Genomic DNA, 72,089 nt, shown 5'->3' on the forward strand with positions numbered 1-72,089 from the left:
CAGAGGCATCCATCACAAGGGGGAATTTAACTCGAAACCTTAGCCAAATTCTGGTTTGCGCAGGGATTGGAAATCTGATGACACGCAAACCCAATATGCATTAAGTTTCAATACATGCAGTAGTATGGAAAGCATCAAACACTCCTGTTATTCTTAATTTTCCATAGATAAACTTAGAATAAGAGTATTTATCGTATCCATACAGGCTCATCCATAATGAGGGTCAGTGAATATTATCACAATATGGAAGTAAATGTCTATTACAGTTAAAACAGAATCAATGGTCGCCCGTGTAAACCTAGATATCAATAAAGAATGCCGTTGATAATATGACATGATAAAAGCATACCTTGACACAAAGAGTTCAAAGCACTTTTTAAATAGAAAGCATATTGAAGTCAGAACTTTTAAACCGTTTTCCGAGCTCTGGACTGAGCACCAAGCTCTTTATGGCTGGTTGAGTAAGGTGCTACTCTTTTTCTGTGTATGGTCGGATGACAGTGATCAGTGATTTGTCGACTCAAAGTTGTGTGAAATGATAATTTGTGCTAGACCCTGTCTAGATACAGTAGCATGTAACTGGATTTATGCGTGGAATGATCTGCAAAAGAATTATGAAGGATAGCTTTGCATTTTGCTTATACAAACCAGAGTGTTTTGCTAACTGCAAGGTTGTTTAAACATGACTTCCGGAAGAGAAGGTCTGATTCCTGAAAGCACATTGAAGCAGAAAACAATTTGAAGTGAAAAGCAACTGGATACAAACCAAACTTTACATCCAGGGGCACTTTTATTCAAAAACGCCTTCGAACTGTATCTGAAATGTAAAATTCCAAAAGACCAAGGCAGCAGACCAGGTCAAGCACTCTAGATCCTGTAGTTCTAAATTCTGGGTGGTGCAAACTTCTTCCTACACCTGCTACCAATAGGTGTATAGATCAGAAATACACAAACACGAAATGGAAGGTGCACACAATTAGAGTCGAATAGAAAGTAATGTATTAAGTATCTTCTTCTTTATTTAATAGTATTCATCAGACATAGGCACAGCCAACGCGTTTTGTTCCATTTGCCTTTAAGGAACTTAGTCAGGGTGAATTAGTATAGTTCAGTGCTGTCACCAATTTTGGACAGAAACGTGAGGATCAAAACAGCAGCTACCAATTATGGGTCAGAATAATATGACCTTCAGATTTGTAGAGATGGTGTCCACACTAGGTGAGATTGAGTTAGTCCAGTTGATATCCTAAAGTTATGTTCGAAGTTCACCAAGACTGACTGGTGTCAAGTTCACGATCAGATGATATGTAAAGTTGAACTTTTGCTCCACGGGAAGTCTAGTGGTTCCCGTGGGGAAATTCCCTATGCTCCTCGTAACTTCGTTCTCCGGGAAGGGCGAATTATGTAGGCGTAACCGCCACCAGTCCGCAATGTAGTACGGTGTTCGTGGCAATAACCACCGAGCACCTGTAATAGGGTGCTCATGCTCCGCAATCCTGGTTCTCGTGGTGTACCATTTTTCGAGCTCTGAACTGAGCACCAAGCTCTTTATGGCTGGTTGAGTAAGGTGCTACTCCTTTTCTGTGTATGGTCGGATGACAGTGATCAGTGATTTGTCGACTCAAAGTTGTGTGAAATGATAATTTGTGCTAGACCCTGTCTAGATACAGTAGCATGTAACTGGATTTATGCGTGGAATGATCTGCAAAAGGATTATGAAGGATAGCTTTGCATTTTGCTTATACAAACCAGAGTGTTTTGCTAACTGCAAGGTTGTTTAAACATGACTTCCGGAAGAGAAGGTCTGATTCCTGAAAGCACATTGAAGCAGAAAACAATTTGAAGTGAAAAGCAACAGGATACAAACCAAACTTTACATCCAGGGGCACTTTTATTCAAAAACGCCTTCGAACTGTATCTGAAATGTGATATTTAAGTGCCGAGGAGTAATAAGAATTGCTTCTGCGCCGTCTTCTACTGGTGATTCCAAGAGAGGGTGAGGGGGTCGCAGGCTGGTCGAATCTACGGAATGCCCCCTGCTGCAGTCCTCAAAGGCCGCATACGCCATTGAAAAGAGCAGGCTCTGGGTGGCAACATCATCGGCAGAAGCAGCAGGAAGCTTTCCAAAAGGCCCTTTTAAAGTCAGCTGTGAATGTGCAACAGTTGACTTTAAAGGGGCCTTTGCTTCCAACCAGTGCCAGGCGTGCAAAGTCACCGAGGCTCTCGAGAACCACAAAAGAGGGGCGCTGGAGAATAAGCAGGGAAGTTATTTTCACGCACATATTCCAGCAGCTCTCTTTTGTTTAAACTGAGCGAGCCTGGCTGCTATAAATGTGGTTTGGTGAAAAAGGTCCACGGGCCGCATACAAAGGTCTGCCGGGCCGCCACTGGCCCGCGGGCCGTACTTTGAGTACCACGGGTCTATAATGAATGCACAGTTAAAATTCACTGATAATCACATCCAGAATGAAATATCTGTGTCCTTTTGATGGTAAAGCAAATTCAAAATGCAATTCGAGTAAAATGTTCAGTTCAAGGAGGTTCAGTTAGAGCTGCACTGTTATTCCAAAAGTCCTAGAACTCTCGGTCTCTGTTATTGGCTGCAAATTGTGCTCATTAAGGGGATGAGTACCTCAGACTGGACACTCTAGCTCTTTTTGATCTTCTGAGTACAAGTCCTTTACCTTCTCAGTAGCTCGAATCAGAATCCTCAGTATCTTCCAGAATAGTTTGAAGCCTACATTCATGTGGCAGATTCAGTCTCCCTCTCTCTTGCCTGCTCAGTCAACGTTCCTCAGCTGCCACTCCCAGTTGTACAGTACTAGGTCCTTCATCAGGGTCTGGATCTGGCTCAGTTACCACCACAGGACAAGTCTGTCCTGCCGCAGCTCCAACTGTTGACCAATCAAGACCCCCCATCAGGCCGACCAAAGGCTGGTTCAGACATTTTGCTGGTCCCCTACAGTTTGACTTACCTGCTCCTGTGGTCTCTCAACCACCGCTGGCAATTCAGGGAGAGGTGCTGTTACAAAATCGAGGGGATGCAGAAAAGTCCGTGTGTGAACAGCATGCACTCAGTTGGGGAGACCACCACATTTCACAGCAGTTGTTGTGACTAGGATAACCTGGAAGGTCCACATCAGCAGGGCTCATGACAACTCCTCCACACATGTTTCTTCGCCAAGATCAAGTCGCCGGGACTGGGGTCATGGCCCTGCTCCTAGTAAGAAAGGGCTGTGGCTGCTTCAACCTGGTGAGACACAGAATGCACCTCGGCAGCCAGTCCTATGCAGTAATAATGTTCACAAGCGTATTTGCAGGTACAGCTGGCAGTCTCATTGCTCTGTCCATGATAATTTCATGGGGGACAATCCTGTCTTCTGATTAGGAATACTGGGAAGACTCATCAACACAAGAGGCAAAGCATCAAGCCACTTCAAGGGTGTGAAATACACACTTTTGCTAGTCTTGATTTCAGCCTGTCATTAATATGCTCCACCAGACCTCAAGCCTCAGGTCGATAAATGCAATGCAGTCTCTGTTTCACTTGTTCCACATTGCATACAGGCATTTCAAGAAAGTCCAATTCATCCTTTTGAATGGACCCCCTTATCTTCCTATGTGGCTCACTGTTACTGCGGTCCTCTTCCCTACATTTTTCTGTTGACACACAACATATCTGTGACACAATGCTTCAGCCATCAATCTGAATCTAGGATTAAACGAAGTCTGCCTGAATAACCAAACCACAGCTTCTCTCCCTACATGAGTAAGACTGTGATAATGCCTAGCCATTGGTGGCAAAAAACTATTTAGCAACAAAAATCTTCCATCTCCTGAAACCCAAATGTCATCATCTCTCCTAACACAACCTGCTCTGACCAAAGTTTGCTGTTCTTCCTCTGACACCTCTTCCCGAAGCCTCTTTACCAACTTCCATGTATTAGCAGTTGCTAACAAAAGGTTGTAATTGGTCTCACTTGTTCCTCAGTTATATGCCCCCCATTAAATGTATAAGCATTATAAGCACAATACTTTACGATCTCTTCAGCATACTTAAAGCCCACTGTTACATAGTGATCTCCACTGCGATGTGCAGAGCATTTCACAACTGCAATCTGAGCAGGCATTTGCAACATGTCAGAATGTTTCCTCACTTAGTCACGATTTCCTGTTGGGGACCCTAAATAGGTCAATAGGTCATGAATCCCATTTGAGACCATAACTCCCCAAAGTCATGCATGACACCAAAACCATATTGTCTATAAGTGAAAACTGTTACCTTCAGTTGGTCTTAAACACATCAGGCTCTGGTACGAGCAATCAATTCCACCACTTGTGCAAAGAATACTCCTTGAAGCCAGGAAACTTCAACTCTTTCTGAAACTGTAAAAACTGCATAGGCAGTTCTCAAATTTCCTCCATGGTCTCACAAACATGAGCCATCCACAGACTTTGCAAAATCAGACTCAGGTAGTAGCCCATCTTGTATATCTGGTCATGGCTTGGTGCACAGTTCAGTGACATCAAGACAGCCATGCTCCACTTCACCATTACCATCATCATTATCAGGTAGGAGCAATAGCAGAATTCAAAACAGCACAGAGCTTCAGTGTGACATTCTCTGTCCCAAGTATGATTTTCTCATACTTAGTGAAGAGACTGTTTGTTAGGTGCAGTGTTCATGTTCTGGTTAACAATATTTCAATTGAGTGGAGAACAAAGACAGTCAATGGATGACCAATCACAATGCTTTTACACCTCTGTATGCTAAGACCTGTTGGCGCCACGGAGTTGAGACATCTGGGCGGTGCTGCAGTTACTGGGTCAAGGTTGGCAGAGAAATACGCAACAGGTCTGTGAGCACCTCCATGTATTTGTATAAGAGAGAGCGCAGCCTTTTTCTGTCACTGCAAAAGAGAGCAAATGATTTATTGTAATCAGTCATTCTCAGTGCTGGGGCATGAAAGAGACTTTCTCTAAGCTCTAGTAAGGCAACCAAGCAATCGTTATCCCAGGATACCAGATCCAACACATCCTTGAGTGTCAACCTCTGTAAAGGCTTATCCACTAGGGAATTGTTGGGTATCCACAGACGACAGTCGCCCACCATTCTCTAAAACATCCTGACTTCTCTCTGTGTTATTGGTGGATTCATATGCAGAATGGCTGAGATCCTTTCCTATGACATCTTCTTTGATCCTTTCTCATGCAATGTCTTAGATACAGAACTTCTTTTAAATAGTACTGCACCTTATTTGGGGACAATGTATACCCATTCTCAGCCTGGTGGTTCAACAGTGCAATTGTATCAATTTTACAAGCTTCTTGTGTATTTGATGCAACCAACATGATGTCAATGCATTATACCAGGGCAGACCGCAACCGACCAACCGTCAGTTGCGGTCTGCCTGCTATCTGCCCCTGCGGTCCGCCCGGCGCATTAAGATGCATCGGACAAAGGTATTGGGTGCAGGGACCATCCGCTGCTCTTTTGACAGGCTACTGGAGCCGTTGGAGCATCAGAAATGCTTATGAACCCTAATGATAGCAGAGCCAGCCTTGACTTCGCCTCAGGGTTATGATGTCATTTTCCAACAGCCTTTCCATGTCGGCCTTTCCGACAAGGAAAGGCTGCCATAAAATGACTTTGATGACCTCGACCCTGGCCCTCTGCTATGGGGCATATGGGGCTCATATGGTGCCCCCCAAACATCCCTGCACCATGTGGTAGACAGTGCAGGGATGTTTCAAAACATCCATTTTACAATGACAGCTTGTGCTGCGGTTCTTTTCCACCAGCCATACAAGCTGCCATTATTAAATGGATGTTTCTGACTGCCCATAGGCCGTTCGCATCCTAATACTGAGGTTGGAACCGTCGACCCAAGGTCAGTGTTTCCAGACTGCTACGGTGATGTCCGCATGACATCATAATGAGCCCCAGAGTTACAGAGCTTGATCAGGGACTTATGATTCTTTTTAAAGGTATGGTTGAAAATGGACGGACTCTCCATATACCCATTAGGGACTCTGCACCATGCCTAAAAAAAGTTGCCGAAGCAAAATTCGAAGAGGAACTGACTGTCCTCATGCAACTGTATGGAAAAAAAGGCCTGGCGAAGGTCAATGACCATGAACCACTCAGCCTCACATGAGACCGGAGATAAAATCCGAGCTGAATTCTGTACCACAGGACAACTGGGAACAACAATAATGTTTATATTTTGGCAATCCTGAACCATGCAGTACTTACCGCTAGACTTCTGTAAGTCCATAATGGGTGAGTTACATGGACTCCCCATAGTCTTCTTTAAAATGCCTTGTTAGACCCCCGACTCAATCACTGGAGTAATCCCTGCAATAGTTTTAAGGGTCAAATTGTATTGCGTGGTTCTTGGAAACTCTACATTGGGCTTTATTTATGTAGGGACAGGCTCAATTCCTTTGATGAATCCAATGTCCTTTCCTGAAAAATCCCAAACTTCCAGCGTCACTACGTCTTTGAGATCTGGGGGTAACATTTCACTTGTCATCACAGGAAACAGTTCAATTGTTGGACTCTGATTTCCCAATTTAAAAGCAACGTCCTCATCATGAGTATGGAACTCCACGTCCTTTGGTGTGCAGGAAAAGCAAATTGTGTCCCAACAGACTCACAGGACTTGAATACCATACCACAAACTGATGATTCTTTACAAATGATCCTATATTTACCGGTACTTCCTCTGTTGTGGGGCTTGTCATTTGCTTATTTGCGACTCCTACACTTGGATTCTCTTTCCCAAGAGGGGCAGGTTTGGAACTTCCACTATTTTAACAGTAAAGCGGATAGCACGAGTGTTGATAAAAACTTACACAGAATGGCCATTTACCTCATCATCTACAAATGGACCACCTTGGTCTACCTTCAAAACTGCACCAAATAAGTAATCATCCTCCCCCCTTATGCACAGTCAAGTGTACTGATCGGAACCGTACTTCTTGAATGTATCAAACACAGTATACTGTTGGAATGGGTTTTGGTCAGGAAAGCATTCTGCTTCATATTTGGAACTTGGTTAGAATACAATCTGGGGCCATTCACATTTGCTGTGATATGATATCAGGGGTTTTGGAACTTGCATCATTGGAGCTTGAGGCTCATTAAAATGTGTACTCTTGGTCTCTGCATATTCTGGGACAGCACTGGGTTATTATTCTAGGGCTGTGCAAACCCTGAATTTTGGACCTGGTTAGCAGGATTAAGACAACTTTCCCTCTTCCAATGCCCCATCTTATTGCAATAGTGACAAGGGTTGGTGGTCTTCAAAGTAGCTACATCATGCCGGTGTTACCCTGGTCACTGAAGCCTGCCTAAAATATTTTTATCAACACTGTGGCCACCACCCACAGGTGCCATGTGAGGAAGGGTCCCCTAGTAACCTGGTTCCGGGTGTGTGCACGTTTTGCGGTACGCTCATAGATTTGCCAACTTGCATGCTTACGTATGTAATTTGTGTCTGACCCTCTTGAGTGTAATGTATCTGTAAAGCAATAGCTCATTGGAAAGTGATGTGGGCACAATTACCCCTACAATTTTACACCCCAAAAGATACCTCAATAGCACGGCCATGGGTGAGTGTATTGGGGACAGTGTTAAACCTCAATTTCATTAGGTTTTCAGCTGATTTTGGACTCAGACTATTTTTGATTTTGCCTATTACTCTGTATTGTCCTGTTACTAAGAGCCTTCATGCAAGGACTCCCAAATCGGAGGGTTTATATAGGAAATCTTCTCATAGATAAAATGGAAAGTGCAGATTCATCATGGTGTTAGCAAAACAATTGCAATCCCAACAAATTAGAACATTGAATTATAGAGCGTCATTCAACCTTACCGCAAGAGACGTTTTAAGGCATGGGCAAAGTGGACTCTGGCGCAGGGCCCCAACATTTCAGGGGGGGGCCCTGAAAGAACCACCTCTGTTCTACAGAGAGTCTTGCCCTGATGACCTTGCATAATTCTTAAACAGAATGTTTTAAATATCGTTTTCCTTTAATTCATTCTAATGTGAGTGATGTGTGAGAGTCTACTACAGACATTTTACAGAGAAATGTTGTGTCGATGTTTAATGCAACATCCATAAAAAACGTTTATTTTAATCTAAACCGGACCTGACATATGAGAAATGGGAGGGTGCGGCAGATTATTTACAGTACTATTAGTGAACTGCTGCTGTGTTACAATTTTATCATTATACCTGAATATTAGATCTAAACACATTTAGAATTTGGACAAGTGTGTCTATGCACTGTCAGTGACCTGGCCAAAGAGGGCAAAAAAGAGCTGAAATTGGATTATAAATTCAAAGCTGTTCTGAACAGGGGCCCTCAAAATACATTTGGCCCAGGGCCCCAAAAAACCTTAAAATGTCCCTGCTTACCACCTGAGCACTATCCAAGTACATAGATATTGAATCAGCCCCTCCATGCTAATGTCATTCAGAGACGTCAGTGCAAACAAATTACAAAACAACAGTGAACCATTGTGATGAATGCACTAGCATGGGCCGTTGGAAGAACCTCGAAGGAATGTTTCATTAATGAGTCCATGGTAAAGAATCTTCTTCAAGAACAGTTTATTTGGAAATAAGCAAACATGACTTGCTTGAATACGTGCAGCAGAAATTATTAACAGGGCACAAATACCACAAGATACCCATTTTAAACAAGAAGGCATCAAGACCTACTTGAGGCTAACTTAACATAAGCCAAGAAATGCACTTTATCAGACCATATCAAAAAATGTCAAAGACAATAGCATCATATTAGTATAAACATTTTATTTTGGAATGTAGATCGCTATTCTGCATGTTGTTAATAGTATATAGTTGATACACAATCAGTCGCAGTGGAGGTCCCGCACTCATGGCAGAATCTACGCAATGGGAAACTGCTGTAAGGAAGTCCCACTACAAGTGCAGGATCGCCGCCGCGACTGCGAAGGCAGTTTGTGAATTAGGCCCTCAGACTTTAGTTGTGAACAGGCTAACCTTCAGGTACTTGATGTGATTACTAGATGGGGCCTTCAAATAAATCTTACTGATAACGCTTAATGCTCTTGAAGAGGTTGAAGATGACAGTTGACAAGATCGCATGTTTGGATACACAGCGGATCATGAGGATATCCTTAGATCCTGAGGAGTTCCAATGAAAAGATGGTGTTTGTTGCTCTGGTAGTAGGTGAATCACTGCAGGGCAGAGTCATCGAAGCCCATTTGTGAAGAGGGTGTTGAGCAGCTCTTGATAGTAAGTGGTGTCAGATATAGCTATAAGGTGTAGCTGTAAAGTCTAGCAGGATGAGGAGAAAAGGGTCACCATTGCCTGTACGATAAAGGTAATTTTAAACCAATACGCCTATGGATCTTACTCTTCTATGCACAGCATAATGGGCTGAGTTTGGATTGGCTGAACCCAAGAAGAGCCATGATAGGGTAATGGTCTTTATCTTTTTGATAGAGAACTGTCCAAAACCTTTCTGGTGATCTCAACCAGCAAATGGGGATGAATGACTGGTTGATTGTGTGGCTACTGGGTTATTGTTGACATTCTTCAGTAGTAAGAGAGTCTATCCTGTCTTGGTGTAATCATAAAAAAATGATATAATTCTGTCTCTCTTTCTCTAGGAGGAGCTGTATGCAAAGCAGCTACAGCCTGGAAATTATCATCAGAACTCATCCAAAACCTTTACGACTGCAGCCTTTGTTATACCCGCTGGCCAGGGCCAGACAGGCCGTAGCAGGCACTGGGCGTTTTCCCGGTGGGCCGAAAGGGTGGGAACTGTTTCTTGACCTTTGGGGCGGGTTGTGTTACAGAGGGCTGATTTTGCAGCAGTGCTGCAAAATCGGCACCCTGTAACAAAAGCAGAAGCGGTGAAGTAGCGCTTGACACTAGCACCCTCCCAGGGGCCGGTCAAACAGAAGTGCCTACTAGTTCATGTCTGGCGGTGCCACTGGCTATCACTCATGGCTAGTCTAAAGAAACATGACACCGTTCAGGTGAAACTTAGTGTACGAGGCAGCTTGGGTCCTGGGAGAAGTCGCCCTTTCCTTGGGCAATCAAGAAGACTGAAGGAACAGCTCTCACTACACCTGACATCTGACATGTGTGTGATCACTGTCTTCAGTGTTTCGTCATGACCATGAATGCTTCTCAGGATTTAGTGCAAACTAAGCATGAGCGTGAAATCCGTTACGCTCGCGGATTTTGCGGATTTTCGGGAAATCCGCAATCCGCGAATTTTGCGGATTTCCCGCAAAATCCGCAAAAAAAATCCGCGAACGTAACGGGTTCAAAAGTTGAACCCACACTCATTTAACTATTTTACAATGGCGCCAGCAAGCTGCCAGCGCCGTTGTAAAATAGTTACAAAGTTAGCTTGCACAGGAACCACTAGATAAAACGAAGCAGGTGCTTCCTGTGCAAGCTAACTTTGTAACTATTTTACAACGGCGCTGGCAGCTTGCTGGCGCCATTGTAAAATAGTTACAGGGCAGCACAGCCGTACAGGTCACTCAAGGGACCCCTGCGCCCTTCAGGGCGATTGCATAGTAACACACACATGGTCGCTCGAACTAGTTAATGCTCAAATTCAGTGACTCATTCATTAGCCCAAAAACAATCATGTGCCTCTTCCCAAATGTACCGCGGAAAATCAGCTGTGATGCTGGATAGAGACCTTTAAATCCTTGACTTTCACGAGCGCAATACCCGTGCTGTTCCTGTGACCAGGAATTGCAAAAACAACAAGTGATGGACCGAATGTGGATCAATGTCACACATTCCCCCAGTCAAAAGATCTGGGCCCAAATCCATCGTTTTTTTGCACTCCACACCACCCTGGGTTAGACAATGGCGATATGCAAATCAGCTCTGACCCTGTTGCCCCATGGGAACAGTCCAGTCCGAACTACAAAAGCCATGTCCTTCCCAGAACGGAATCAAGCATCCGAGGACCGGACCGGTTTCGAGGTAACACCTCTCATCAGCCCGGCTAGCTTGACTCCAAGTGGTGTGGAGTGCCTGGGACCCACGTCTGGGCATCCCCAGCGCACTTAGGGCGGCAATTGCAAAAACAACAAGTGATGGACCGAATGTGGATCAATGTCACACATTCCCCCAGTCAAAAGATCTGGGCCCAAATCCATCGTTTTTTTGCACTCCACACCACCCTGGGTTAGACAATGGCGATATGCAAATCAGCTCTGGCCCTGTTGCCCCATGGGAACAGTCCAGTCCGAACTACAAAAGCCATGTCCTTCCCAGAACGGAATCAAGCATCCGAGGACCGGACCGGTTTCGAGGTAACACCTCTCATCAGCCCGGCTAGCTTGACTCCAAGTGGTGTGGAGTGCCTGGGACCCACGTCTGGGCATCCCCAGCGCACTTAGGGCGGCAATTGCAAAAACAACAAGTGATGGACCGAATGTGGATCAATGTCACACATTCCCCCAGTCAAAAGATCTGGGCCCAAATCCATCGTTTTTTTGCACTCCACACCACCCTGGGTTAGACAATGGCGATATGCAAATCAGCTCTGACCCTGTTGCCCCATAGGAACAGTCCAGTCCGAACTACAAAAGCCATGTCCTTCCCAGAACGGAATCAAGCATCCGAGGACCGGACCGGTTTCGAGGTAACACCTCTCATCAGCCCGGCTAGCTTGACTCCAAGTGGTGTGGAGTGCCTGGGACCCACGTCTGGGCATCCCCAGCGCACTTAGGGCGGCAATTGCAAAAACAACAAGTGATGGACCGAATGTGGATCAATGTCACACATTCCCCCAGTCAAAAGATCTGGGCCCAAATCCATCGTTTTTTTGCACTCCACACCACCCTGGGTTAGACAATGGCGATATGCAAATCAGCTCTGACCCTGTTGCCCCATGGGAACAGTCCAGTCCGAACTACAAAAGCCATGTCCTTCCCAGAACGGAATCAAGCATCCGAGGACCGGACCGGTTTCGAGGTAACACCTCTCATCAGCCCGGCTAGCTTGACTCCAAGTGGTGTGGAGTGCCTGGGACCCACGTCTGGGCATCCCCAGCGCACTTAGGGCGGCAATTGCAAAAACAAGAAGTGATGGACCGAATGTGGATCAATGTCACACATTCCCCCAGTCAAAAGATCTGGGCCCAAATCCATCATTTTTTTGCACTCCACACCACCCTGGGTTAGACAATGGCGATATGCAAATCAGCTCTGACCCTGTTGCCCCATGGGAACAGTCCAGTCCGAACTACAAAAGCCATGTCCTTCCCAGAACGGAATCAAGCATCCGAGGACCGGACCGGTTTCGAGGTAACACCTCTCATCAGCCCGGCTAGCTTGACTCCAAGTGGTGTGGAGTGCCTGGGACCCACGTCTGGGCATCCCCAGCGCACTTAGGGCGGCAATTGCAAAAACAACAAGTGATGGACCGAATGTGGATCAATGTCACACATTCCCCCAGTCAAAAGATCTGGGCCCAAATCCATCGTTTTTTTGCACTCCACACCACCCTGGGTTAGACAATGGCGATATGCAAATCAGCTCTGACCCTGTTGCCCCATGGGAACAGTCCAGTCCGAACTACAAAAGCCATGTCCTTCCCAGAACGGAATCAAGCATCCGAGGACCGGACCGGTTTCGAGGTAACACCTCTCATCAGCCCGGCTAGCTTGACTCCAAGTGGTGTGGAGTGCCTGGGACCCACGTCTGGGCATCCCCAGCGCACTTAGGGCGGCAATTGCAAAAACAACAAGTGATGGACCGAATGTGGATCAATGTCACACATTCCCCCAGTCAAAAGATCTGGGCCCAAATCCATCGTTTTTTTGCACTCCACACCACCCTGGGTTAGACAATGGCAATATGCAAATCAGCTCTGACCCTGTTGCCCCATGGGAACAGTCCAGTCCGAACTACAAAAGCCATGTCCTTCCCCGAACGGAATCAAGCATCCGAGGACCGGACCGGTTTCGAGGTAACACCTCTCATCAGCCCGGCTAGCTTGACTCCAAGTGGTGTGGAGTGCCTGGGACCCAACGTCTGGGCATCCCCAGCGCACTTAGGGCGGCAATTGCAAAAACAACAAGTGATGGACCGAATGTGGATCAATGTCACACATTCCCCCAGTCAAAAGATCTGGGCCCAAATCCATCGTTTTTTTGCACTCCACACCACCCTGGGTTAGACAATGGCGATATGCAAATCAGCTCTGACCCTGTTGCCCCATGGGAACAGTCCAGTCCGAACTACAAAAGCCATGTCCTTCCCAGAACGGAATCAAGCATCCGAGGACCGGACCGGTTTCGAGGTAACACCTCTCATCAGCCCGGCTAGCTTGACTCCAAGTGGTGTGGAGTGCCTGGGACCCACGTCTGGGCATCCCCAGCGCACTTAGGGCGGCAATTGCAAAAACAACAAGTGATGGACCGAATGTGGATCAATGTCACACATTCCCCCAGTCAAAAGATCTGGGCCCAAATCCATCGTTTTTTTGCACTCCACACCACCCTGGGTTAGACAATGGCGATATGCAAATCAGCTCTGACCCTGTTGCCCCATGGGAACAGTCCAGTCCGAACTACAAAAGCCATGTCCTTCCCAGAACGGAATCAAGCATCCGAGGACCGGACCGGTTTCGAGGTAACACCTCTCATCAGCCCGGCTAGCTTGACTCCAAGTGGTGTGGAGTGCCTGGGACCCACGTCTGGGCATCCCCAGCGCACTTAGGGCGGCAATTGCAAAAACAACAAGTGATGGGCCGAATGTGGATCAATGTCACACATTCCCCCAGTCAAAAGATCTGGGCCCAAATCCATCGTTTTTTTGCACTCCACACCACCCTGGGTTAGACAATGGTGATATGCAAATCAGCTCTGACCCTGTTGCCCCATGGGAACAGTCCAGTCCGAACTACAAAAGCCATGTCCTTCCCAGAACGGAATCAAGCATCCGAGGACCGGACCGGTTTCGAGGTAACACCTCTCATCAGCCCGGCTAGCTTGACTCCAAGTGGTGTGGAGTGCCTGGGACCCACGTCTGGGCATCCCCAGCGCACTTAGGGCGGCAATTGCCAAAACAACAAGTGATGGACCGAATGTGGATCAATGTCACACATTCCCCCAGTCAAAAGATCTGGGCCCAAATCCATCGTTTTTTTGCACTCCACACCACCCTGGGTTAGACAATGGCGATATGCAAATCAGCTCTGACCCTGTTGCCCCATGGGAACAGTCCAGTCCGAACTACAAAAGCCATGTCCTTCCCAGAACGGAATCAAGCATCCGAGGACCGGACCGGTTTCGAGGTAACACCTCTCATCAGCCCGGCTAGCTTGACTCCAAGTGGTGTGGAGTGCCTGGGACCCACGTCTGGGCATCCCCAGCGCACTTAGGGCGGCAATTGCAAAAACAACAAGTGATGGACCGAATGTGGATCAATGTCACACATTCCCCCAGTCAAAAGATCTGGGCCCAAATCCATCATTTTTTTGCACTCCACACCACCCTGGGTTAGACAATGGCGATATGCAAATCAGCTCTGACCCTGTTGCCCCATGGGAACAGTCCAGTCCGAACTACAAAAGCCATGTCCTTCCCAGAACGGAATCAAGCATCCGAGGACCGGACCGGTTTTGAGGTAACACCTCTCATCAGCCCGGCTAGCTTTACTCCAAGTGGTGTGGAGTGCCTGGGACCCACGTCTGGGCATCCCCAGCGCACTTAGGGCGGCAATTGCAAAAACAACAAGTGATGGACCGAATGTGGATCAATGTCACACATTCCCCCAGTCAAAAGATCTGGGCCCAAATCCATCATTTTTTTGCACTCCACACCACCCTGGGTTAGACAATGGCGATATGCAAATCAGCTCTGACCCTGTTGCCCCATGGGAACAGTCCAGTCCGAACTACAAAAGCCATGTCCTTCCCAGAACGGAATCAAGCATCCGAGGACCGGACCGGTTTCGAGGTAACACCTCTCATCAGCCCGGCTAGCTTGACTCCAAGTGGTGTGGAGTGCCTGGGACCCACGTCTGGGCATCCCCAGCGCACTTAGGGCGGCAATTGCAAAAACAACAAGTGATGGACCGAATGTGGATCAATGTCACACATTCCCCCAGTCAAAAGATCTGGGCCCAAATCCATCGTTTTTTTGCACTCCACACCACCCTGGGTTAGACAATGGCGATATGCAAATCAGCTCTGACCCTGTTGCCCCATGGGAACAGTCCAGTCCGAACTACAAAAGCCATGTCCTTCCCAGAACGGAATCAAGCATCCGAGGACCGGACCGGTTTCGAGGTAACACCTCTCATGAGAGAGACTCCAAGTGGTGTGGAGTGCCTGGGACCCACGTCTGGGCATCCCCAGCGCACTTAGGGCGGCAATTGCAATTGATCTACATTCTGTCCATCAAATTGTTTTTTGTAATTTTCTCCCTGAGTGTACTGGGGTAGCTCAGACGTGGGTCCCAGAGCCTCCACACCACTGGAGTCAAGTGATTTGCAGAAAGCCATTATCTAACCCAGGGTGGTGTGGAGTGCAAAAAACGATGGATTTAGGCCCAGATCCTTGTACTGGGGTGAATGTAAGACATTGATCTACATTCTGTCCATCAAATTGTTTTTTGTAATTTTCTCCCTGAGTGTACTGGGGTAGCTCAGACGTGGGTCCCAGAGCCTCCACACCACTGGAGTCAAGCTAGCCGGGCTGATGAGAGGTGTTACCTCGAAACCGGTCCGGTCCTCGGATGCTTGATTCCGGTCTGGGAAAGATATGGCTGTTGTAGTTCGGACTGGACTGTTCCCATGGGGCACAGGGTCAGAGCTGATTTGCATAAAGCCATTATCTAACCCAGGGTGGTGTGGAGTGCAAAAAACGATGGATTTAGGCCCAGATCCTTGTACTGGGGTGAATGTAAGACATTGATCTACATTCTGTCCATCAAATTGTTTTTTGTAATTTTCTCCCTGAGTGTACTGGGGTAGCTCAGACGTGGGTCCCAGAGCCTCCACACCACTGGAGTCAAGCTAGCCGGGCTGATGAGAGGTGTTACCTCGAAACCGGTCCGGTCCTCGGATGCTTGATTCCGGTCTGGGAAAGATATGGCTGTTGTAGTTCGGTCTGGACTGTTCCCATGGGGCACAGGGTCAGAGCTGATTTGCATAAAGCCATTATCTAACCCAGGGTGGTGTGGAGTGCAAAAAACGATGGATTTAGGCCCAGATCCTTGTACTGGGGTGAATGTAAGACATTGATCTACATTCTGTCCATCAAATTGTTTTTTGTAATTTTGTTCCTGTGACCAGGAGCTTCTTTTTCTTCATCTGCTGAACCGATCTTTCTCTGACCTTTTATACATACAAGAGGCATGTGAACTCGCATGGAAGCACCCCCCCCCCACCACAAAATCCGCAAATCATGGTCGCTCTAACTAGTTAATGCTCAAATTCAAGTGACTCATTCATTAGCCCAAAAACAATCATGAGCGTCTTCGAGGCTGGACGGGTGTGCCTCTTCCCAAATCTATCGTGGAAAATCAGCTGTGATGCTGGGTAGAGGCCTTTGCATCCTTGACTTTCATGAGCGCAATCCCCATGCTGTTCCTGTGACCAGGAGCTTATTTCTCTTCGTGTTCGCACGGGTTGCTGCAAGTTCGCACGCGTTTTGTACAATTTCGTAATTTGCGAAATTGTACAAAACCCTCGCGAACTTGCAGAAACCCGTGCGAACATAAAAAAAAAATCCGCAAATTCGCGAGAATTCGCGGATTTTGCGGATTGCGAGTTCGCAAATCCGCAAAATCCGCGAATGCGAGATCCGCAAAATTCGCCCATGCTTAGTGCAAACTTAGCAGCAACAGGCTCAGGTGTTATAACAATTATGCCTCAAAAAATTATAGTCTTAAAACAGACCTTAGCATTAAGGTCTACTGTCATACTGGTAGTCTCTTCTGAGCTCCTTGTCTTTCAAGGAATTTTCAAAGAAACTGAAAGATCTGTTTAAATTTTCCGATGGTGCATTTTATCTTTTGTCCTGCACAGTTCATGAACAAGCCAGACTAAGACACTTATGGGTTTCCATTCTGGTTTGCCCAGGCCTTTTACTTGCATTTGTAAGAGGATGTTCAAAGCTCCTAAAACGTACTATTCAGCAGAGCAAGCTCTCTGTGATGTAGGTGGTATCGAGGTTTCGATTTATTTCAGGAACACTTTAAGAATTTTGGGGGCTCCAGGTCAAACATAATGTGGGACCTCCAGCTCAGCACAATTCTAAATGTATTATCCATTTAAGGCTCATTCACGTCTTCGGTAAGTATGGTTGGATCATTGACAACTCTCTTCCTTGGCCAGCCTACATCTGGGCTCAACCCTGAAGTAAACAGCCTCTCTCTGCACCAAAGAGGCAGAAAGAGTAGCAGCCTGAACATGCCTGCTGCATGTGGTGCAGTGGACTGTTGTTTCATCATTTAGGCGTGTGCATATGAAGCCTATTTTTGTTTACTTCACTTTAGTCAGGGCTCCTTGAGGAACTGGGACTCCAATTCAAGTGGCACTAGCCTGTGATTGCACCATCCCAGCAGCAGCTTCAAATTAACAGTGTAGTCATGGAGAGAGCAAATAATGCTGCCCTGCACTGCACATTGGCATGTGATCTACCCTTCAGAAAAGCAGAATGACTTGTATGTTTATCTAAACCTAAGCACACATCCAGGTAAATCAACAGCATGTATATTCACTACAAAAAGTTCAACAAAATCAGTGCAATGATTCATCAACAAATCGGTTCGATGTTGTTTCGTCTTTAATTCAATGTTCATGAAGCCAAAACAGAACCAGCCAACACTTGTTTCGGCGCATATGGAAATAGTTCTGCAACTTCCTCAGGGCTGGGAAAGATACAAAGGATATCTATGATACATATTTCTAGTATGATGTACAAGCAAGAAAAACGACCATGTCCACATGTGCTTGTGACATTATGCTACCAGTGGAAAGCCTAATCACCGAGAGACAGTGTGGGGACATTAAAAAAAGACATTCCTTCAAAGATAACAATGATAAAAACGTGTATTTCATTGGAGATCACAGACCCTTATTAGTGACAAAGATGAATGGTACCTAAGTAATACAGTTCGTTTGCAAGTGTCCGGTGAATCATTGTTACAATAAAGTTAACTTGCTTAAATATAAACAAATGTTCTGTGTGCGTCATTATGAATACAACCTGTCAAGCAGAAAAGAACTTGCTGTGTACCTGAATGGTGACGATAAGATCTTTGTAATCTAAAGAGTATAAGTAAAAGAGAGAAAATGGAGGAAAAAGAAGGGGGACCATGAGCAACCTGACTCACAAGTATTAAAACTGAAAGATAAAACTGGTATTTATATTGTTGGTTAAGAAGAAAGGGGACAGAAAAAGAGAGAAGTGCTTACCGCACTGCCGGTGATAATTCCAACCCGGCTGGGCTAAGTACTGAGAGTCATATGACTTTCTTGTGAATAAAAACAATAAATGAATACACAACCATGTATATAGAACGGAGTAAAAAAAGTGCACAGAGTGATATCTAGCTTTGCATAATACAATAAAAGTGCGCTTACCGCGCTGCCGGTTAAATATTCACGGGCTAACCCCAACGTGTTTCTTGGGTAATCTACTCAACCTACAATTTCTACGGTACGAGAAGGAGTGAATATGGTTAACTAACCTGAGAAAGAATCAGCCGGCAGGCTGTAGTAGTGTAGTTACACCTGCAGGCAGCAGCTCCACTGGGACAGTGCCATTCCATTGTTTGGTGCTTCTAAATGCTTTGTACTTGCTCCTTTGTTTAAGCCTTGCGGCTCGAAGCCACAGATACCCATGGTTGATTTACAGGTTTTACTAATGAGCCTGATTGGACCCAAGACAGTTTTGCAAGTGTATTGCATGGTAAGGTCGCACAACCATACCACATAATGCACCACAAGCCTCTCGGTTGTATTGCCTACAATGTTTAACCCATAGGTTTTCATTGCAGTAGTACACATAATGTAAAATGTAATGTATGTGTCTTGTAAAGCGCACTGCTGCCCTGAGGCGTTGTGGCGCTGTAGACAGGTGGGGAATCCGTCCTGGCTATCCCTGTGAGATGGTCCCTACTGGGTATCTCCAAGGTGAAACCAGGCATCCCCGGCGAATGTGGGGGGCCGTTGTAGAGATGAGGCAAGCTAATGCCCAGAGTTGCTGAGTGTGATCCCTGGTTACAGTAGGCACCGAGGCGAGAATTATCGAGTCCGCTGACCCTGGTCCATGACCCTGCCGCTCGGGAATTGAACCCTGGTCCCAGGCCGTTCTCTGCTTCCGAGTCTGCCGCCTCTAACCAGTGAGCCACACCACTCCCCTCCACATATTTTTTAAGAGCTGTCAATGTTTCCAGGTCCCTGCGTGAGTATCTCATCCAGTACAGGTTTTTGCTTCGCCTTCAGGGACTTACTACCTCGATTTTAGTGCCGGACAAACGGGGTAATAAATCCCTGAATGCAAAGCAAAAATATAGACTGGAATCACTGGATATGCTTTTTACACATGAACCTGAGAAGCATGACAGCTGTTTTCCAATCCTGAAATGTCTAGTGATAAATAAGAGTATTCAGGTGTGTTAGTAAGTGGCTTGAAGTGAAGTGAACGAGGACTACATGTCCCAGAATCCACTGGCATGTTAAATGAAATGTCAGGGCTGGCACACTAACCCATTTAATAACCCTAAACCTTCAATTTGAAATTCAAAATGTAAAGCTAGTAAGGAACAAATGATCAAGCACACAAACATATTAACCTGCAACTAAGAAAAGAAGAGTTATTGATTTTGCTGCTGCCAGGTATCTTTGGGGGGTGAGGAGGGGTGGAATATACCTAGTCGCGTATGTTCATTTCAGAAAGGCTGCCTTCAAGGTCGGGTCAGTGAGAAAAAACGATTGAAAAACGATTAGGCCACACCCTTGACAAATGTAGAAGGTGTATGCGAGCTCCCCCACAGCAAAAAAAACACGATTTCAGCGATTTGAAGGAGGAACACACACTGAAAATAAAAAGATAAGAAACAGCTGCACTTTTGGGTGATAAGGTGGCCCTGCTCTCCCAAGAGCCAGTGTATCGTAGGCCTCCCTGGTACACGTAAAGAAATGAGGACTCTGGCTGCTGTTTGAACTGTAAAATACAGCAAAAATGGGGTTTCTCTGGGCCCGGGTGCTACTGCACCTGCTGCCCTAGTCGAAGCTACGCCTCTGCCAGGAGCCACGCTTAGGGGCTCGCACTGCCGCCTGCTAGTCAATAAAGGTGAGGCGCGTGAGCCGGGCTCCGCCTACAGTGTGCTTACACCGGAGGTCCCTGGGTCACGCGCCGCGCCATGACGCTGCTGCTGCTCTTCGCCTTCTCTCAGGCGGCCTTCTTCCCCCTCTCGCGCGGGGACCGCCTGAGCGGCGAGTTATTCAGGGCTGTCTTTCATAACAACCAGAATATGGAGTTTAAGGGAAAAGATGTGAGTGCCAAAAACACCTAAAACCCGTGGGTTGAGTGGGCTGGTGCTGTCAGGTACTGAGCACACCTACACACTCATTTTAAAGCGATGGAGTACCGGCACTTTTCTACTTTTGTGCAATTCCTTTAATGGAACAGTAGTAGTTCTTCTAGTGAATAGGTGCCCTAGGGTGGCGAGGCCCTACACTTCCACATCCCCATTTCAAACACTTCCTAAAACGGTTTTGCCAATTGAAAAAAGCTGACATCCCTGCCTTTTTCGCCAGTGAGATACTGTTTCTTCACTGTTGGCGTTCAAAACATAAATGTATTCCACGAATGTCAATGTAATTGACCTTTGACAAGATATAATATCTTTCACTCATTTATATAAGTATTGTTTTAACCTATTTTGCACCATTCTGTAACTGTCATTTTTATATTGAAAACAAACAACGCTGTTTTAGCCACAGTAGACTTGAGCTGCAAATAACTGGTGTTTGTAATCGTGTATGCTTTTTGCAGATCAATTCGGCTCTACAGAAAGCAAAGCAGCAACATTCCGGTAAGAAACGTAGACTAAAATAACTGAGCAGTTCTGTAGTTTGGCTGCTTGATACAATTTGATGTAGACGTTCAAATGTGTCATTCTTTGTGACCGCATTTGGGCGGATGTGTGAAGAAATCTCAAGGAGTCCAATTGTGATGTAACCGGTATTCGTTTAGTTGTAGTTTTGTTTTCCTATGTCAAGAACTACAAGTACCAGAATGCAAAGCAAAATTCAGAGTTGATGAGTTAATCTCACATAGCACATCTTTCGCTCAGTGCTCACACAGCTTTCCAGAGATACTAAGTGATCACCCTTCCTGTGAGTGGGACTTTAAAAAATGTACATTTGTGTAAATATTGATGTTTGACATGTTAAGGTGGCAGTGTTGCCGATAAGGCCTGATTAGGGGTGTCCCTTTATATATAAAACACATACACGCAGAAATCTCAAAAGCATACAGCAGCAGGTCTGGGCATTAAGACAGGAGTCCATCTATCTCAGTCCACTTTGGCAAACCTATCCATGGTAAGCGTCCCAAACATCTTACATAACACCTTGCATGTGTGTCAATGGACCGAGAGAAGACATAGGATGAGGGGAAGACACTGCTCAGGTGGTCGGCCTTATGCTGTCTGTCATTAACTCACACGTGCATTGCTGAGCGAGACAAAACGCCGTTTTCCCCAAGTGCTCACCAGCAAAGCTTGTGCAGTTGTAGATTATGAGCTGGTGTTTTAACATCTGTTTATGGAGGCTTTGGCAACCATGTTGAGTTTATAATTTCTCCCTGCTTGGTCTTGCAGACGAGAAGCAAATTTCGTGACTGGCAGCAAAAAAATGCAGATGACCCCTCTGATTTTGAAGAGTGAGTCTTATATAAAAAATAAAATTAAAAAAGAGTCCCAGAAAGGAGAAAGAGCTCAACTTAGCCCTCCATACATAACTGTTCAGCTGCTCAGTGAGGTTCTGGTGGAGAGGCAAAGAAGGTGGGCCCAACAAAAAATTAACGTCACTGCTACCCACAAGCCTTGTAAAGGACGGAATATATAGATTTTCGAATAATTCGGCTCCACGTCTTCACTACTGAAAGGAAGATCAGCCTAGAGAGTACCCTATTTATCATGCCTAGCTCATGCGCATCCAATCCCTGCTAAAGCCGGGTCAATCTCAGGAAAAAGATGGACACACATCTTCAAAACTCTTAGATCTGAGAGAAATCAACTAAAAAAGCCTTGATATATTCTCAAATTCTCACAGAGAAGAAGATTCAACTTATTTTGTACTGGAAGCCCTTCTATGGTTGGAAGGTTGCAGACATAGCGATTAATGCTAACTTCTGGATGGCAAGAGACTAAGTAAATCTATTGTTCAGATAGGGGTGGACTTTGCTCCAGCGTTGTTGTGGGTCTACTTGCTTAGCATTGTTCCCCCAATGGACATTTATATCCATCCAAGAGGCGATGGGTGTTCGCATCAACAGTCAATCAAATTTCAATTAACAGTGCAACCCATTTGGCTTTGTAAGTAAGTGTTTAGTTAGTGTCAGTTTGTTATCTATTCATGTGAAGTAGCACACACGTTTAGGAAATCACATTTCATCTCTGTTGGGCACATTTTATACTTACTGAAGATGATTCTTTATTAATCACACTTAATTAAACTAAAACATTTGTATAAGTAAGTTTTCTAATCCCACAGTAAAGGCACTCTTAAATATGTCAAGTGCAACAGTTACAATAATTTGTTAAAACATACATGAATCATCTGCAAAGTTCACTTTCATGCCATGTGTTTCTTAAGTGTCAGTGGCATTTGTGATGTGTAAAGGGTGGGCAACCTCTGCACTGCACCAACTGAAATCCCACAGTTGTGGCTGGACAAAAACACTCTTGTTGAAGAAACCTCATCAAGATCTCTGCAAATAGTCTTGGAGCAAATGTTGCATCAAATGGAAAGACAATAAACTGAAAATGGAGAATTAAAATCAAAGAAAACATGGATGCTCTTGTAGATTAGAAATATAGAGAAATGCATCCTTTTGATCAAGAGTTATCTACTCAAGTGTCCATTCTGAAATGCAGATTCTACAAACCGATTCCCTTCATATTTATAACAGGCTGATAGCCACCTTATGTGTCTGCTAGAATTGCAAAAAGAACTGCCTGAAGCACTCTTATGTCCCTTCCTGGGAAGGTGAGCTGGAACAATAGTGGTTTACTTGAACAAACTTTAAGAGGCCCCACGATGGCCTCTATTTTAAGGCAATAGACTTCACAGATAAGTGCTATAAACATCCCTCACATGATCAATTGCCACCTACCTTCCCTTGTAAAATGTTTGGTAGAGAAATTGGGGGGTTGGGTACCCCCTATTACTATGTGGTGCTCAACTTGGAGCCAATGCCTGCTTGAGGGCTGAAGGGTAAGCCTGAACTGTTGTATGGAAAACTGGAACTTGATAGTGATGGACAGAGCCTTTTGCAGAAAAGGCTGCGATTGTTGCATTTCTTGTAAGCATTATATTCTACGTCATCCAGCTGTATGCTGAACAGCCTCGGTCACAGGAAAGGCCTCGTGAATAGGCCAAACATTCTGGACAGTACCTACCTTCAGATCTCTCATGCATGGTTGTGGGCAGCTACTGTATGACTTGCCCCAGAAGAAATTGACATCGACATCCGATCACCAATAGGCCAAGTAGATTGCTTAAACTTTCTTCCACTCATGCATGCTAGGAACATCCTTTCCCCTCTGGATAGCAGTAGAACGGGTCCAAAAACCTTTCACCTAGGAATGGGAAGCTTCTACTTAACATATCCCAGCCTTCAGTGGCAAGATAAAATCTAGTTAGAACTTCGTTAATGCAGACTTGATGTCTTTATCCACTGCATTTGATCGTGTTTTATTTTGATTCAATCCCATGTCTTTCTTTCACCAAACTACACTTCATGCTTCTCTTTCTTACTCTTGTAGGGTTTCTTCATCACTGCTCCCATTTTGTCTGTGTTTTCCAATTGTTTGCTTCCTACTTTATCCCTTTTGTGCATTATCTCTTGTTTTGGGTTAAAGTGCAATTATGAAAAATTAGTCCTGGTCCCCAAAATTAGTGCCAGTGCCCACTACCCGCAAGCACTACCTCAAATTAAACATGACTCGAAGTAAACATGAATAATATTTACTGTGACCTTCCTACACCCCCCTGCGGTCCAGTGATGAGTGTCATTTGGAGAAGTCCACAGTACCCTCCTCCACTCTTTAAGAATGTGTACTATCCATTTCTGAACCCCAAATATCGTTAGGGATTTTCCCATTCACCCGATCCTAGACCGTTGGGGTATAGGTTTGGCAAGAGCTGTTAGAACCATTTCTAATTATTCCCAGTTTCCCAATGACTGCAGATTAAAGACTTGGTTGCAGTCTTCCCATGGTCCTGGATTCTCATTTGTTACTAGTGCTGCCAGCCTGTTCTCTGGGCACCATAAACCTATTGGTAGCCCTCAATGCAAATATCATGGTCTCAACTAACTATTTCTCAGAGGTAGGACCCTTAATCCTTGGTAACCTTGAGTAACTAAACAATTCCAATCCATTCTATGGCACCATGAACGTATGTGAGACCAGTTCAGCTACTACTGGTTCTCTAAATGGGCTCAACATCCCCATTACCAGGAGTTGAAGTTCTGATATACAAAACACCACTAGAGACTCCATATTTTGTCCAGTTTCCCTTTTGCCTATCTGTAGCCCACCCTTTCACTGGTTTGAGATCCAGTTTAATTTGAAGGTCTGTGATTGCATTTTGACATTTTAAAACAAAATCTTGTCCACTGGTCCATGGAGTGGTCAGTCAGACAAAGGGCTCATGGATTATAGCCTCAAAGATACACTGATACCATCCATCATGTGAGGTATAAGTGAAACAGCTGGTAGTCAGCTTTTGGGTATTCAACATCATTAAGCATATTTCTCGACATCACAAATCGCAATCAGTGTGAAGAGTAAGACCGCTTTGATGCAGTGCTTGAGCGATTTATGAAATTTAGGTTTCTGGATCCGCTATTTCATCAGCAGAAAACAACTAATACATGAATTTAAAAACAGAGATACATTTAGAAGAAACTAAGGTCATCGACTGAAGAATGTCATATGTTTTTACATTGATAAATGGGTGAATCCAATTTACCTTCAATGATAGAGTAACATACGAAGTGTAGTAATTACATAAGGAGCTGAAGGGCATGTTCCCCATAATGTGCACTTTCCAAGGGAAATTTAAATAACACAGTATTCCTTTCCAACACCTAAGAGAATCCATTGAACCACGTGTCTTTTTTGTGAACTTGCCTCTGTCCTCTCAGAAAACTAGTACATTTGGGAGACCATTCAGTTTTGTAGACTGACTTCACTATCTTGTTAAACCATCCAGGGTATTGGGTGCAGTGGGATATCTCCAAGAGCCTTTGATGCCCAGAATAGCTCGAGATAAATATTTCTTGTGCCGAACAGTAGAAGAAACAAATGCTGCACTAAAGGTAATAAAGATGCCTTCTCTGACATGAACGAAGAACGTGCTAATTCTCTAATAGCCCGTATTCTGATTTATGCTTTTTTGGGGGTGTAAAGTGGGTCTTTTTCTTTTTGTGTGTGACTGGATGGGAAACTCAGCAGTGTCTCTACTACCTTCATGAGGACAAGAACACTTCAGACCTAGTAGGATATGTGATATGGGAGATGACCTGTAAAATTACCGTAACCGGAAGAAGATGAGTCAGTTAAACAGACCACAAGAGCCCTTCAGTGTATAGGAGGCTGCCATTCACTAACCAGTGGATGAGGACAGAACCGGGAGAGAGACCAGAGGGCCAATAAATGTAGCAGCAAGGAGATCACCTCCCAACACCGATTCCCGGACAGATACAAAAAGGACTTGCTTCAAGAGCAAGGAGGCTGTAGGTTGAGACATGAGCTAAGCAAGATGGTCAGTAGAAGACAAATGGATGCCAACCCAGTATAAGAAAGGATTGAGTACTGGAAACCTGGTGCACTAGCTGACCACCCAAGGCATTCCACTACCTGGGAGAGAATGCTGTGAGCGTAGTTCTATGTTCCATTATCTGGAGGCTGAAGAGAGAAGAGAGACAGATAGTAGAACAGGGGCAGACAGTAGAATAGTTGGTGCTGAAAGAAGGGTACAGCAGTTGGAAGAGTGCATGACCCAAAAGAAAGATCTGCCACTGTGTGACCTGAATGCATGCTCTCAAGTTTTGCCATTCTGCTGCCCTGTCATTTTGAAAACTTACACTGTGGGTTGAGGTAATGGCAGTTTGGGCAAGTGTAATACAACTTAAGAGGACTTTCTAAGTTAAACCTGCATGGTTACCTCTTTAGGTGACCTAAATCCTTAGAAGCATCCTCCTAGACTGAAATAAGAAACATAAGCTCAACCAAATTAGCTGAACTTTGTAACCCTGCTAGGCCAGAATAAGCAAAATAGTGTAGCATTGGTGACGGAAAAGGCTGCTCATGCCTGACTGGTGAGAGCATTTATTCCTGCTCCTGGTTTCAATGCAGTCCACATGATTTTCTTCTGGCCAGAGCCCCTGAATTGTTCTCCTTCTTCGAGTAATATAAGCTGAAAAAGTATAAAGTACTCCTTGGCAGTGAAGTTGCCTTCACACCAAACAAAAGTGGGCTGCAAATTTTCTTCCAGTTCTCACGTTTGGGAAGGTGTCCTACTCATTCACCTCTCTGAAAAACCTGCCTTAATCTGCACAGTGGTTATCTCCCGCCTTCATTAGTGGAATGACCTCTATATTGGCCTCCCAACAAATTGATCTCCATCCTGTTTGGCCTGAATTGTTAAAAGTATATCACCCCTGCTTTTGGCTTCCTCCGTTGGCTCCCAGCAAAGCACATGGCAAAATTCCCTCAGTTTTGTTCGCAAAAGTATCACATGACTGAACAAAGGACTGCTTAGCTAGGTTGCCCATTTCTTATCTAGAAAGGTATGATCTGCAAATTGATTGCAACTTAATATCTGTTCAACTATTCCTGTAAAAAAAAATATTGGAGAAAGGACCGTTCATGTGCAAGGATAATCTGTGGGATTCTTTCGACTGCATCTTAGACTGGAAATGATAGGTTGCTAAATCTTTCTGGTCATGTGGGCTTTTAGTTAGCCTTCTCCATTTACTGGGCTTCTGTTGCCTACCTCCACCAGGTAAGATGCCTTAAAATAGCTACTGACTATCTCCTTGGGTCAATTCAGATCCTGTTTTACCTTTTCCTGAAGCATTACCATCTCTTAGCGTTTATGGTTATTGGTTTAGACTGTCAATAAAGATCAGAGTGTGCGCTGATCGGAGGGATGACTCTGATAGTCTGATGAAAAGCACTCAGAAATTACTGCAAGGTTGTTTGTAGCACTTTACAAATCTGACAAATATATATATATATATATATATATATATAAACTAAAAATACATTAATTTATCTCTTTGGAAAAAATGAACTAGGTAGTCTATCTAATTAAACTCGTCTAGCTACAATATTAGTATTAATTCTCAGAGGAGGAATGGCTTTACACTGAAAATATTCAAATATCTGTCTTACTGACATTGCTTTTTGGACAGGATTTTCTGCAGTTTTCAGAACATGTTGAGATTTTTTTTTCAAATTATTTTTTTTAAATTAAAACTGTAAATGACCACAAATCTGAAACACCCCACAGACACCATCCAATTACCACCTGTTGTAAATAGGATGGTCATAGATGACAGGATACTTCTAGTTGATTACATGTAGATGTATTGTAAGACACAGCTGAGCATACAACCTCGCCAGCTGACCAGACCATCAACTGACACTGGTAGAACCCTCTGGTACAGGTTAGAACACACACAGGTATACAGGAAGGCTGAGGAGGTGAAAACACTAAGGAAGGACTAAAGACTACAGTCGGCCATATTACAAGAAGAATCAATGTACATTGATTCTTCTTGTAATATGGCCGACTGTAGTCTTTAGTCCTTCCTTAGTGTTTTCACCTCCTCAGCCTTCCTGTATACCTGTGTGTGTTCTAACCTGTACCAGAGGGTTCTACCAGTGTCAGTTGATGGTCTGGTCAGCTGGCGAGGTTGTATGCTCAGCTGTGTCTTACAATAAATCTACATGTAATCAACTAGAAGTATCCTGTCATCTATGACCATCCTATTTACAACATTTTGGCGACGTTTTCCTGCTGACCAGACCAGAGAAGAAACCATCTAACACAGCCTGAGTTACACCTCGCGAAAAGAACCCACAGCTCTACACCTATGTGCTGCCAGTCTTGTGATCAGAGGAAACAAGAAAGAAGAAACCGCTGAATAAGAGATAAGTCAAATGAATTTTTGCGCAACTAAGAAAATCTTATCTTTTACAAGCCTGAGTTAATTGTTGTTCCCTGGCAGCGCTGACCAACAAGAACTTAAGATTCTGTGACATTAAGTAAGGTGTAGAGAAAACTGAAGAAACTATCCTCAAGTATTTGTAGCGCCTTGTTATTTTTGTAGCGCTTTCTAAGTTACTGCAAAACTCAAGCTAAACTGTTCCCCAACCAGCTGCAGCTAATACCAAGGATTTAAGGGAATTGCCTATGATGGGGTAATGCATCACAACATTGAGTATAATCCAGTAACGTTTAGAAATAAATCCAAAGAATTAATCCTCTGCTCTGCTTCCTGTAATGCTTCTAATGAAGAGTTTGGCACGAGTAACAGCATGGATCTTAACTAAGTACTTTTAAAATTCAAAGCACAGCTGCTGAAAAACGAGTGAATCGGATCGTCACATGATCATTAATCAGTAAATGAAATGAATCATTTTGAGTCACAAACGGCAGACACAAGTTCAAGGTTCATCTACTATGAGTCTTTACTGCTTGTTAATACCGTTATTTTCCCTCCGTGTGTGATCTGCACTTCTCCATGGCCCGTTTGAAAATGATGACGTAGCAGTATCTTCATTTGTCTCAGCTTAGGAGCTGCATGCTCCATAGTGACGTGGAGCATTCTGTGTCAATTCAGCGTCCCTCGTTTCCAGGCTGCATACTTCATCACGCATTCTGCGCAGCGTGTAACGTCACTCTACGGCAAGCGGCCATTTCACTTGTTGTGTTCTCTTGATGACAGGGTTTGGGAACACAACGCAACGTTTTCCAAGTATGGCGTGTGGTGCTCTTTTGATCCGCAACAAGTGATAGGGTTCTGTGTCAACATGACGCCAACGGAAAAGAACAGCTACACGCAAACTGACATTTCGGCTTGGTGAGTGATGTTAGTTTCATGCTTTCTGCGGAGGAAGAAACATGTCTTTGAAAGCATGACGTGACTGTTACTTAAACTGTACCTTTCATACAGCGTAGATTTTCACGAGCGATAAATGCTATATTCAGTGCATATATTCTGGACAAGACTGCCATCTAGTGGATATTTTCTGTATTTATTTCTATTCTGGCAGAAAACAAGAAACGTGTCAGTGAGCTAGCATAAAAGAATAGACTGTGTTTCGTGAAGCAAATGTTATTTTGATCAAACATCAATGTGCAGGAAATTACCTGTGTACACATAATGCCAGTTCCAGCCTTTAATTAAAAGGTACAGAGCGTCCAGGAACAAGAAAGAGAAGCACAATTCAATTAAGGAGCAGAGGCGGGTCGTTCGACATAGAACAGAAAAGTAGTCCCACAATTTAAAGCTGGTTTAAGTGCCTGAACCATGACTAACAAGCAGAAAGGAGTTTTTGTTTTCAGGGTGAATTTGGGGGACAAACCCCTTGGACTCTATCTAGAAGGGTTACCGGTCCATGATCACAAGGGGAAGCTGAAATGGACAAAGGGCGAAATCATTGTGCTGGTGGAGACAAGGTTGTCCCGGATCAAGGAGCAGAATGTCTCAGCACAAAAGATTGGGCGCGTGGACAGAAAGTCCACAACAGGGACAATGGTCCCAAGGGAGACTCTAGACAGCATGTCCACAGTGGGAAAAAGGTCCCAGGTGAGAGTCTGGACAGAAGGTCCGCAGTGGGGACAAAGGTCCCAGAGGAGACTCTTGACAGTATGTCCACAATGGGGACATAGGTCCCAGGTGAGAGTCTGGACAGAAGGTCCGCAGTGGGGACAAAGGTCCCAGAGGAGACTCTTGACAGTATGTCCACAATGGGGACATAAGTCCCAGGTGGGAGTCTGGACAGAAGGTCCGCAGTGGGGACAAAGGTCCCAGAGGAAACTCTCGACAGTATGTCCACAATGGGGGACAATGGTCCCAGGTGAGAGTCTGGACAGAAGGTCCGCAGTAGGGACAAAGGTTCCTGGTCAGAAAAAATTTATCTTTTTACATCGCTTGTTATACTGCACTCAGTAATCTTATCTATGAATGTGGTATCTTTAAAGCACGAAGGCGTATGTTGAACTGTCCATCTTCAACTCGGAGCGTTAAGTGTTGCTGGACTGAAACAGTTTTTGAGAGAGTGGACTTTCTCTTCCTGTTTTGCTGGTCAAAGACAGTTTGGAGGGAGTGCACTATCTTTTTCCTGTTTTGTTAGTCTAAGGGGAGTAGGTAGTGGTGATGCCTATTAGTTGTTTTAAGTGTTGTGTCTCACCTCACACTTCACTTTTACACTCTTTGCCCCTATGTGCTCTTTTGCCTTCATGAACTAAGAAATTAGTTCAAGTCGTCTTAGTCCTCCTTTCCGTGGTTATTATTATTGTTGTTGTCTTCCATGCATCAAGCTTTATTTTTATGTTTGTTTCTTTTCTTTTCTGTAAGGAGGGAGATGTGTTGTACATTGATTCTTCTTGTAATATGGCCGACTGTAGTCTTTAGTCCTTCAACTGACACTGGTAGAACCCTCTGGTACAGGTTAGAACACACACAGGTATACAGGAAGGCTGAGGAGGTGAAAACACTAAGGAAGGACTAAAGACTACAGTCGGCCATATTACAAGAAGAATCAATGTACAACACCACCCTATTCCCATCACCTTTTATTTAACCTGTCTTCTCGTTTTTACTTCCTTTACTCTCGTCTTTGCGAGGGATATGCCCTGGTTATTTACCACCTTTCTCCTATCCTTCTTGGATTAATCAAGAAAAAATGCTAGTTTCAGCACCTGGATACAGGCCGCATAAACAATTTGTTGCAAACTCTAGTGGCATCCATACAGGCGTATGGATGGCATCGCTGATGTTTGCACACTGCATATAGTTCTATAGTAATTTTATATTTTACAGTTCCACGTGCATGGAATAATGGAGCAACACTATGCCTAATTATGTCTATTACAGGCATAGATTACAATGCAAGCTGATGGGGTGGCATTGCCAATGCTTGTTTGTTTTCCCCTGCTGATCTGTGTTTGTAAGATTTTTTAAATTCGATTTCCTTGTTTTTTTCTTCTTTAAATTTAGAGCCATGACACCCACCCTGAATACCCATAGTTACAGGAAAGTCAATTATTTTTCCAAGACTATTTCTCTGCATGGATGCTTTCTGAATGGTTAATGTTTTTCTTTTCCAGAGTTGACACAGCATGTGTTGTCCTTTGTTCCTGGCGAGAAGTGTCATTCAATTATGACGGAAGATTCTGGAACTTTTTCCCTTCCGATGAATGCAAGCAACTCACACAGCAACATCTGGTGTAACTGGATCATATGGGCAGGCCCCAGAAGACACATCACGGTTAATATTACGGGGTTTACGTCTAATGAGGACTGCACCAAGAACCAAGATGTGATCATCTTTCATGCTATTGCTTCCACTGCAGAAAGTACTGTGATCTATGCTTGTTGGAATAAAAATATCCATTCTTTTTCTGCTCGAGCTATTGCTCTAAATGTTGTTTACGTGTCAGGGAGGTCTTCCCAGATGCTTGAAAGTGCCTACTTTAAAGGGACCTATTCCGTATATAAAGACCATAAGGACAATCATTTAAAATACCCTTCGCTTTCTTCACTGGTTGCAAAAGAAAAGGGATGGCACAATAAGAGCGGAGAAAGTAAAACCTCATCAGCTCATCTTTTGGGTTCATCAGTTGCTGTGACCAATGTGCCAATCAAAGGGAGGTATACGGGTAGCATTAAAACTACCTCACACATACCTTCTTTTCGTTCGTTTGCTACAACATCATGGAAGAAAACATCTTATAGGAGAGAAGAGTTCCTCAGTCAGTTAAGACCTACAAATAACTCAAAAGGTGCACACAGTTCTACAGATGGGGATGTCACTATAAGATTGGGAGATCAAATAGTTATGGCCGTGGCTGCTAAGCAGCCAATGGATACAAATGGTGGTGTCAATATGCAAAGTGTTTCTCAAACCTCAAGCTTTCCAAAAACAATGTGGCTTTTCACGACAATCAAAAACCAAGTAAAGTCACTTATTACGCTGAATGCCTACGCAAGTGCGGAGAAAGAGGGAGGACAAGTACCATCAAAAAATATACAGCCTTTCCCAAATGTGAAACAAACTGTTCCAACAAAAAAATTGTACCAGGTTTACAACTCCTTTTCACCGGTGAGTGACAGTGACTACATACAAGCAGAGCTCATAGGTCAGGATAGTGGGACTATTAAAAACGATTTCTCTAAAAAAGGTCTGTTGTTCACTACGGAATTCAATAATTTAAACCAGGCTGTGCACATTAGCCGATCAAAACAGAAATTCCCAGTGGAGATGCCAGTAGACAAAGGTGATGCTGGAGCAACTCGCCAAATGCAAGATGCATTGTCTCAAACAGTTGCCACGTATGTGGGAGCGAGTGTAGAGTCTACAAAGGTTCACAAAAGTGCACTCAGAGGGTATTCCATCACAGCGAAAAGCACACCTCAAGGTAACCCTGTTTTTACCATCCAAACCCCCTCTTCGAATTTGGTGATCACTACAAAGACTGTTAAGCAGACCCCATTTAGAGACCAACAAAAGTCTGCTGATTCTAAGCCTATCCAGTATTCAACAAGCTTCCAGGATGGAATAAATAAGTTGACATTGGAGCACAAATATGGATCTTCGGTCTCTGATGCATATGGCAATGGGGCCTCTCCTGAAAAAGACCCAATTACAAAAAACACTTTTTTCATTAAATCTCGGAAGAACAGGAAGAATCCCTTGTTTAAACCTGACCGGAAGAACAGAATTAAGAATCTTAAAATGGGTGAAAAAAATAACCAGTCTGAACCCATATTTCTAGAATTTAGCAATTCTAACTCGGTAGCTACTCCACCTGTGAGGGTTGTTAAAGCTTTAAAAACTCAAACCTTAGTATCTGCACAAGGAAATATTGACCCACAATCTCGAGAACCTCCAAGTTCTCCTTCACTTCAGGAATCAACTCTTTGGGTCAGCGGATTTTCTCCACCGGGTGACCTTGTAATGGAAAAACAAATTGCCACCGTCAGATCTCTGGACAGCACTACTGTGGAAGCAGGACAACAGGATGATCCTTTTGGTATGTACATTCTATTCATGAAATGCCTTATATTGTGATGCTAGGTGTTTGGGTTTGAGCTGTGGGTTTTTTGCCAGTGCTTTTAGCTAAGTGTGTGCGTTGATCCCCTTTCATGTACTGCGCATGTGTTAGGGTCTGTCATGTAAAGCCTTGGGTATGGAGGGCGGCAAAGCTAAATCTGGGACCATACTTGCATACCCCAACTCTTTGGGATACTATAGGACAGAAAATCAGAGTTGAGCATGCAAAATAGTCTGTAATCTGTTGGATCGCGATATAAGAATGGAAACCCTTGTGTTCCGCTTTGGCGCACACGGAGTTACTTGTGTAATTTGCCTTGCAAATTATTTTTCTCATCCTATTGCCCTATCTTGTTTCAGAGAAAAATAGCATTTTCTGTAATGCTTGTAGATTGACATTGTGAGATTTTCTTTGGAAACGTTACAGCTAGAATGTAGGCATTTCCAAACGTGAGCCTGCATAATGTAGATTTCTGTGTTTTCGAAGATAATGTGATGAAAACCCAGAATGAAAGTGCTTTAGGGGGTGGTATTACAATATGGATTCTACAATTTTTATTTGACTATACCTATGATAGTTATGATATGCCATTTGTTTTATAATCTAGGTGTCCAGTTGTTGCTTGCCAATTATTTCATTTGCCGCCAGTCAGTTTCTCTTGGCCACCAGGCTGTGGTAGGGTATACCGGCCTGCCATGCCGAATGGAGAAAATAGACTAGTGTCCCATGACCGCTACCTTATAATGGTGTTGGCTGAAAAGGAGCAATGTTTGGCACACATACCCAGCCCCGTTAGAGACTGAACAGGTTGGGGGTTCCCCTTTGAACTACACCCTCAGGTAAACTCATAAACCGAAACCAATAGATTTGTATACTAAAAGCTTTTATTTTAAATCTATATAGTGCAAAACATTTTTAGCAAAATGGTTGAGAAAATCCCACATATATATATTGGAAACAGAAAGGATAAACGAATGATTATATTAGTCAGTTTACATTTCCTGCATGACCTAGATCTTATTAGTAATAGGTATTGAATTTGACATGAGGAGAGATGAGATGCAGAATCCACAAACCTGAGACCAAGAGTTAGCGCTCACCAAGGTTACAGTGTGTAGTCGACTATGTATGTGTCTTATGCCAACTGTGCCCTGGAAATGGTTCCACTTGGATTAATCTGTCCTCTCTGACAGCGAGAACGCCCTATTGGTATAATGTCATTCTCAGGTCGATTTCAAAATCAAACACAGTGATGTGAATGGTTGCTTGAGAAATTGCGAAAATATGCTTGTGCACAAAACGTAGCAAAATAATGCAGTGGTGGGTGCCACATATTTGCAGTATTTTGTTTAATAAAAAAAACCCTTTCTTTTCAGTTTGGAAACAAGGTGATACATTGTATACCAGCACTTCACATATTATATAGCCAGTCATCCAGCTATCAACTTGAGGGGGTTTGTTACACCCCCTTGTCATGGCAACTCTACAATTACCTAGTGTTCAGCACAGAAGGAATAGTAACATTCTATTAAAGAACATCTAACACAGGAATACCACTCCTAGCAGACGCGTGAGCCCGATAGATTTGCAACAGCCATTTGAGATATCTTTTACATACCCCAAAAATTCTATCAGAGGGGTGGTCGCTAACTCAATTTGCATCATCTATTAAGGCAGCCGACATGCAGTGCCAAAAAGGCTTAAATCTGGAGGCACAGCCGGGCGACGTGTAGTAGTGGTTCATAAAGGAATAAAGTCCAGACAACTCCAAGATAAAAACAGATAGTCATCCAATGGAAGGTGTGCACGTCACCGTGACACGCTGGTAATGCTACGAGAAGAATAGTGAAGGAAATCGAATCCTTACGGAGATGAGATTAAAGAATTAAGGTACGTCTTGTTATGCTTCAAAGTATGCGTGGAGGCAACGGACACCTTGCTCGCCTCCGAATGCGCTCGTTATGAAGAAAAACACAATTTTCGACAATCTTGACAGTCCTTTGAGTTATCCAAAGATAGCGGGTTTAAATATTTCCATTACACTTTTCAAGTCAGATAAAACTTGTCAAAGTCGAACTTGCTGGAAAAACAACTCAAAATGCCAGAAAATTTTAAAACAGTTTTGGAAATGATGAAAAACCAACTATCTCAATTCTTCTTCTGGTTGCAGAAAATAACTTAGATTTTCTGTTTAAATGCCAATACTTAAAGCATAACTTTTATAAAAGTAAGGCAAATAGTTTCTCTTTTTAGTTAATAAAATATATCAAAAAGATACAGAGTTGCTTGTCAATGTGTAGATTTCAATTCCATGAAATATTCTTGACTGCAAAATGAAGTATAAGATTTTTCCTTTAGTAATCAAAAATCTTACTTGTACATCTGCAACTTTTCCAGCATTTTATATCCCATAAGAATAAATCCATACAAAGAGTGCACTGCAGGGAATTTTTTTTTATCCAAGATGTCCATAGAATAATTCAAATAGTTGAAAATCAAAATTATATAAAAAAATGTCTAAAATATGATCAGTGGATGCTCCAGACACGTTGAAAGAAATCCCAAATGTCGCCAATATGTAGTAGTGGTTCATAAAGGAATAAAGTCCAGACAACTCCAAGATGAAGTAAGCAGGTATTTAATGGAGCATCCACCTTCTTGAAGATCAGCAGTGTAACTGACAACTGACTGATCTTCAAGACATAACATGGCATGACCTATTCAAAGACATACAGTGAGAGAAGGAACATTACAAAGGAAAGATTCTACCTAGAATGAACATAGAGAATTCCAAGGAGAATTCTCAGCCAACACATTATACTACACGAAGTGTAGGAAATCAGCCTCCTCCTCTCCTTGATAAATCAAATCGTATTGGACCATACCGAACCTTGCTGACTGGAGTATAGTATACACCATCTATGAATTTGAGCTGGATTAGCCGGACTTTGCCATTTGTGCAGACAACTTTTAATTGTCGAACAAAAAGCCATTGTGAAGTAATCTCTTGAAAGATGATGCAGGAAGCAGCGTTATATTGATTAGTAAGATTTATTGGAGAGAAGAGTAAGTAGAGTCTAAACAAGCTTGAGTCAACCGATCTATCTGGAACTCCTGGAACCACTCTTCACTCTGAGTGTTCCGAGTTCCATATAAGAACGGAGGACACCACACATCCCTCCTTAAAAGAAAAAGTACAAGTTTAATACAAAAAGAAAAATGATAATTCATTACATTTTTTCCAATAGAATAAACAAAAATAACTATACAAGTTATCTTCTCATAACGTAGTCTTTACACCAAACTGTTGTGTATTTTTTAATATGACTCAATCTTTGTCGATTTACATCCAAACTATGTTCACACTTTCGCTTACAAATTTGGAAACCTTTACTACCTTTGAAAGACTCCAAACATTGCCATCTGTCAATTCTACTACCTGTTTACCTACTCTGACAACTAGCAAGGGATCAGAAAACCAAAACTCACCAGTCCTAATAAAACCAGACTTCTTCACCCGCACCCAATCACCAACTTTGCATGGAGTACTGATAATAGAATTCAATTCTTTGGACTCTGATCTTTTAACCCTGCCACTCACCAGATCTCTCATCCATTGTTGACTCATATTACAAATACCCCTTCTCCCTTGCATTTTTTCGAAAGGAGATAAATCACCTTAGTTTCTGGGAGTGTTCCTATAATTCCATAGAAGTTTTCTCACAGCATCATAACAATTTTGGCCATTACATAAAGCTAGTTGCAACTCTTCTTTCAACACTTAAATCCATTGTTCCACTATACCATTTCCTTGTGGATAATATACAGAGGAACATTTATGAACTATTCCATGATTGTCAAAAAATGACTTCATTTCACCCGACGTGAACTGTACACCATTGTCGGACAACACGGAAATGGGAAACACTTCCTTTTCAAAAATGCAATTAAGAAATTCAATGACTATCCTGGATGTTACATGTGGCACGAATTTCACCTCTGGCCATTGAGAAAACTGATCAATCAAAACAATGGCATAAACCGGATTATGACCAAAACTCATAGGGCCAGCAATGTCTATTGATACACATTCCCAAGGTCTAGAAGGTCTTGAAACCGAATCACGATGATAACTTACGGTTTTCAAAGATTTGTCACTAATTGTACATTCAATGCATGATCTAACCATTCTTTCTATGGATCTATCAATTCCAGGCCACCAAAATTCACACCTGATTCTCCTTTTCATACCAGTCATGCCAGGATTTCCTTCGTGGGCCATCTCTAGAACAACATCCCTGAAATCTTGAGGAACGACTAATTGCAATCCTCTCAATAAGATGTTGTTTTGAATAGATAACTCTTGAGCAATTTGAAAGAATGGAAACAGATCTTGAGACAGTACAGCTTTCTTTGGCCACCTGTTTTTTACAAATGGCATGACACATTTGTAATCCTCATCATTATTACAAGCAGTTCTCCATTCCTCTTCTTTTATGTATCCTTTAGAAACTTCACATATAGAGACAACTCTATCTGGATCCTCATCACAAGCAACAATGTTGTCATCATTAATGGGTAGTCTTGAAAGACAATCAGCTAACACATTCTTAGCACCAGGAATGTATTCTACCTGAAAATGGAAGTCTTGTCATTTATATTGCCATCTAGCTATTCTGGCAGTAGCTTTACTACATCCTTTTGTTGTGAATAAATCTACTAGTGGGCGATGGTCTGTTCTTACTATAAACCTTGAACCGTATACATATTTACGAAAATATTCAATTCCCCACCAACAGGCAAGAATTTCTTTTTCCAAAGTAGAATATTTGTCTTCTACACCTCGTAATGGTCTGGATGCAAAAGCAATAGTAACAAGACCTTCTTTTTGCTTTTGCATTAGCACAGCGCCTATACCTACGTTACTAGCATCAGAAATGATGATAGATTCACAAGACGTATCAAATGGGGATAATGAAGGTGCAGAAGCAATGTATTTCTTAAGATAAGCAAATTGTTCTTTGCAGTTGGAATCCCAAACAAATAATTGATGATTTTTCATCAACTTTCTTAAATGCTTGGTTTTATCGGCAAAGGTAGGAATAAATTTGGCATAGTATTCTGCTAATCCTAAGAAAGACCTGAGTTGATCTTTATTCACAGGTTCGGGGGCATCTTCAATGGCTTTTACTAAACTTTGCTTGGGTGAAATACCTTTTTTACTGATAGTGACCTAAATAGTCAACTGACTCCATGCCAAATTTACACTTATCTTTGGTTAATGTCAACCCATTGTCTTGAAGAATAGACAAAACTTGGTATAGAATCACTGAGTGCTCATTTACATCTTTCCCAAAGACCAATATGTCGTCTTGAAAATATAGTACATTTGTCAGGTTCTTAAATCATTTATGCATGACTCGCTGAAAGACTGAAGAGGCTGATACCAACCCAAATGGCATTCTTTTGTATCGATACGCACCCTCTGTTGTGATAAAAGATGTCAAGTGTTTGCTGTCCTCATGCAATGCTATCTGATGATATGCGTTAGATAAATCTAACATGGTAAAAATAGTGGCATCTTTAAGTTTTGAGAACATTTCACCTATATTCGGGAGAGGATGTCTGTCGACCCAAACATTGGAATTAAGATATCTCATGTCGACACATAATCTCACCTTACCATTAGGTTTTCGCGCGACTACAACTGGTGAAAGCCATTCAGATGATTCGATCTCTTCTATAACATCTAATTTACAAAGCCTCTCTAACTCTTTCTTGACAGAATCCCTCAATGATAATGGAATATTTCTAACTTTATGAACTTTTGGGATGGCATTATGCTTCAATATAATTTGATGCATAAATTTCTTGTAGTCCTAATTCTGACGAAAATACTCTTGGAAACAATATTTCCCATTCATTGTTGGTGACTGTACAGACTTGGCTGATAATATCTGAGTAGCCCAATACTTGTTGAGGGTGGTTGGGGTCTAATTTAATCATCAAATCACGTTGTTGTGGCCACCCTAACAAACATGAGCTCTCTTTGGCAACATAAACTCTCGAAGTTTTTCCTTTAAATGAAATGTCAGTAGTAAAATAACCTAAAACTTCTATCGGTTTTTTGCCATAACCAACTAACCTAATGTCAGATGGAAGTAAAGATACATTGGGAAATTCTTTTAGCCATTCATCACCAATCAATGTGTGTCTGGCACCTGAATCCGTCATGACTTTTATACATTTTGTACCTATCTGTAACATGCAGAAAGGAGCATCCTTTTTTTCTTAATCAATTTCATACACGGTTAATAAGTTGTCACAATCATCTACATCACTATCAACTTTATGAACATTTTCTTGTTTAACATTTCTGACATCTACAGTATAGTTTTTAAACTTGTTCCTACTCATGCACATTCTAGCAAAATGTCCTTTGGATCTGCAGTATCTGCATACTTAACTTATTGCTGGGCATCGTTTGTCAGTGGCAACGTGACCAGGAAAACCACATTTAAAACAAATAACATCTCTCCTGATGCTGTTGTTCACTGAAGATAAAGGTTTGTTGGAATTGTTTTCTGTAGATTTCTTCCTAACTACTTGGACTTCGGATGATAATGTTTTCTTTTCCGATAACTCTTTCGTTTTTTTTTCTGACAATTCTTTCATGCCTAATTTCATGTCTTCAAAACAATGAGCTATGTCAAGAGCTTTGGTAAGAGTCAATTCCTTTGCATCTAATAATTTTTCTTGTAACTTGACATCAGCAACATTATGTACTAATTGATCCCTTACCATTTGATCATGAAAGTCTTGGTAATTGCACTTTGCCGCCAAAATTCTTAAATCTTTTATGAATGAGTCAAAAGTTTCGTTGGATAATTGTAGTCTACTCAAAAATTTGTGGCGAGCAACAACTTCATTAACCTTTTTTATATACTGCTTGTCCAGCTGCATTATAGCATTCTCATAAACATCATTTTCCTCATCGCTGGAATTGTCTATAGCTATTGGAGGTAAATGACTTAGAACTTGTCTACCTTCTGCTCCAAGAGAATGTTTCAAAATTGCCAATTTCCGCTTGTTAGTATAATTATCACCTCCAATTGCTTCTAGAGATGCTTCGAAACCCTCTCTCCATTGTTTCCACTCCAATGGTGGTTCACCTGGAGAGGCTAGAAATGGAGGCGGAGCGTTGAAGCTTTCCATTTATAATACTACTTGTGTCCAAATAACATAAAACTGTGCTAGGTACTGAAATTGAGTGTTAAATATCTTTAACTGTGTGTACTGTTTACTCTATACACTGTATGTAGTGCAGGGCAACAGCTATTGTGAGGTCACTACTAGGCAACATGTAAATAAAGTTTAGACTCTTCTGTGAGTCATAATTTTTGTTGTGGCAGCAGGAAATGAAATGAATAAGTTCGCTTTACTCTGACACTAAAATACGTCACGATAGTTTAGTTGCTGGGCAACGGTGACAACACAGAAAATTGTTTTGGAAGATAGCGCTCACGCGAATGCGTGAAGCACAGTGTCTCTTGAAATTTCGTTGTGCATGCGTTATGGGCAGTGTTATGAGAAATCTATTGTGCATGCGTTAGAAAGCTTGAGCGAGACGACGCGCATGCTCGATGTGACGTATAAGCTGAGCTGTACGCGATCATCGAAAAGAAGCCAAAATTAAATAAGTCTCACCGCAAACTTCTGAGATGCAGGGTTTTCGGTCATGGATTTATTCGGCCAGATTCGTCCTTGATAACACCCTGGTTAAAAACAATGGTCGAAGGATACCAATGGTAATCTTGATCTGCGGCTAGCAGGGCTTCAAGCTTGTGAGTAGAGCGGATTTGTATCCCATCCTCGACGCCAGTGATGTAATCTCTTGAAAGATGATGCAGGAAGCAGCGTTATATTGATTATTAAGATTTATTGGAGAGAAGAGTAAGTAGCGTCTAAACAAGCTTGAGCCAACTGATCAATCTGGAACTCCTGGAACCACTCTTCACTCTGAGTGTTCCGAGTTACAGATAAGAACGGAGAACACCACACATTGCTCTTCTGTTATGTCCTATTCTCGTTTTCACACTCCTCGAGTGATGGCATTCACAGCTTTGGCCAGTAGGTCATTAACAGTACTGTTACACATTCTCATAATTAGTTTACATGGGCTGGGATTGGACATTGTCAGTTTTGGTGTCCTGCACTCAGCAGCATTGCCAGACATGGGGCCTGATTATGATTGGGCAGTTAATTCCGACCCATGCGTAAACACCTGTTTACGCATGGGTCGGAATTATGAGTTTGAAGGTATTTAACGCATCTGGTAATAATCGAATGTGGTAAATAACTCCGCCATCATTAATTTGGACAAGTCAAACCTGCCAAAATTTGTTTGGCAACCACAATGTATGTAATTTATTCATTGTCAATCTGCCTGCCGTGAAACCCAATTGAGCCATCAAAGCAGGTAACAGTAGGAGTAACCTATTGGCCAACATTTTGACAAGACATATTGTCCACATTAATCAGTGACCAACAATAGGATTGACATGGGGTGGAGAGCTTTGTCTCGACAAAGTTATCACAATGCCCATCGCTCCCTGGTGCTGAACCAGTTTTCATAGATCCAATCCTCTCTTTTATTTTCGCTAGCGTAATTGTGGAGCAAAGTCGTAAATGTCCGCTCCATTCCAGCCATGCCAGAGTGGCATTCTCTCAGTAGGTGTGAATCCCCTGCATGGCTAGATCTGCTATAGCTGTGTAAACTCTGAGTAATACTTAACAAACTCATCCAGGATCACAGACCTGCCATGGAGAGTGCTCACATGGTTGGTCTCTATTTCGAGTTATGTCTGGTGCCTCCAAAGCAGGTCAACTCATGATATCTAGTGTGCGGCCTGGGGGTTCCACCTCTCCAAAGCTCTTAGCCGCTGCATAATTCCCAAGAAATATAACTTCTCTTTATGCTGTGTCTCTGAATTCTACTCCTTTGAGATTCACAGCTGCCATTACGCCCAGGCTCACCCCTACTATCTGTTGCTTTTCCAATTTACTGATTTTGGATTCAAGACTGGTCAGCCTACCCCGATGTGCCCAAAGAATCTCATGTCTTTTTCCAAAGCACTCTCCCCTTTCTACTACATTAAATGCTTCCCATAATGCTGCACATGTCTCTACTGATCCTCAATTTACTGAAAAATAATCAATAAATGCCCTATTCGGATCCTCAATTTATTTAAAAAAAATTATCAATGTATGCCCTATTATTCCTTCTGTAAATACCGGCTCAAGTAATGTAGTTTGCTATAGCCTATGAGCAGGTGCAGCAGATGGGACATTCAATATCAAAATTACCATGAGTCGTCGGACAGTGAGTGGGGTAAGGCTATAACCCTATCCAACCAAGCATCTTTGTCTCTGGTACCCAACCAATATTCCAGTCTAAAGAGATGTGAACTGATGATTGGAAAGTGTATTTTCAGGAATTTGGGGCACAAGAACATTATAAATCAAGCAGATCAAAATGTTTCATTGTGTCTTTAAGCCCTGACTGAGCCTGCTTATGTCTGACCATCTCTGCGCCCATGCTGTCAATTCCAAGTCATAGTGTGAGGGTCTAATTGCGTGCTCATATAATGCTGTGTGGTGTGCAGTCAATCAGTCTCTTCCTCACTGCCTCAAAGAACTGTAATCAAAATTAGGTCCAGCTGTTTGCTATTGTTGTTTAGTGTACTCCTTGTACTGGTGGTGCAGCAATCTGTTATCTGCTGTTGCATGAGTAGGCCTAGATTGTATGCCATGCCTCACCAGAACTGCCATTCACCTGGAGAATGTAAAGTAGGCAGAAAAATAGCTAGAAGTTGCCTAGCTCGTAACAAATTGAGTCAGACAATCCGGAGTCATTCGAGTCCCTTGTAATAATGCAATGTCAATTTGTACCTATCTAAATAGGCTACCACTTGGCATGCTTTGCTACAATCTATAGCCCAGATATTTCACATTATACTTTTTAATGTATTGCCATTAGTATCTCCACACTATTTTTAGGTTTGCCATTTATCTGCATCAGTAATAATATCTGGTGATCGAATGCACATATGTCTGTGTTGCACAATGATTGCCCACAAAAATCCCTTCCTCCACCCACAATACATGTAGATATTACTACACTAAGGAACACTGTGTTATCACTGGGCGGTAGCCAGAATAGGCATTATAGTTATAAAAACATGCATGCTACCTTATTTTTTTTTATTTGAAGTTTTATATAGCGCGAATGTGACCCGTTTTCAGAGCGCATTACAAGGAAAGATATGTTACGTGCAAGATGGCACTAAAATACAGGGATGGGGGTTAGGGAAACGTCAATAGTGAGACAAAGCTGTGGATATATACAAGAGTCAATACAGTTCCAAAAACAGTGAGCAACTTGAATTCAATAGGACACCGGAAAGGGATTAATACATTAAATCGTACAGTTCCAAGTACAGGGTGGCCTGGGCATAATGCAAGGAAGAGGGTTTGGGAAATGATAATAGTGGGACAAAGTCATGGATATATACACAAGTAAATACAGTTCCAAAATTAGCGAGGGACTTGATTACAATAGGACAAAGAAGAGATATGTACAATAAATGGTGCAGGGAGCATTAGAAGGAGTGAAGGAAGTAATATGTGAAAGGTCAAACAAAAAAGGAGATTAAGTGCCGAGATAAATCAAGAAAAGGCGGTATGTGCACCAAGGGCCTGACGATCCAGCTGAAGATTCCTCATCTCGTGATTTCACCCAACTCCTCTTCAGTTTGAACTTTGTCTCCCAGGTCCATACTCCCACCCATATTGGTGGTCACATTTTGGATCAAATCTGGACCCTCAACACCTCAGTTTCTGCCCTTACTGTTATGCCCTTCACATGGTCAGACCATTTTTTCATTTTCAACCTGTTGGACCTCAGTTTTGATAACAACCCTCCCCTTCCTAAACAAACTTGGGCGAGGAATTATTTATTATTATTATTATGTTTCTTATATAGCGCCTGAATCGACCCCGAAGGGGTATCTCCGCGCTTGCCTTGGGAACCCCTCCTGGCTTTTTCCCTGTGAGATAGCCCCTACAGGGCATCCCCAAGGTGAAAGCCAGGCATCCCGCCGCGGGGGGCCGTTGTGGAGATTAAGCAAGCTTAATGCCCAGAGTTGCAGAGTGTGAACCCATGATTAGGTCAGGCACCGAAGGGAGAATTATCGAGTCCATGGACATTTGAGCTCAAGACCCTGCCGCGTCGGGAATTGAACCCTGGTCCCGGGTCTGACCTCTGCTTCAGGGTCTGCCTGCTCTAACCAGTGAGCCACACTTCTCCATTGGAGCAAAGTGGATACTTCTGCTCTTTGCTCCTCCCTGTCAGCCTCCGGCCCAGACCTGGTAGGCCTCTTGCCACCCAGACAACTGGCCGCCCTGAATAGCTGGCTCAAGAAGGCCTGTGACCAAGTCGCCCCCATGAAACGAGTTATAGTTAGACGCATCCATGACGCAAATAAATGGTTCTCTATCGCCCTTAAAGAAAAAAAACTGGCGGTGCGCCAAGCAGAGCGAGCCTGGAGGCGTTCTTATAGCGCCTCCTCCAGACTTTGCTACACCTCTATCCTTAACAAATATAAAAAGGACATACTCCTCGCAAAGACTTCTTACTTTTCGGGGAGAATCCTTGCCGCCGAGAACCGGCCGAAAGAAATATTCGCAACAGTTCGCGAGCTGGCTTCTTCCGACAGGGCCTCCCCCAAAATTCCTCCCTCCCAGGATCAGTGCAACTCCATCAATGATTTTTTTATTGAGAAAGTTGCACTTATCAAGACTGGGATACCGCCGCCCTCCCCTTCCTTTTGTGCTCCTCAGCCTCCCCCTATCAGGTCCATCCTGACCCACCTTCCCTCTCTGACTAAAGAAACTTTTCTTCCCCTGTTGACCCGCATCAAGTCAGGCTCTCCTATGGACATCGCTCCGGCGAATGTCCTCTGCAAGATCTTTACAGATTGTTAACTCCCTCCTCTCATTTTCCTGAATGATTCCCTTGAACAGGGCCTTGTACCAGCTCTCCATAAAGCGGCAACCATCATTCCTATCCTAAAAAAACCTGGGGCCGACCCCGTACCCTTATCAAACTACCACCCCATGTCTCTTCTTCCTTTTTTGGCCAAAGTCCTTGAGGCCCATGTCACTCAGGTCCTCGGTGCTTTTGTGTTAGAGAGTGGAAGCCTTGCCCCTTGTCAGGCGGGCTTTCGACCCAGGCATTCCACTGAGACGGTGGTCATCTCCGTGATGGACGAATTAAGAGAGGGATTAGACACCAATGCTTCCCAGGCCCTCGTCCTTTTAGATCTGTCCCCCGCCTTTGACACGGTTGACCATACCATTCTGCTCACCCGTGTTCAGGCGGCGGGCATCAGGGGCCCTGCTCTGACCTGGATTAATTCCTTCCTAAAAGACCGTACACAGGCCGTCCATCTTGACGAATTCTCTCCCCCCCCTCCCCCCCGGTCCACTGCGGGGTTCCCCAGGGGTCTTCCCTTTCCCCTTTATCATTTAATCTCTATATCTTCCCACTTATATTTGCACTACAGCAGATGGAGGTCACTGTGTACAACAATGCTGATGACCTCCAACTCATTTTTCACCTTTCTCACTCCCCTGCTAGCATTCTCAACTTTCAATCGATCATGCTGTTCATCAGAGATTGGATGAATTGTAACCACCTCAAATTAAATCCAGACAAGACGGAATTCGTAGTCACCGGTGGTTCTCCTAGTTCCTGGTCTCCCGATTTCTGGCCTCCTTCATTGGGTACCCCCCTTACCTTCTTTTTCAGTTAACCCCTTAGGTGCTGCGCATGTTCGGCGGCCGACTGCACCACTACCTCCTTAGTGCTGCCGTCGGCCGTTGAGAGTTCGAACCTCACCTTCGCAATGGAACATCCAGCACTGGAGCTGGACGTTCCATAGTAACTGAGGTTAAAACCCTTGGCATTACACTTAATCAGCACCTCACACCCCACTCTGATTAGCTCAGTTGTCTCCTCCTGTTTCTTTGCTCTCCACACTATAAGGAAAATTTCTCGGTTTTTTCCCTCCCCGCCCTAAAACTGATCCTCATGGCTGTGGTCCTGTCCCGTCTGGACTACGGGAACATAGTGTACAATGGCTCCCCTGCATATGCCCTTCGTCGCCTTCAGTTAGTCCAAAATCACACTGCCCGCCTGATTTTCGGGCTGCCCAGATCTCATCATACCACCCCGTTATTGAAATCTTTACATTGGCTGCCAATCAAAGAACGGGCCCTCTTCAAATTGGGTTGTACCACCTTCCAGGCCATCGCGGGGACCGCCCCCGCGTTCATTTCATCAGCAATCACGGTCTATCGTCCTAATCGAGAACTTCGCTCTTCCACTAAGTTCTTGCTCTCTGTACCCCGTTTTAAGAAATGCAGATCAGGAGGTCTGAAATTTGCTGTCCTAGCCCCAACGTTTTGGAACTCTCTCCCCCTGCACATTAGATCGATCCCTTCCTACTTTGAATTCCGTAGGGCCCTCAAAACTTTTCTTTTCCTACAAGCTTTCCCTTGCCTGTAATCTTCCCCTCTCACTCTTGGTCTAAGTATCCTATAGCGCCATGAAACCGCCAGGTATACGCGCGCTTTACAAATTCCTTTAAATTAAAAAATTCAAATTCAAGGGAGCGTTATTGGGAGAATTTGCTCATTAAGAATGTTGTTTTGCATGCTAGCTTGGACCTTTGAATTATCACTGTACTGGAATAGGTACTGCATTCTCACAAAATCACATCCAAATATGAGCACACAAATATTCATTGCGTACTTCTCGAGGGCCGAGTAGCTCAGACTGCATTCTCAAGCTAGCGGAGTCTAACTCGTCTGCATATTGGCAAACAATAGCCGATTACTTTAGCTGACACTATTCTAGTACCATCAGCCAGCATCCCTGAGGTGCATATCATTTGCTGGGTGCGTGGCCTATCCAGCATACTAATGTCCTAGAACAACTTTTCACCAATCAAAGTGTGTCCTAATCTATGACAATGCGAGTTAATGGAATAAAAACTATTTCGCTCAATGCCACCTGTGCATATCACCGAGTTACTGGCCATCTGATGATTCAGATTTTCTTTTTTGTGCTGTTGGAGGTGTTTTGCAGATCAGTTTGAACGCCTCCATCCAGTCTGTTCAAAATAAATTGAGCTTCCCCTTCAGTTCAAACCAGAGTCTAGTTGGATACATCATAGGACAGCAGATTCCAAGGATCCATAATAAAAAATGTTTTTTTTAAATAATAGTGCAAATTTCCTTCTTGCCTCTTGCACATATGGGTGGGGGGGATAGATCCTTCATGCTCTGTATTTTCTTTAGATAGTTGGCCACAGCTCCTATAGTTGAGCAATTTTACAATAATGAGAATAGGGGGAGCCCCAGGAACTGTGTTTGCCATATATATTGCATAAAGTTCCATTTCATGTGATGCGGCCCATTGCGGTTGAGCACTGGTACACCAGCTATGAACAAGTTGCTCCTTCTACTGCATGTTTCAAGATCACCTCCTTTGACTCTGATCTGTTCTAGCACTGTTTTTACTTCTTTTTGCAACTTTATGTGCTCCATTGCATCATTCTTCAAATCAGAGATATGCCGCTCTGCAGAAAAATAAATGCATATTGCTGATCTAATATGTAACTCTACTCGTGGGTTCTGGAGTAGCGTACTACTGCCACAAAGTGCTTCGCCTCGTCAGGAGTAGCAAGTGCTATGTAATTTCAATTTACAATATCCAGGCCCTCAGCGGATTCGGCCCCAAATTCATCCTCTCGTTCCATCGTGCATGTGTGTTTCCATCCTTCAAAGGTCAGACTCTGGCAGGACTGGCTGTAGCAGGCACTAGGCATTTTGCCAGTGGGTCGGACGGGTTGGGGACAGTTTTTAGGTTGAGGACCTAAAGGCTGCGCTTGCGCAGTCTGGGGTCAGAGAATTAATGTCCCTTAGTAGCGCTTTGGAACCCGCCTTCCTGCCCTGTCTCTCCTCCATTGGCTGGCTTCCTAAACGGAGGCCGGCCATTGGAGGAGAGATGCGTCACTCCGATTTAGCCCCGTCTTTTTCGGATTTGGGGGCGTAAGTTTTGCTGTTCTTTAGACAGTGACATTGTCTGTCACTCAAAACAGCAAAACCACGCCCCCGAATCCGAAAAATTCGGAAGCTGGCGGGAGCCATTTTTTCTCGTTTGCGGTGAGGTGAGGATCATCGTTTTATGCCGCAGGACCCTGCCGCCGCCTCTTCTACCCAGTCCCCCACCCTCCTGTCCCCTGGGCGCCCGGAGATCACTGATGCCGATCTTGCACACGGTGAATGATTCATCTGACCCCCCCCCCTCATGCCCGGTCTCCCCCATGCAGGGTTGTACACAGGGCAGGGCGGCCCAGTCTTGCTTTCTAGCCGCCTTGGTGGGGGGTGAGTTGGGGCAGCTCCCTCAGGCTGGTCATGAGCGTCGGTTTGTGCTTGGCGTAGCATCGTGGTTTCTTCACCATGGAGTGCTTCAGGCCCAAGGGTCGTTTTCGGCGCAAGTATCTCCCTGTCTCAGGTGGCTGTCTGCATTCCTGCAGCATCCCGAGGGAGTACTGTGGCCGCCGCATACGCGGTCAGCCTGTCAGCAGGCCATGGCAACAGGCACGGGTAGGGGGGTTTTCCCTCCGTCGTATTTCACCGGCCCCCGAGTGGGTCCGCCGGAGCTGGGGCTTGTGAGCGCGCTAGCCGGGTTTCTGACCCTGGGGCTCCGTGGGCAGGGGAGGACTTAGTAAGGCTCTGGCCTGGAATGGCCTGCGGGGTCTCTTCCCTTCGGGGTCTGTGGCCGGTGCCCATTTTGGGATGGCCACGAGGGAGGGATTTAGCAGGCATCTTCGTGGGCCCTTCCGGTGCGCAAGGCTCCAGGTGCAAGTGTTGGGAGCCCGGTTTCTCCCCTGCGCATCTTTAGCAAGTGAGCACTGTGGCACTCCCCCCCCACCCCCCCCCCCCCACCCCTACCAAGGAGAGCGAGGCCCTGCTTATCGTCTCGGCTTCCTCCGATCTGCTCCGATCCCGTGGATGGCTAGCAGGGGAGGGCGGCTGTCGCCCCTCCCCCTTTTTCACATCTGGCGCCCCTGTTCATCATCTGAGGGTCTTTGACCAAGGTGGCGGAGACAAGTCTCAGGCTCATGGTGTGGCTTAGCAGGCCACGGAGTTTGTGGACTTTTACTGTTTTGAGGGGTACTTGTGGTGTGCATGGTTATGGAACCGTCATGCTCATTAGGGAGAGCACTAGTCTGTGGAGCTATTGTCCCTGGTTCGATCCCGGGTATCGGCTGGTGACTACCGTTTTGCGATTTTGGCTCCCAGGTACCCGAGCCCCCTACTCAGGGGGCCACGAGCTTTTGAATATGGCGCCCACATGTACGAGGCCCCGCCTCCTCCACGGGACCACGGAAAAATTAAAATAATTGAATGACGCCCGATTTTATAGAATGCCCACCTAGACTAGGGTGACCAACCGTCCGTAAATTTCACGGACAGTCCGTAATTTTGGCCGTCTGTCCGTTGTCCGTGAAGGATTGTTTAACGGACGCCATTTGTCCGTAATTTTAACTGGTCGCACAACCGGCACAGCTGCCCCCCACCTCCCTTCTTGACTGTGATGCTGCTGAGGTCGGGTGTAACAGACTCGGAGGCAGTACAAAAGCTCAGATACCCATCAGCATTGGCGAGGCACAGCGGGATGGCAACCCTCACACCTTCAGCCCTTGTTGAGCTGTTAAGAGGTGCTTGAAGGTGACAGAGGGAGGGGCGGCAGCTTCGGAGCAGGGGCATCTATTCAGATGCAAACAGCACTGAATGCGTCTTGTATTTTCAATTGGTGTGAGACATTCCCTTTCTGCCCAGGGTTCCAAATATCCTAGAACCGGCCCCGATTACACTGAGGCAGCACATGGCTCACTTCACACAGCTTAATTACTGTCACTAAATTGTAAACAAACCTGGATTCTTCAAACATGCATCTTATATTGTAATAAAATAGAGAAATGGCACAATCACACTCACACTGATTAACAAAGTATGGAGGACAATCAGTTAAATCAGTTCTCTTGGAGTGTCTCCTTTCAGTACTGTACATCAGTGTGGGGGGAGGGGGGCAAAACTAACATTTTGGAAACGGAGCCTGTCTTCTCGTTGTCTTATCCAGGAGGGGGTAAGGAGCCCTCCCCCACCCTGGAAGAGACCAAGATGATACTAGAATACTGCATACCCACCCCTGTGGCCACCCTGGTGGATCCTGTTCCCCCTCCAGTGATGGCTCTTGTCCCCCCATGTGGTGGCTCCTGCCCTCCTCCCCCCCGCCTGTGATGGCTCCTGTCCCCTCCTGTAGTGGATCCTGTCTCTGCCCTGGGTGGCTTCTGTCCCAGTCCTGGAATGCCTCCTGCAGAGAGGGTGAAGTTCTTGATGGGCCTCTTCTCAAAAAGGCTCAGCTCAAAATTAATATGAAAAGGTGGGCGAGTGAGTAAGTGAAGGGATGGCTGGATAAATTAGTGAAAGGGTGAATGGATGAATGAAAGATTGAATAGATGGATAATGGGAGGGGATGGATGGATTGATGAGTGAGTGGAAGGATGGAAGAGAGAAGACGGAAATAGCTGGATGTATGGGTGGAAGAGTAGCTGGATGGGTAAAAGGGTGGATGGATGAGTGAAAAGGTGGATGATGAGTGAGTGGGTGGATGGATGAGTGAAATGATGGATGGATTGATGAATTGATAAGTGCAAGGGCGAATGGATGGACGGATGAGTGAAAGGGTGGATGTAAGGATGGATGAGTGAGTGAAAGGGAAGGTAGATGGACAAAATGATGAATAGACCAGTGAAGGAGTGAAAGGATAAATGGATGAGAGAAAGGATGAATGAGTGATAGGGTCAATGGATGGATTCATGTGCGGATGAGTAGATGGATGGATGGGTGGGTAATTGGATGGATGGAAGGAAGGGTGGATGGATGGAAGGAAGGATTGCTAAGTGAAAGAGTCGATGGAGAGAGAAAGGAAGGATGATGGATTACTGAAATGGTGGATGGGTGGAAGGATCAGTGACTGGGTGGATGGATGAGTAGGTGAAAGGATGGCTGGAAAGGTGAAAGGGTAAATCGCTGGATGGATGAGTGAATGGATGGATGGGTAGAAGAGTGAATGGCTGAGTGCACAGAGGGATAGGGTGAAAGGGCGGATGGATGGATAATGGATGGATGAGTGAAAGGATGGATGAAGGGATGGATGAGTGAAATGAAAGATGGAAGGATACATGATGGATAGGTTTGCAAATGGCTGAATATGTCTAGATATGGCTGGGCTTACTTATATACAATTGCGCGACCTCTGATGTGTCTGTGAAACGTATCCAATTGTCCTGAAGTTTTGTCCTGAATTTTGACCTCCTGTCCTGAATTTGTGTCCTGAATTTTTACCCTTTGTCCTGAATTTTTACACTCACCGTCCTGAATTTGCACCAATGCCAGTTGGTCACCCTAACCTAGACCCGGGTCGTGTTCGAGGCAGCGTTTTTATTGCAACCATAGGCCGAGGAGTCCACTAATGCTACCGCATTAGTTAGTAAGTGTATGTGGGATGCTCGTATCTGGCGGTCGCATGGGTCCCTTGCCCATCCCCCACATGCAGGCCTCTTCTGTGGCAGGCCGCTAGTGTCCTGGGCCTGGTCTTTATCCAGCTGCTCAAATCCTGGCACAGGCTCGATGCCGGTGATCCTGGGCATACACCAATTATCCCCGTGTCCGACAGTAAAGAGATTTGCTCGGGTCCGTTGGTTCTGCAATGGTCCCCATGTAAGTGCTTCAATACTAGCGTCCAAATCTTTTGGTCAAGTTACGCTTTATTTGTATAATCGGCCTGGCTTTAGCACGCTGTGGCAGTAGGGGTTAGGTCAAATTATGTGGCTTAATTTTCAGCTTGCTGCTATCTCACTTATTCTCTGCTACTTTTACATTTTTCGAATACCTTCTGCTCGGTTTGGGGGCAGTATCACGGTTGCGCCCCTGCACACCCTCTTTTTGGATCAGAGACAGCGCCATCGGGCTGGGGCAGCCTTCCCCCCCTCTCGGCCCTGTCTCGTGGGCAGGCCTCGGGTGCCTGAAACCTCCCTTGCTGGGACGGGTTTGGCTGCGAGCTGGGGGGGTCGTGTGGGGGGAGGAGCATCTTGCCTACACTGATGTGTCCCGGAGCGATGCTGGGTGGCCCGGATGTCCCTGGCGCTTTCCTTTGGTGCGCCTTCTGCCCCTGCACTGTGTCCCGGGCCGTCGGGCGGGGCCTGGCAGTGAGGTCTAGCAGGGATTTATGCGGAGGAAGGGTCTCCCTGAGCGAGGTGTGGCCAGCCGTGCAGCATGATTTTATTGGTTATGCTCATTGCGAATTCGTTACGGCTTAGTGCTTCCATGGCTGGAAGCAGACATTGTATCTAGTTGTGTTGCCTCCGGTAATTATTATTATCCATCTATCAGCATCTTTATATATTTATTTAGAACTTATGTGTTTTTTTTTATATATAGCGCGGACTTTACCCGAAGGCGTGAGAGCGCTTCACAATAGGAACAGTATGACACATGAGGAGAAATTTACAAGTGCACATATTACATAAGCAAACGTTAAGTTACATGAGGCAGGTTCCAGGTTCAGGTTTCAGGTTTTAAAGTCTTTATTTCGATTATTAGCAATCATAAAAGACATATTAAAATACAAAAGAATATAACTGGTTCATTTAAAATATCCAAAGGAAATCAATGAACATAATTATTATTTAGACACTCTCAAAAATACATAAGTGCACAAACAAAAGAGCATTTCTTAACAAGTGAATAAAACAGGATTAAATTTCAATTAGTGAATAAAAAAAAACCCGAATATTTTATGTAGAATTTAAAAAAATAGGAAAAGACAAAAAATATTTAAAAAGTTAGGATTACAGTTCTAGATCGCGAACAATGAATGCAGTTAATAGGACATAGTCGTAGGGTGGTTTAACAGGTGTATACTTAAACTAAACAGATTATGGCAAATAGCAGAACGACTTTTGCACTTGGCGCTAAGACGAGCGCTTTTTTAACCTAAGGAGCCAAGCCCAGCCCAAGTACTTTGCCAAGGCTACCACAAAGACCTCTGAGGTGTTAGTCCTGAGCACCTGTATGGCTTCCATTGCTGTTTTATATGGTAAATTTTGGAACAGAGGTTTTAGCCATTTTTTCCGAGGTGCTCCATACCTAGGACAGGCAAAAAGGAAGTGACCTTCTGACTCAATATGACCTAAGCAGCACATACAATAAGGTGATATCCCTGTGGACCATTTGTTCAGAAAGATGTTTAATGGCAAAGCGCCCACTCTAAACTGATGGTACAATTTCTTATCTAGCGGTCGGGAAATAACATCCCAGTATGGCTCTCTCAATAGGTCAATTTTGAATGTTAGAAACCTGCCTGTGAGGTCATTTTTATTGGACAGCATCACTCTTTTTAGGCGGGTAGTGGCCCAATATAGAGATTTAAATTCATCTTTAGGTGGGAAGGGATTAGATTGTGGGGATGACCAAAGATGTTCCAAGCCCATGTCTATCAGAATTGTTTTTACAGCAATGAGCCATGGTATTTTCCCTGAACCCCTGATGGACCTAACTTCTGACAATTCCTTTGCAAAAAGGAATAAGTCTGGGGATGTCCATATTCGTCTCCACAATGCCACTAACCTAAATCTTGCCATTTCATTTATGGGGGGGGTGCCAAGATCTAGGCAGAGAGGGAGCGAGGGTGTAGACTGTGGAAGGCCCACTAGGTTTCGGAGGAATCTACATTGAGTTTTATACAGATTAGACAAGTCCATATGACCCCATAGATCTGCGCCATATAAGATGGCTGTAGAGATTTTAACATCATAGATCTTAAGGGCCGGCAGGACCCGTCTAGTGATTGATTCCTTCTGCTCTTTAACGAGACAGCCAGTAAGCCTGGCAAGTTTGAGTTGTTGCATATTGATCTGATCCTTCCATCTCAGACGGCTATCAAGGGTGACCCCTAGATAGGTCATGGTATCAACCTGTTCAAGGTTTACTCCATTCATCTTCACTGAACTTCGGACTGGGTGGTTTTTTGTGAAGACCATAAATTTTGTTTTCCCCACGTTGACTACCAGGTTGTTGATGGCACAAAACTCCTCAAAGCGGTCCAAAGCCCGCTGTAGTCCGCTGCGTGTTTTAGAGAGGATTAGAGTGTCATCTGCAAAGATGAGTAGCGGGAACCTCATCCCTGCCAACATTGGGGCATCAGTGGGAGTATCCAAGAAAAATTTAACAACTTGGTTGATAAAAAGGAGGAACAGGGTAGGGGCCAGGACACACCCCTGGCGGACGCCTCGGGTTACGGGGAAAGTTTCTGTGACTTGTCCCTGACCCCCCCACCTCACCCTCGCAAAGTTGTCCTCGTGGAGTCTTATAATAAGGTCCAATAATTCGGGTGGGCATCCCAAAGTTACCAGCACACCCCACAACCTGTCCCTGGGCACCAGATCGAAGGCGGACTTCAGATCAATGAATGCAGCATAGATGTTACCACCACCTAACCAAACCTCCTTCCAATAGATCAGGCAGAATCTAAAAACCTGATCTATGGTGCTCATTCCCGATCTGAAGCCCACCTGCATGGGGGACAGGATGTTCTCCATTTCTATCCAACCCTGGACCCTTCCCAAAACCATACGCGCCACTATCTTTTGAATCGAGTCGATTAAACTGATAGGGCGGTAGTTTGCTGGAATAGATTTATCACCCTTTTTATAGACTGGAACTATTTCTGCCCCTTTCCAGGATTTCGGGACTGTAGCTCCAAGTGCCAAAGTATTAGCTATTCTAGTGATATACGGGAGCCACAAAGTGGGATTAGATTTAAAAAGATCCGCCGGGATTAGGTCCATACCGGGGGCTTTGCCTCGGAGAGTAAGTGCCAATGCCAGCTCAACCTCAGCAACCGTAAAGGTGAGTTTCCCGCTTTCTGGGGTCTGCGTGAGTGGATTGCCTGAGGGATTTGAAGTATCATCGTCCCCAGCTCTAAATTGGGCCGAGTAAAATGATACCCAATCCTCGAGTGGCACATTATTTCCGGGTGTAGAAGAGTCGATGTTTTTGCCCCATTTAACCAACTCCCAAAACCTTTTCTGGTTATTAGAGGATGATGCCTCTAAAAGATCTGACCAGAACTCATCCTCCCACTCCCTTTTGGCTTTGCTAAGGGTTTTTTTGTAATGGAGTCTAGCAGCTCTCACTTTAACCATGTCCCGAGATTTAATGGCAGAGATGAGAGCTGTATGTGCCTCTCTACAGTCCTTGTTATACCATTTTTGGGGCAAGGGATTCGTTTTAGTAACAACTTTCCTACATGGTTTGGATAGCATTGATTTTAAGCTGTCAAAGCACTTAATATGAACACCCATCACACTATTTGCAGCTCCAATCTCCACCCCCGACATATCTATTTGCAACATTTCATTAAGTGCATTTCCTACTACAACATTGATATTATTTAATAAGCATTCATCTTCTATAACCTGTGACCACTTCAATCTCCTCCTATCATTGGTAAGTAGGACATCCCCTGTATAGGTTGCAGATGGTTCCTCCCTTCTATTTAAATCCGGTGTCTTCATCGATAGGGACAGTGGGTTATGATCGCTTTCCGGGCGCTCTAAAACTACCATATCAATTGAGAGCCCAATGCTCCATGTCCAGTAAAATATAATCAATGCGGCTTTGCCTATGGCCATTATCAAAAGTGCTTTTTCCCTTCGCATCAGAGGCAGAGCGGCCGTTACATGCCCTGAACCTATTTTGTAAGCAAAAGGCCGTCCAGGACACTGCAGCCTCTGTAGCTTTAGCCATCTTCTCCACTTGTAAGTCTGGAATACCCCAAGCAGAATCATCTGCCATAGTCCATGTGTCTCCCATATCTAGCACAGGTTCTATAGTACAATTTAGGTCCCCAGCAATGATGGTAGTGATACCTCCGACCATTTTCGTTATCATGTGATCAACAAGGTTCAACAGGGGTGGGCATCGACCGCCAGGAAGGCCTCTAGCATAGATGTTAATAATATTCATAGCTTGCTTGTTCCCTTTGTTTAAAACAATGGATAACAGATCCTGATTCTCCACTGGGAACTCTGTTGGGTAAAAGCCCAGGGATTGTTTCACCCAGATTAACAAGCCACCTGCGGCCCGCCCTTTACCTCCTTTAGTTGCGGGTTTGAAAAAGTTAGTATAGCCCAGCTTATGGACAGGTTCCGTTGCCCATGTTTCCTGCAACAGGATAATATCGTAGTTGTCCATAAAACTTGACCAATCCGCAGACACAAGGCGTGCCTTAATACCCGCTATGTTCCAGGACAAAATTTTTAGATGGTCATTCAAATTGCCTGGCAACAAAGAGTGTAAGGGCTGTACAGATCCATGAGCAGCCCCTATATCATCATTATCCACTAGATGCTTAACACAGTCTACCGGGGCAGTGATTTTCTCCTCGATCTGGGACCCCTGGGTAACTACGTGTGGTCTAGGGCTGTTTGGCAGATATGTTCGGCCTCCCTCCCCGTCAACTAGATTGGTCAGTTGAATTGGGCATACCACGTTATAATCACTGGGGACTTGGGCTATCACACTACCAGTCGGAGACTCGCTAAAGGGATTGTTAAGTCAATCTATAGCTTCCAAGCCAGAAAGGGGGCCAAAATGATTAAAGAGAAAGGGGCGCTGGCAGTCAATCGGGGTCAGTACCATGGGATGTCTTGCAGCAGGACCTTTACGGAACAGAGGATAGGATTGGAAGGGTATATGCCTGCGCGGGTAGAAGTAGAATAAATCTAGTGTTTGTACATCCCCCTGCCTTGCAAATCTGGGTACTCGTTTAATAGCATCTACTACCCATGAGTCTTTGAACGATATAAGGATACAGTCTCCTTCTAGATCTTTAGCCTCAGGCCCCACCCAATCTACTCTCCTCACATACAATATCTCCGTAGGAGTGGAGGGGGGTAGCGGGCGATTTTTGTTCAGCCAAAAGGTGACTTTATTACGAAGGTCACCATATGATTCCCTAGATCCTGGTTTTAATGGTGCTACGCCTGTCAAAACGATGGTGTGTAAGGCCGCTTCGGGTGGAAGATCAACACTGGGGATGTTTGGCCTTTTACGCCCCCCCTCCCTGCGACTGGTAGAAGCAGTATTTTGAGTTCTTGAAGAAATTGGTGAAGGACGATTTATATTAGATTGTATTTGAGGACCCATGTGTTGGCGCCCAACCATATTTTGTTTAGCCTCTGTTTTCGTTTGGGGCTTTAGTATCTGAGTCTGAGAACTAACACCTGGTTTAGAAGAGATGGTAGAAGAGGTATTGGTTTTTTGACCCCCTTTAGCTATGGTGTTATTTATTCCTGTCGTTTTATTGAGGGAATTTTTGCCGTTTTCCATATTCTTACTAGTAACCTTATTAGGTGCCTTACTTGGTGCTGGTGCATTAACAGTGCCCTTATTATTTAAGCCACACAATGCTTGCAACATTGCGTGGTTTGATTGGATCAGACCCTCCATACTATCGATCTTTGAGGTCATGAGCCTAGTCCGCTCCAGGACTGGTAAAAGTAGTGTTTTAAACATGGCCTCCATTTTTGCCAGCAGAGCCTCATCACTATTGAGGCACATGGGACATGTAGTGGAGGAACCCAAAGCCAAAAGTGAGGGGCATAGCATATTATTATTGTTAGGCACCGAGGGTTTTAGCAGGTTTAGTTGGGGCTCGGGCCCCTAGAGCCATTCCCCTTGGACTGTATTTGCTTTATTGGGTGTCATATTTCTTTCCCCTGACATTCTAGAATCCCGTTTTCTCTTTTTGGTATTGGGGGCAGAGTTGGATATAGGTGAGTTAGCCTTTACAACAGGATTAGAGATATTGGATTGATTAAGAAGAGGAGTTCCGGATAATTGGCTAAAATCCTGCTCCTCATTAATCACAGAGTCATTATCCTCCATCCCAATCTCCTGCGTATCTTTAGAGTCGTTAATACTAAGCCTTTTTTCCATTATTTTGTCTCTTGTGGACAGGCTACCCCCAATATTTTCTATATGGACTATTGTGTCCGTAGAGGTGGTATGGACACAATTGAAGGCAGCATGGGGTACAGATGGTGCAGGGGAGACAGATGTAGCTAAAGCCCCCAGCGAGGATCGCTTTCCACTAATCAGGTCTATTGAGAGCCTTTTCTCAACCATGGCAATTTCCTTTTCTAAGATGCCAGTGGCCCGGGTGATAAAAGCGTCCAAGGGGCCAGAGACGACGCCATTAGATGTGTTGATTTGTACAGTACGTTCCTTCCCTGATCTTAATGGCATTTTGGGTGGTCTTCAGAACGTCCAGGGGGAGTGGGCCTGGGCCGGACTCTGCCGTACTCGAACGGCCTCAAACGGCCCGCTCTTTGCCCGGTCTTCGCCCCGGCCGTTGCCCCGCGCGCGTCCCGCGTGCGCGTTGTCCACACAAGCTATGAAGGAAAAACAAGAGGAAGGGGCGGGAAGAGGACCAGCTGCGGCCGATCCACGCCGCTAGGAATGCTGGTCCTCGCAGTCCTGCCTCTACCCCTGTTGACCAGATGACAGCTTGCAAGGGGCGCGTTGGTGCTCAAAGCACGTGAAGGGAGGCAGAAAGGATGTTCCCCAGAGAGAGTCTAAGCCTACGAGCGGCACCCCCGAAGCGGGGGCCGCGAGGCGTGGCGAAGTGGCCAGACAGCAACAACACAGGAACAGCGCTTCTTTGCAGGAAGGGTCCCAAGGCTCACTCACTCCACACAGATTTTAAAGAGGAGGAGGAGGGGGCGGGAAGAGGACCAGCTGCGGCCGATCCACGCCGCTAGGAATGCTGGTCCTCGCAGTCCCGCCTCTACCCCTGTTGACCAGATGACAGCTTGCAAGGGGCGCGTTGGTGCTCAAAGCACGTGAAGGGAGGCAGAAAGGATGTTCCCCAGAGAGAGTCTAAGCCTACGAGCGGCTCCCGCGAAGCGGGGGCCGCGAGGCGTGGCGAAGTGGCCAGACAGCAACAACACAGGAACAGCGCTTCTTTGCAGGAAGGGTCCCAAGGCTCACTCACTCCACACAGATTTTAAAGAGGAGGAGGAGGGGGCGGGAAGAGGACCAGCTGCGGCCGATCCACGCCGCTAGGAATGCTGGTCCTCGCAGTCCCGCCTCTACCCCTGTTGACCAGATGACAGCTTGCAAGGGGCGCGTTGGTGCTCAAAGCACGTGAAGGGAGGCAGAAAGGATGTTCCCCAGAGAGAGTCTAAGCCTACGAGCGGCTCCCGCGAAGCGGGGGCCGCGAGGCGTGGCGAAGTGGCCAGACAGCAACAACACAGGAACAGCGCTTCTTTGCAGGAAGGGTCCCAAGGCTCACTCACTCCACACAGATTTTAAAGAGGAGGAGGAGGGGGCGGGAAGAGGACCAGCTGCGGCCGATCCACGCCGCTAGGAATGCTGGTCCTCACAGTCCCGCCTCTACCCCTGTTGACCAGATGACAGCTTGCAAGGGGCGCGTTGGTGCTCAAAGCACGTGAAGGGAGGCAGAAAGGATGTTCCCCAGAGAGAGTCTAAGCCTACGAGCGGCTCCCGCGAAGCGGGGGCCGCGAGGCGTGGCGAAGTGGCCAGACAGCAACAACACAGGAACAGCGCTTCTTTGCAGGAAGGGTCCCAAGGCTCACTCACTCCACACAGATTTTAAAGAGGAGGAGGAGGGGGCGGGAAGAGGACCAGCTGCGGCCGATCCACGCCGCTAGGAATGCTGGTCCTCGCAGTCCCGCCTCTACCCCTGTTGACCAGATGACAGCTTGCAAGGGGCGCGTTGGTGCTCAAAGCATGTGAAGGGAGGCAGAAAGGATGTTCCCCAGAGAGAGTCTAAGCCTACGAGCGGCTCCCGCGAAGCGGGGGCCGCGAGGCGTGGCGAAGTGGCCAGACAGCAACAACACAGGAACAGCGCTTCTTTGCAGGAAGGGTCCCAAGGCTCACTCACTCCACACAGATTTTAAAGAGGAGGAGGAGGGGGCAGGAAGAGGACCAGCTGCGGCCGATCCACGCCGCTAGGAATGCTGGTCCTCGCAGTCCCGCCTCTACCCCTGTTGACCAGATGACAGCTTGCAAGGGGCGCGTTGGTGCTCAAAGCACGTGAAGGGAGGCAGAAAGGATGTTCCCCAGAGAGAGTCTAAGCCTACGAGCGGCTCCCGCGAAGCGGGGGCCGCGAGGCGTGGCGAAGTGGCCAGACAGCAACAACACAGGAACAGCGCTTCTTTGCAGGAAGGGTCCCAAGGCTCACTCACTCCACACAGATTTTAAAGAGGAGGAGGAGGGGGCGGGAAGAGGACCAGCTGCGGCCGATCCACGCCGCTAGGAATGCTGGTCCTCGCAGTCCCGCCTCTACCCCTGTTGACCAGATGACAGCTTGCAAGGGGCGCGTTGGTGCTCAAAGCACGTGAAGGGAGGCAGAAAGGATGTTCCCCAGAGAGAGTCTAAGCCTACAAGCGGCACCCGCGAAGCGGGGGCCGCGATGCGTGGCGAAGTGGCCAGACAGCGACAACACAGGAACAGCGCTTCTTTGCAGGAAGGCAATAGTGACAATTGTGAGCAAACAAAAATACAAGAGGAGCAAACGGTGCATTACAGAAGGAAAAGTGACAGGTGTACAGGTTACAAGAGAAAACAAAGTAAAATTAGGGGTATAATACTGCAATAAATGGCAGACACAAGCACAAACGTTACGTAGGCCATAGTGGCACTTGTGCAAGTATCTAAAAGTCAAACAAAATTGTAGGAGGAAGCAGTGTGTTACAAGAGTGGAGTGGAGTGGAGTGTAGATGTTACACAAGAGTACCAAACACAGGTACAAGGATAATACTGCATTAAATGACAAACACTGCTACTACAAGAACACACTGAGAAGGCCCTTCATAGTCGTGGAGAATAGAATTTTCAGTAAATCGGAGGAAAAGGAAACAAGGTATCGTCTCTACGGGGAACTGCCTGCAGCCGGCCTCCGTCTATTACCTGTAATTGGTTGTGAAGTGTGCCGGCATATTTATACTTGATATTTGGGAGGGAATTTCAAAGCACTTTAAGACGATGCTGTCTACTATGTGAAAAACATGTATTCTGCAGAGATGCCAGCCTTCAGCTGGCGCTAGCTATTGTAGTACCGCTGGCGCTAGGAGCTGTGTTTCTTTTTCGATTGTAGCTTGCACTGTCTATTTCATCAGGCTAGAGTTAACCCTCCCTTGGCTCACTTTGCTAAGCAAACATAAAGAGGTGGCAATCGTGAGCAAACTCTTCAAGAGGTAGCAATCGGTTAATTCAGGAGAATAAGGGACACATGTGCAGTGGCGGCTGGTGACATTTGAAATAGGTGCGGCGTAAAATTGGCGGTGGAGAAAAGTCCATATCTTATTGTTCTGTATTGGCACCCGCTCTCCACTCAAGGCTGACATAACAAAAGCTGTATAATGTCCCTGCGTTATGTGCGACACCTTCAGCCCAGTCTATTTCAGTCAACAGCACAGCATGCTTGATTTTTTTTATTTTTCATTTTGTGTCTTAACAATAAATGACACCGGTGAAAAGGCGGAACCCTGCAGCCAGGGGCGACGCATACCACTGCTGTGGGCATGAGTTATAATTCCGGATGCAGGCTGGCTGCGCCCAGCACAGGGTATTAGTCTAGAGGAAGTAACTTGGCAGAGGTCTGTGTCGCTGCAGCGCTACCGGCTAATTCTTTAAACAAATAAGTGTACTGCGAGCTCTTCAACGTGATTTAATGTTGCAGCAGAACATAGAGCCCCATACTTTCAAAGACATTATTATTCATTGAATAAAAACCACTTTATGAACCGCAAGATGAGTCGACATACCACAATCGCCATGGGCACCTTAACGTCGAGGAGCACGAAAAGGCTGTTTATCCAGATTACACATTCCCCTCAGTTTCCACACCCGCGCCCCCGCCCCCCATCCCCCCATCCCGCCGCCATGGAGCCGAGTCCTGTAATGTTAGCCCTCACTGTTCAGACTTCTTTGTAATCAGGTGCACTGATCTGCATAGTTACTTTTCTCGGGGTACTTGTTAAGGAGTGGTCGACCTGCATTAAAAATACAGTATAAATATAAAAAACTTACCTTGGTGTCCTCGATTTTGAATGCCGCCGCCTGCTGCGTCTGACGTGTGTGGGCTCTCGTCACGGAAGGCTGCAGGCAGCCTCCCTCCCCTCCATGGCAGCCGGCGCTGATTGGTTCGGCCGGCTGCCCTAACCGCGTCATTTCTGCTAGTCTGCATCCTGCAGAACGAAGAGTGGGAGGAGGCTTGGGGGAGCGGCTTGCCCACTGTTGCTAATACTGTCTGTTTGGACAGCCTCTCAGGCTGTCCAATCAGTCCGTATTCACAACATTGGGCAAGCCACTCCCCCCTGCCCTGAGGCTCGAGTAATCAAGTTCTGCTGACTGCTTTCTCGCAGTGCGAGAAGGGCAGGCAGAAACAAATGGTAGTTATAAATAAATAACTACCATTTGTTTCTGCCTTCTTCTCCCACGGCGAGAAAACAGGGGGGGCGGTGCCCAAACGCCCCTATTGGACTTGGCCCTTCTGGCAGGTTCACCCGTGAACTTTTTGCCTAATGATTTCTGGTCTTTGCGCACTTTGACACTGTGGCGCAGTGTAAAGTGTGTGCTCTCCCTGAGTGCGTGTGTGAGATTGGCCTGCTCTCCCATAGGAATGCATGGGCAATGTCTGTGTCCCTGGTAGTTCCTGATGCGTGAGGTGTGCATGGTCGAGTTTGGTATGTGCGAACTCGTGTGATTGAATGCTTTGCAACGATGTATGTGACATGGTTGTGTCTTGTGCGGAAGTGCTACTTCTAGACATGACTGTGTATGTGCTGTGAAGGTGCTGGCGTGTGATTGGCTGGAGCTGGCTGGGATGCCAGGCTCCAGGAAGTCTGTGTGGGTCTGCCCCGGTGGTGAATGGAGAGATTAGCATGCTGATGTGAGGGAGGGGCTGCGCCTGTGTCCTGAATGAGGCTGGGTTCCCCCCACACAATGCTGGCTCCGCCCCCTGTGGTGCGACTGATGACCCTAGCCTGCCTGAAGAATGAAAGGGGTGGTTGAGTCATCAACAGTGCTCACAGACCAGCTGCGACTGGTTATGCCCCCACCCTCCACCTACAGACAAAGGAAAAGGTACATAAAAGAGGGGCTGTGACCCCATGAAAAGGTTCTTGTTCCCAACTTGAATCTGACCAGGGGCATGCTGCTGCTGGAGCCCGGGGGAAGGCTTGCCTCCCTGGGCCCTGCCCAGCCCCTGGACTCCTAATGGACTTTTGCTGGACTGTGGAATGCCCTAAAGCGCCTGGGAGCGCTTGCTCTTTGCCCTAGCGCTGTGGAGCGCTGTGTCTTGCCCTTATAGCGCCTGGAAGCGCTGGATTTTTACCTATAGCGCTTGGGAGCTCTTGATCAGCTGTTAGAGCGCTTGGGAGCGCTGTATTCTTGGAAGCCGGTGCCCACCCGGCATTGGCCCAGAGGTTGCCGCTGTTTTTGCAGAGCGAGTGCCCACCTCGCTTTATTGTTGTTTTGAAGCCGGTGCCCACCCGGCGTTGCCCCGCTGGAGTGCCACCTCGTGCCAGTGGTTTAAAGGGAAAGCCGGTGCCCACCCGGCATTTGCAGCTGTCTATCGCCGGCAGCCGCTCTGCCTACAGCGACCCGGAAGCAGTTAGCGGGCCGGCCAATTGCTGCGCGGCCTGCCCGGAAGTCCCGCCCTTGCAGTCCGAGGGCTCGTCTGGGCCGGAAAGAGATGTCCGGCCCGCCGCCTGGTTGTGGGCGGGGCCGGGAAGATATTGTTTCCCCTTCCCCCTGCCTGGGGGAAGCCCTTGTTGCTGTGCCGGTCTCCCGGGTCAAGAGGGAGACCGGAGATGTTGCCGTCGCAGCCCGGGAGAGAAGGCTTCTCCTACTGCCACCGTAGAGGAGCTGAGGCCGAGATGTCCCGCACCGCCACCTGGAAGAGCCCCGGCACAGAAAGGAGACCCGCGAGTCCCCCCGAGCCCCGGTCTGCCGAGTAAGTGCCCGCGCTGCCTGGAGAGTGAGAGGAGCCCCCGCCCCCTGTCCCGGTGAGTGGGGGGGGCCCGTGGTATTTATTTGTAAGGGAGGGAGGGCGTCGGGACACATTGCCGGTGTCCGCCCCCCCCCCCCCCTCATGTAGCCCGATCTTCGCCCCTGGGGCATCTTCGTGTTTGTGGAGCCCCCCGAGGCTCTTGGGGCCATCTTGTGATTTAGAGTCGGGGACTTCGACGCCTGAGCCCCCCTTGTTGATGGGCCCTGAGAGGCTCAAGGGGGCATTCCTTTGTTCTCTGAGTCCCCAGGAGGGGGACTCCAACGATGCCCGCAATTGTGCCTACAGCCTAGAGAGGCTCGAGGCACCCCCAGTGTTCCCGGGTCCCCCGTGAGGGACCCCAACAGCCCAGTGAGGCTGCATCTTTTGGTTTTAGAGCCCAGACGAGGCTCCAAGGGGACAGTCCTTCTGCAGAGCCTGTGAGGCTCCCCCATCGTGTTGGCCCCATCATTGTGCTACCCAGTTGCCCAGCACTTTGTGGGCAACTGCAACGTTTAGGCCCCCTGACATTGGACACAGGGCGTCCTAGCCCCAACAAGGCCAGAGGGCCTAGGGACAGTCACAGGTGGTGACTTACGTGAGTTTGGCGCAATTGTTCATTTTCTGCACCTCTGAATGTATTGTTGATGCATCATGTGTTTCCCTCCTTACACCTCTGAATGAATGTTATGCATTGCATCATGTGTTATGTTCTTACACCCCTACAGGTATAGTGATACTTAAGTGGTTGTTTTCTCCCTAGTACAGGTGGTGCTAGTGAGGTCCTGGTTACCAGTGATTACTGGTTGTGTGCTATTTTGTGCTAATGTAATTTTACATTCTAAGTGCTATTTCTAAAAAGTGCTAACTTCTAAAAGTGCGGATTCCTGACAGTGGTCCAGGTGGCCCTGTCTTGTAAATATCCCCTGTAAATTCTGCCCGTGCCCCTGGCACATTGTAAAGTGTGTGTTTTATCTAATGTGTTTTGGTGTAATACAAAGGCTATTTATATATAACCTTGTGTGGAGTTTCCTTTGTGGTGGGCCCTGGGTGTTGTTGCTGGGGTGCGTGCGCAAATACTTAACTCATATCGCCTCCAAGTTTAGCCTTGCTGCTCGCGCCACGTTACCTAGAGGGTGAGTAGGGGTTGTCTTGGCGTGTAACTCCCTTGCCCTGACTTAGGAGTGGTGGTCTCTGACTGACTTTGGCGAAAGCCCTGGCCAGCCAGGGATCCCATTTCTAACATTGGACGCAGCGGTGAGGATAAGGATTTGTGTTTGCGTTGTACCACAGTGGCAACTGACCACATCTACAAAACTCTGCATTTTAGATAATCACATTTTGGGGATTATTGTATGGAGTTTGCTAAAAATGTCATTTCTGTGGAAATGTGTTTCTTGTGCACTTTGAGTTAGGTGTCCCTAGCTCGGGAGGGTAGATCATCCCCCTAAGTGCAGTGTGATTTCTGGATTCACCATGAGGGTGGGATCCAGTGGTGGCAGCATAAATGTGTTCAGTGCATGTGTCCCCCGTCCCTGCCCTGGAGTAATGGTACCTGTGTCACGTGTGGTCAGGTTGAGAAATCAGGGGTGGTAGAAACTGCCTTACCAGTCTGGGGAGGGGTGTGTGTGGATGAATGGTGTGTTGCACTGGGCAAGAGTGTGAGTTCTCTAAATGGGGAGCTTGCTGAATGCTTGTGTACTCTTGTTTTGCTCATATACCTAAAGTTCCATGTGTTAAACTTTTCCCAAGAACGTCTGCAGACAGTGGAGCCTGCTTTTGATTTCTGTTGTCTATTTAGAGACAGATGTGTGGAGTTGGTAATGTTTTGGGAGGAGAGAGGCATAGGGGATGGAGTGATTCCAAAAGGAGCGGCTGAGGTGTCTTCCAGCCCAGTGTGGTGGAAGAGGTTAAGTGTAGCCCAGCTAGGTCTCGGTGTAGGGGCTCACGTCCTGTCTCAAGAGGAGAAGGAGTGGGTGGGACTGCGTGTCTCCAGGTGCCCGAAACCCAGTGTCGGGCCTGAAATGTTTAGGAAGGGAACATCAGGTCGGGGGCCTAGGCTGTACCAATAGGTCATTTGAGGAAGATCTCCCATAGTATTTGAAGAATGTTGAACATCAGTGAACATGATTTCATGGGTGGGCCTGAAGCTCATGGGAGTTTCCCCTGTCCCTGTGCCATTGTGTTAATTGTTGGGGAGTGACCCTAAGGAAGGTTCTGGTCTTCCAGCCCAGTGTGGTGGAAGTGGTTCAGAGGAGCACAAGCCTGGTCTTCGTAGTCTGGGTGTTTTTTTTCTTTGGAACACCAGGTGAGGGAGCCTAGCATGTCCGTATGGAGCGTCCTTCTAGGGAGATCTCCCAGTGTGGAGAGAACGTGGAGCGCCTGTAAGCAGGGCTCTAGTAGTTCTGTTATCTGGCAGTACCGCTCCAGTTGGGAGGGTGCAGAAGTCCAGATAGAGGGGTGCGAGGGGGATAGGTTCCCCAGTGGAGTAACCAGTGGGTCAGGGGCCAACCAGAAGGGTTGTGTCGCCAAGGAGTGACCAGGGTGATGCCACTTCTGTCCTGAGTGTCAGGCAGACTTGTACATGACACATTAGTTATGTGTCACCCTCAAGGAAGTCCTGGTGCGCCAGGCATCTGGCCAAAGGGGTACGTCCCTCGGTTGGGGAGCCAGTAGCCGGTGTGTCCGAATCTGGACGTAAGGGCAACTGTATGTAGTGTCCTGAAGGAACTCCTGCCTGAAGAGAAGGAACCAGGTAAGCTGTATGGGGGATTGACCTGCAGTGGTTGCCTTGCTGCTGAAGGAGTGAATTTGAATCCCAGGTGGTAGACCAGTTAAGGGAGCTGTGACCTATCTGTCATGACCAGCCTAGTGTCCTGTAGGCACCGCACTGAGCCGCATCTGCCTTCGGCCGCGCAGCCTATGCCACTCGCCGTCCCTGTCTCGACGCGGTCCGTAAGCCGCCGCCTGCGCCGCATCTGGCAACCCGCAAAGTGCAACGCCTCACTACACCGATCTTGTGCTGGTCTGACCGTGGTCACTGCTGCTGAGGGAGTAAAGGTCCCGAACTGGTGGGAGAGTTGTGTTCTGGAGGGTGCTTCAGAAGTAGAGGTAGGGTGGGGCATTCTTGCCCGTGACCTCTGGTCAGCCTGAAGGTGCAGACCCTAGGTTGAAGAATCAGTGGTAGTTTGGAACTACACTGAGAAAGGGAGTGGAGAATGGCTATGTAGGCCAGGGGTTACCACCCCCCACTCTGTGGATTGGTAGGGACCAGTGGTATCTGGGTGGCCTAGGGCCTGGTCCTAGCCGTGGACAACTAGGGAGTACCAGTGGGGTAGCCTAGTTGGGCCTGTTTTTTTTTAAGTATGTGCCTTATGGATAAACGTGGCGTAGAACCGGAGGGTGTCCCTGCAGTGCGGGCCCGCGTCCGTGTTCTATCGCCCCAAGCAGGGATGTCCATCACGGTGGTGATTGTTCTCCCCTGCGTTTTGGCTGGAAGGGGGTTGTGTTGGACTTGGCCCTTCTGGCAGGTTCACCCCTGAACTTTTTGCCTAATGATTTCTGGTCTTTGCGCACTTTGACACTGTGGCGCAGTGTAAAGTGCGTGCTCTCCCTGAGTGCGTGTGTGAGATTGGCCTGCTCTCCCATAGGAATGCATGGGGAATGTCTGTGTCCCTGGTAGTTCCTGATGCGTGAGGTGTGCATGGTCGAGTTTGGTATGTGCGAACTCGTGTGATTGAATGCTTCGCAACGATGTATGTGACATGGTTGTGTCTTGTGCGGAAGTGCTACTTCTAGACATGACTGTGTATGTGCTGTGAAGGTGCTGGCGTGTGAATGGCTGGAGCAGGCTGGGATGCCAGGCTCCAGGAAGTCTGTGTGGGTCTGCCCCGGTGGTGAATGGAGAGATTAGCATGCTGATGTGAGGGAGGGGCTGCGCCTGTGTCCTGAATGAGGCTGGGTTCCCCCCACACAATGCTGGCTCCGCCCCCTGTGGTGCGACTGATGACCCTAGCCTGCCTGATGAATTAAAGGGGTGGTTGAGTCGTCAACAGTGCTCACAGACCAGCTGCGACTGGTTATGCCCCCACCCTCCACCTACAGACAAAGGAAAAGGTATATAAAAGAGGGGCTGTGACCCCATGAAAAGGTTCTTGTTCCCAACTTGAATCTGACCAGGGGCATGCTGCTGCTGGGGCCCAGGGGAAGGCTAGCCTCCCTGGGCCCTGCCCAGCCCCTGGACTCCTAATGGACTTTTGCTGGACTGTGGAATGCCCTAAAGCCCCTGGGAGCGCTTGCTCTTTGCCCTAGCGCTGTGGAGCGCTGTGTCTTGCCCTTATAGCGCCTGGAAGCGCTGGACTTTTACCTATAGCGCTTGGGAGCGCTTGATCAGCTGTTAGAGCGCTTGGGAGCGCTGTATTCTTGGAAGCCGGTGCCCACCCGGCATTGGCCCAGAGGTTGCCGCTGTTTTTGCCGAGCGAGTGCCCACCTCGCTTTATTGTTGTTTTGAAGCCGGTGCCCACCCGGCGTTGCCCCGCTGGAGTGCCACCTCGTGCCAGTGGTTTAAAGGGAAAGCCGGTGCCCACCCGGCATTTGCAGCTGTCTATCGCCGGCCGCCGCTCTGCCTACAGCGACCCGGAAGCAGTTAGCGGGCCGGCCAATTGCTGCGCGGCCTGCCCGGAAGTCCCGCCCTTGCAGTCCGAGGGCTCGTCTGGGCCGGAAAGACATATCCGGCCCGCCGCCTGGTTGTGGGCGGGGCCGGGAAGATATTGTTTCTGCTTCCCCCTGCCTGGGGGAAGCCCTTGTTGCTGTGCCGGTCTCCCGGGTCAAGAGGGAGACCGGAGATGTTGCCGCCGCAGCCCGGGAGAGAAGGCTTCTCCTACTGCCACCGAGAGGAGCTGAGGCCGAGATGTCCCGCACCGCCGCCTGGAAGAGCCCCGGCACAGAAAGGAGACCCGCGAGTCCCCCCGAGCCCCGGTCTGCCGAGTAAGTGCCCGCGCTGCCTGGAGAGTGAGAGGAGCCCCCGCCCCCTGTCCCGGTGAGTGGGGGGGGGGGCCGTGGTGTTTATTTGTAAGGGAGGGAGGGCGTCGGGACACATTGGCGGTGTCCGCCCCCCCCCCTCATGTAGCCCGATCTTCGCCCCTGGGGCATCTTCGTGTTTGTGGAGCCCCCCGAGGCTCTTGGGGCCATCTTGTGATTTAGAGTCGGGGACTCCGACGCCTGAGCCCCCCTTGTTGATGGGCCCTGAGAGGCTCAAGGGGGCATTCCTTTGTTCTCTGAGTCCCCAGGAGGGGGACTCCAACGATGCCCGCAATTGTGCCTACAGCCTAGAGAGGCTCGAGGCACCCCCAGTGTTCCCGGGTCCCCCGTGAGGGACCCCAACAGCCCAGTGAGGCTGCATCTTTTTGGTTTTAGAGCCCAGACGAGGCTCCTAGGGGACAGTCATTCTGCAGAGCCTGTGAGGCTCCCCCATCGTGTTGGCCCCATCATTGTGCTACCCAGTTGCCCAGCACTTTGTGGGCAACTGCCACGTTTAGGCCCCCTGACATTGGACACAGGGCGTCCTAGCCCCAACAAGGCCAGAGGGCCTAGGGACAGTCACAGGTGGTGACTTACGTGAGTTTGGCGCAATTGTTCATTTTCTGCACCTCTGAATGTATTGTTGATGCATCATGTGTTTCCCTCCTTACACCTCTGAATGAATGTTATGCATTGCATCATGTGTTATGTTCTTACACCCCTACAGGTATAGTGATACTTAGGGGTTGTTTTCTCCCTGGTACAGGTGGTGCTAGTGAGGTCCTGGTTACCAGTGATTACTGGTTGTGTGCTATTTTGTGCTAATGTAATTTTACATTCTGAGTGCTATTTCTAAAAAGTGCTAACTTCTAAAAGTGCTGATTCCTGACAGTGGTCCAGGTGGCCCTGTCTTGTAAATATCCCCTGTAAATTCTGCCCGTGCCCCTGGCACATTGTAAAGTGTGTGTTTTATCTAATGTGTTTTGGTGTAATACAAAGGCTATTTATATATAACCTTGTGTGGAGTTTCCTTTGTGTTGGGCCTTGGGTGTTGTTGCTGGGGTGCGTGCGCAAATACTTAACTCATATCGCCTCCAAGTTTAGCCTTGCTGCTCGCGCCACGTTACCTAGAGGGTGAGTAGGGGTTGTCTTGGCGTGTAACTCCCTTGCCCTGACTTAGGAGTGGTGGTCTCTGACTGACTTTGGCGAAAGCCCTGGCCAGCCAGGGATCCCATTTCTAACAGCCCCCATGGTAGAACCGCCGCTGCACGTGTGCAAGTTTCAAACGCTTACAAACTACAGGTAGAGGTACGGTATGGAGACACTCTAAACAAGTACAAACGTTACGTAGGCTTTGGTGGCACTTGTGCAAGTACAGGAACCAAACACGTAAGAAGTAGCAAGCAGCGTTCTACAAGAGAAAAGTGAGGTGAGCAGGTTACAATACAGTACCTACCACAGGTAGAAGGATAATTCTTCATAATTAGCAGCCTCTCAATCTCATGAACACACTGGTAGGACACTGCATGCAGGAGGAGGGACTTTTGCTTAGCACTTGGAGTCTCGTTGCAATTTAGTGGGTATCATGTGCATCACTTACAAGCTATTGGGCAACAGCCAGATTCACTGTTTGGATATGCAAGCATTGGTGGCACTTGCGCAGGTACCGGAAGCGAACACGATGTCAAGGTACCATTCAGTGTGTTACAAGACGTTTTGTGTGCATGTTTAATAGTGCAACAAACTCAGGTAGGAGGATAATACTGCATTAATTAACAGACTCCCAAACCACTAGAACACACTGGGAGGACACTTCCATAGTCAAGGTTAATAGAATTTACTTATTAGAAGGTCTTCTCCCTGTTCCGGAGAGGGCATGACAATTGGAAGTGTCTTTTGAAGGAGGAGAACGTTGAGGTCCGTTTTGTAGGCCTGGGAGGCAGAGGTGGTTTTTTGGGATGAATAGTAAACGAATTTATCGGTCATTATCGACTTAGCATTTCAATAATTAGCTTAGTACTTGCCTCACCCAGCTCCTACGAGAAGGTTTGTTGCCGACCTAGTTCTCGTAGCTGTCAAACAGCTTGGCCTTGGTTGCGTGGGGCATTGATAGCCCCTGTCTCATTGCAGTGAATTCATATAGTTATATGAGGGGGGCAGGGCCTTTATTGGATGTTTTGTGTCACATGCAGGAACCACAATGGAGAACG

General features: G+C 46.2%; 1 protein-coding gene across 1 annotated transcript; it reads left to right on the plus strand.

Annotated features, from left to right (window-relative positions):
• Positions 1-20,416: 20,416 nt before the first annotated feature.
• Positions 20,417-33,560, plus strand: LOC147664059 (uncharacterized; the record flags this gene model as incomplete). The annotated part of the gene is made up of 3 exons (XM_086950014.1): positions 20,417-20,548; positions 21,052-21,091; positions 31,635-33,560. Coding segments are annotated over exons 1-3 (2,098 nt in total), but the record flags the coding sequence as incomplete, so codon positions are not given.
• Between the last annotated feature and the right edge of the window lie 38,529 nt (positions 33,561-72,089).

Source organism: Lissotriton vulgaris, unplaced genomic scaffold (genome assembly GCF_964263255.1).
Source record: "Lissotriton vulgaris unplaced genomic scaffold, aLisVul1.2 SCAFFOLD_2312, whole genome shotgun sequence".
Lineage (NCBI taxonomy): Eukaryota > Metazoa > Chordata > Amphibia > Caudata > Salamandridae > Lissotriton > Lissotriton vulgaris.